We start from the raw sequence: 72,089 nt of genomic DNA, 5'->3' as shown, positions 1-72,089 counted from the left end.
GAATATCGTATCCCCGATATCCTTCTTATCGTATCGTTCTGGGCCGATATCCGAAATATCCCCGATATATCGGCCGATATTGACTACATTGGTCATACATATGGTGTTTATAAAGTTTGTCGCATCCGAGTCGGTGCTACCCGGTTGCCAACATATCCATGTGGCGTTGGTGTTCATTTTCCTTCTCTTCTCCTGCTTAAAAACATTTTTCCCCTTCACTTTGTCAAAATTACTATTACTACTTTTTTTTTTTGGTCGGTAAAATTTTTGATGTCCGCGGATTTCTCCAATGACTTGCTATGACATATTTTCAATGCTTAGAAACTTATCATAACAATGTCGGGCTGTCACGACATGGATTATCCACTACGCCAACTCTACTACCATCTCACTCGCCGCTCCGAGCGCCATCACCCTCGTGCCATTATGGCAAGGTAAATCCACTAGTCAGATGAATCTAATTGTGTTACTCGTAGAGTCGTTCAATTGTTTATATTCTCATAGAAGTATACAATTGAAGCAAAATCGGATTGATTCAAAAGAATCAGTTCATAAACATTTTAGCCACGGTTTGCAAATATTGCATTCCTTAATATATAAATATATTCGTTCATGAACAAACCGAATTTAGAACTTAACCCACTCAAGTATGCAAATAGGTATGCATACTTAGAGTTCTGGATACCTACGAGTTCTGGATACTTAGAGTTCCGGATACCTCCGCATACTTAGAGTTCCGGAACTTAACCCCCTTAGTAGATTTTCGCCGTGAAGTCTACTTGATAAATTTTTCCCCCACAGAAATACCTACGAGTTTTTGTTCCGATTTTTGATAAATCAAGGTGAACAAGAACCAACCGGACTTATATTCCCGAAGAACAACCTAGAAATATCAATCACCCACAATAACTTAATCGTATGGAAGCGAAACAAGTTACTGCGGAATCACAAACGATAAGACGAAGATGTTTGTGACTACTTTTAATATCTTACCTATCGGAGATAAATCTCGAGCAAATCTTAGAGAAGATAACACTCAATACGATAGAACAAAGTAAGATCAGAACACACAACTACAGAGAAAATAGTTGGGTCTGGCTTCACAATCCCAATGAAGTTTTTTCAAGTCGTTAACCTACAGGGTACGCATACTGTCATACGTGACCAAACTCAGTTGAATTCCAGGACTTGAACCGTTACGCTGGTACGCATACGGGTATGCATACTATATTTCCCGGACTTCAACTATCAAGCCAGTACGCATACGGGTATGCATACTATAATTCCCGGATTTGGACTACACATATGCAAGTACGCATACTGTGCTTATATCCAATCAAAGGTTACTTGTTCGAAACCCCATTTTACTCATTGAAATATTCTTGGAAGACGAGAATAGCTGTCTCATACAAACTGAAAAAGCGGGGGTCTAACAACACCACCCAATATTTCGCTTAGCAATCTGTATGGACTAACTCCGAAATACTTTGCTAGAGAATCAACTAGACAGTCAGACTCAATCTAGATAAAAGTATCTCAAGGACTTAATATCTCTCTCTTGTTTTTGATATTACTCAAGCTAATAGAAATCAGCGAGTCCTAATCAAACACAAGGAATACATGGACGGTACCAAAGACCAATGTCCAAGGATCAATCAATATCAATCAACAACCAAAGGTCGGATTTCCAATTGATGATCACAAACGCACAACCTGTATTATTTCAATTATATAAAAAATATAATGCGGAAATAGAAATAACACAGACACCAGAATTTTGTTAACGAGGAAACCGAAAATGCAGAAAAACCCCGGGACCTAGTCCAGATTGAATACACACTGTATTAAGCCGCTACAAACACTAGCCTACTCTAAGCTAACTTCGGACTGGACTATAGTTGAACCCCAATCAGTCTCCCACTAATTCAAGGTACAGTTGTACCCCTACGCCTCTGATCCCAGCAGGATACTATGCACTTGATTCCCTTAGCTGATCTCACCCACAACCAAGAGTTGCTGCAACCCAAAATCGCAGACTTGATAATAAACAAATCTGTCTCACACAGAAAAGTATATCAAAGGATAAATCTGTCTCCCACAGAAGAACCATAGGTTTTTGTTCCGTCTTATGATATGAAATCAAGGTGAACAGGAACCAATTGATAATCCGGACTTATATTCCCGAAGAACAACCTAGATTAATCAATCACCTCACAATAGTCTTACTTGTATAAACAAGAGGACGTCGAGGAATCACAAACAGTGAGACGAAGATGTTTGTGACTTCTTTATCTTGCCTATCGTAGAACTCTCACAATCTCAAGCCAATCAATAAGATTGTACTCGTACGATAGAAGATGCAAGATCAGATCACACAACTACGATAAAAGTAGTGTCGGTCTGGCTTCACAATCCCAATGAAGTCTTTAAGTCGTTAACCTGATTTTAGAGAAGAAAACCAAAGGTTAGAGGAGAATCGACTCTAGCGAGCGCACTAGTATCACACAGATGTGTGGGGATTAGTTTTGCCCAATGCTAGATGTCTCCTTTATATAGTCTTCAAATCAGGGTTTTGCCTTGGTTACAAAGCAATCCTTATTCACCGTTAGATGAAAACCTGATTTAGATTCAAGCTAATATTTCTCAACTGTTAGATCGAAAACTTAGCTTGTCACACACACTTGAGATATACGTTTACTGGGTTTGTGAAAACCATGCCCAAACGTGTACGTCTATGTTGGTTCAACATAGTAACCCAAAAGGTTAAACATATGAGCATTTCATATTAACCTTGTTTTTCTTCACCATAACTAGTTCAATTGGCTCAAATGAACTAGTTAGAGAGTTGTTCAATTGCTATGAGATCTTATGTAACTACACAAGACACAATTGAAACAAAGATGATTTGATTCGATTGAATTGGCTCATGAACTTTATAGCCACGGTTTGCATACTGCATTCCTTAGTAATTTAAGTTTCATGTTCAGAGCACATCTTTAGATCATAACCCACTCAAGTACGCAAACAAGTTCGCGGACTTAAGGCAACCGACAGAGTTTTCCAAACTCAGCAGAAAATCTCGGCAAGGAGACTTCCGCCAGTTCGCGGACTAGGTTCGCGGACTGAGTTCGCCGTTTTTGGAAAATCCCAGCAGAAATTCTCGGTAAGAGAACTTCCGTCAATTCGCGGACTGAGTATGCAAAATGAGTTCGTGGACTTGGCAAAGCCAATTCCTCCGGTTTCTCTCAATCAACAAAGTTCGCAAACTTCGGACTAAGGAATAAGACTTATGCACATATGTGTTTCCACACAATGCTTATATCCATCATTAGTTATATTGACCTAAACTCTCATTCCAACCATTGAAACATTCTTAGAGGACGTTATATAGTTGTTACACTATTTCTCGTCAAAGCGATTTTCAAAGTGATTGAAACATTATGACTTTCGTCATTAGGTGAAGATAAACCCGATCAAAGCGAAACGCTTTACCAACACATGATTTCGAGATATAGATAAGAGAGATATACTCGGCTCGAAATATCAAATGTGTATGATCCAGTCTATATAACATACGACTTTTGTCTCATAAGAAGTAGGAGATAGAAGAGATAGACTTTTGAGTGATAGATAAGTTCAAGTCTCCGCATACCTTTTTGTTGATGAAGTTCCACGGTTCCTTGAGTATATCTTCGTCGTTGTATGATGAATCGCCATGAAGTCCTTGAGCTCAAGTACACTTTTCTATCCTAGTCCGAGACTTAGCTATGTAGACTATAAATCAAGAATCATAGTTTTGATCACTAACATTGACAAACATGCTTGAGATAGCAACGCATGCGAGGTCGACCGAGCTAGGTCTAACAATCTCCCCCTTTGTCAATTTTAGTGACAAAACTATTAATACATATGGAATACAAAAAAGATAAACTTTAATGGCTCATATTCCATAGTCTAATCTTCAACGTTCCCTGAAATCTTCGTCCTTCCAAGTACTCCAATGATCCCAAAGGTTGTAAGTTTAGCATCACTGTTGTTGAAGATCCGTAGCTATAACAGTGAGAGAAATCGAGATTCTCGATCATCATTATACAGTGACATAGTATTATTATGTAACATCAAAGTCCAATTGCGTCACGACTTTAACAATAATATTACGATGATATGTATCACTCCCCCTTAGTCAATACTCCATCTCACATGGAAACCACTCCCCCTTACACAATGATCCGAAAACCATATGTATATGTAGTAGAACTAAACATTAATTCTCCCCCTTTTTGTCAATAAAATTGGCAAAGGTACAAGAACGGGATCCTAATGAAATTTCCGAGAAGAGACGTTTCATAGACTAAAAGAAAAAATACATACCAACTTAATTTAGATGCAATCATAAAGCCAAAGCTAAATGCATTAATCAAGGAGTTTTAAGATACAAGATAACCCCTATAAAATTCCACAGCCGCACACCCCGCAAGATATTACCATTATGCACAAGTTCAAAAGAACTCTCCCCCATTTGATGTCATTCCCGAAAGAACAACAAGAGAGACCTTAATTTTGAAAGAAAAAATGGATTTTTAATTGGACACAAAAACCATGGGAACGATTTTCTATATCCAAAACTCAATCAAATTAACCACAAGAAAACCCATGATTAATTTAATTGGAATACGCAACTAAATCAAAACCACAAAAGTGATCAATTTAATTGATTGTGCTCAACATAAGTAAACTTACGGATCTACGACTAAGGTAATCATACGGAGATGACTAACTTAATCGTTCACATACTCAACATAAGGAAAACCTTACGTAATATACGACTACATCAACCAATAGAACATGATTAGTATAGCCGTTCATATACTCAACACAAGGACTTGTGGAATATATGAATACTCAACTAGACTAATTACAAGAGAACCTATAATTAATCTAATTGGTAAACACAATCAAACTAATCACAGAAGTAATATATTTAATTGTCAAATGTTTTGCTCGACAAAAGAAGACTTTCGTAGCAAATAACTAAATAACCAACTAAGATGATTAATTTAGTTCAAAGATGCTCGACATAAAGTACCTTACGGAACAACAAACAAAGTTAATCACAAAATAATCAACTTAGTTGTATCGTGCTCGACATAAGACACGTTATGGAGCCTCACGGTAATACAAAAATGATGGATCAATGAAGATCAATACCGTGGAATACATACAATGATCTATTCTATCTTTCCATCACTATATGCATAATGACATAATAGACTTTATCCTTGTCACACAAAAGATTTTACCCTATTTTCCATCAAATAAATGACTGCATATGCATAAATTTTGTAATTGTCAAAAGTCCATTCGTCCTTTTATCAATACGAATATCAATTTATGAACGACTTTACTTTTGACAACATATGAGACCTTCAAGTTCACGGACGAAAACAATACATATCCCATAAAAAATTGCAATATCACAAAATCAAACATATTAATACTGCATAACATCATCCTCCAAATATTTTTAGAATTTAAAACCAATAAACCTAAAAAATAACACAAGAAGATGAAAACAAAAATAGCTATGTGTAGTCACAATCTTCGCTATTCAAAACACTAGTTATTCTTCCAACTAATCCAAAAGAAGACTTACTAGCCAACAATGATATCTTCCAAAGCTTCTTTAGAGAACTCCTTCTCGTTATTGAAGAGTCCATTGACAATGGGATCAATCAACTCCTTCAAATCTTTTGAAAACACTGTCAACTTACTAAGTTCTTTTTCCAGTTTTCGTACAGTGTTTGTATATTGAGACAACATTCGTTCATAGTGAATTATGTCTTCTAAGGATGCAGCGATCCGAGATTTTAAGCTGTTTCTTTTGCTGATGAATTCTTTTACCAGGTTCCTGAAGTTTTCATCACTTAGATAAGAAGCCAAGAACCAGTTTGAGGAAGGATTTTTACCATTAACTGTAGCCTTCACTTTCTTCAACCTTGTGGAGGTGATTCTAGTACACCGACGTACGTTAGCTGCCAGAGTTGCATTCCTGCTTGTGTTGCATCTAGTAACAGGTGCCATGGAACAGAAGCTTTTGAGACACACCGTTCGTGAACGACTGAAACCCTATACAAACAAAGCCTTTGTATTTTTAGAGATATATATAGATATAAACAAAAAATAACCAAAAATACACTTATTGAGCTAAAAAGACACAAATCCCCATATTCTCAAGATAACGATGAGGATGCAAACGTCTAGGGTTAGATAGAGGCAATGAGATCCATAATCTCTCCTTGTTTATCACATTGTGACTTTTCAAGGTTAGATACTGTTGTAGTTTTTACAGTGGTAAGAAAAGGATTTGATTCTCGGACTTGTGAAGTTGATTTTAGACTTAAAATATAAAATTGATATAGCAAATAAAACAAAGGATGATGACAATATTGAGAGGTTACTGAGAATCGGGATTCCACCAAACTCATATACTATGGTTCAATATTAATTCTTAGACAATTATAACTCCAAAAATGATAATATTGACTCTAAATCTTTGCCAAGGTAGATTTCATAAAACATTAATTGTAAATGGTAAGCATGAGTTATGAAAACACCTACGCTAAGCGTAACCCATCAAACTAAATCACAACTAATTAATTTAAAATCATAGTTCAAATTACATTAAGGCAAAAGTCTTAAAAAGAATATAATAAAATTATCATAGTGTTGAGAATTGGCTTCCTCCGTCATCCCAGTGATGAGGTTTAGCTCCTCATGTTGTAAATGAATGTTATAAAAAAAATAGGTAGCATCATATTTATTGATTTAACGTGAAAAGGATACAAAATTTATTGATTCCCACTCACTAATATTGCTCGATTACATAAAATATGAAATAATACTCTCACTATTTTTCTCAATCTCTCCCCCCCACCAAGATCCCCCCGAGATGATTCCATACGATTCCTTTTATAGTGGGGATTCTGAAAATCCTTCCATAATTTTCTACATGAAGTGATGTCATTTTTTATTTTCCGGCTAATGGAGTGACGCCATGTGTCAGGACAATGCAAAATCCTCCAATAAAAATGAGCCACGTGTCAAATATTGCAGTCGGAATATTCTTTATTTGGAAAATATATTATTTTTAATTAATTCCAACCATAAAGAATAATATCTTGATTTCCTTCTTTATTTTTCTTATTTTCGTCATTAAACCACATATCTTCAAATATCCTTTAATTATTAGTATCTTGCACATGGTCTCCACACTTCTACACATGATATGGCACGCTTCCATGCTTAATACACTCTCATAACCAAATGATTGACCCAATAATTCTTCATGTTTCTTCTTGGTCCTAACCCACTTCATTTATTTCTTTTTGCGAGTAAAATTCCACATTTTGGTCCATCGAGCTTTATTTCCCAAAAATACCTACAAATACACAAAATAGCACAATAAGCACAAAATCGAGTACTAACATTACAGAGAATTGAGAAAAAAATAGACACATAAATGCGTCTATCAGATACCCCCAAACTTATTATTTGCTAGTCCTCGAGCAAAACTAAAAAAACTAAGTAAAACCGAGTTAATCACGGGAGGGTTTACCAAAGGTGTACCCACAAAACCATTACTCCAGACCCTAGTTATCTACGCAGAACCTTGGAAGGCACTAAAGAATCTCCTTGATTGGCATACAATCACTGACTACAGGAGGAAGTACCCTGATGCGAAATTCCAATTGTTGTACACGAGTTTGTACTCAAGCATACTAAAATTCATATAAAGTGACAAAGCTCTACTCAGATAGTTTCTGGACATCATAACCGGAGTCAACCAATCACATGGAAAGATTAAGAAGATGATAAAGAAAAAGATGGTTTAAAGTGAACGGTGTTTCCCATATCTGTCTGAAGGCCTCTGCCAAGATGGGCCTATCCTAATGGACTGAGATACCGGTCTGACTAATATCAACACAACTAGCATATACAAGGGGACCAGTGGTCGATAAACCTAACTCTAGGTCAACACAACTGGCATACACAAGGGCACCAGTGGTCGACTTTATTGAATTTATTCCTGTTGGTCTGATGGTCTGGTCTTAATTTTTTTTAATTTTTTTTTTTTTGATATCTCAATCACCCTATTTCACCCTAGCAAAGGTAACAACTTGAATCGTGTGCCCCACCAAATCACTTAAAAAATAAAAACATAAGGATTAGGATTCAACGAGATATGGCGAAACTACCATGTTTTTTTTTTTTAATTCTAACACCTGAGCTCTGTGCTTTTATGAATAAACTCTTTAGATGTTTCCATCTAATCAGATTGGTTCCTCAACTCCTACAACCAAAATGCTTCCATCCACTTAGACTGGTTAGTGCCATCCTTAATAAACATAAATTTCTAGGCTCTGGAGTTTATTTATTTTTATTTTTTTACTGCAACTAAAAAGTTTCTCCCATACCCCCAAACTTAAATCTAACATTGTCCTCAATAGTCTAAAGATAACATTAAAAACATGAACAAGGAGAAACTGTTATCACTTGAAGCAAAAGAGTTAAGGAAAGATATTACTGTGTTGCATGAGCGCGGATGCCTCCCAGTAAATGCTAAATTTAAAGTCTCTAGCTAGACATCAAATACCTCAAAAAGGATTGCCACCTTCCAAAGTCGTATACCAATAGTCGAAAAAATTGTGAGTCCACAAGACCAAATAGAGCTAACACAAATATGAGACAACATCACTGGTTCAGAAAAATGAAAAGAAGGAGCACATCCTCGTCTAAGGTTTCTGTCAAGACAACTGGTTTTATCTGGGTAGCATAATTGAGCTTCTTATGTGTATCTTTATAAATAGATTCATCCGAAAACGGGTCTCTAATACCTGAGTTACCTCCTGGACAGTATCAGGTGGATCGGGTTGCGGAGTCTGAATAGACTCAAGTGATATCTCAGATGCACAAAGCTCGAGTCCCAAGTTAGGGACTCTAATTAGGGATACGTGACAATCATAAGAACCATCACTACCCCCAAACTTAGGGTTTTCACTACTCATAGACAAACCTCTAACTATTGCTTGAATTTCCGGATCTTCAGAGTCCTTAAAATACTCAAGAGATTCTTCCATTTCTCCACCCCCAATCTTATGGTTAACATTACTCTCAGAAAGACCTAACACTATTGCCTGAATTTCAGGGTCCGTAGAGTCTTTAAAATACTCAAGGGCTTCTTCTAAAGATTGATCACACATTTGGTCTAAGAGAATGGTTTCCTCAAATTCATCTAAAGAATCTACCAATAGAGTATCATGCCAATTATCCTGAACTAAATCCCGAACTAAAGTGCTAATCATATTCACTGCTTCTAATTCATCATTCTCAAAAGGTTGTCTAGTAACATTAAAGACATTTAGTTCAATGGTCATATTACCAAAGGATATGTTCATAAGTACGGTTCTACAGTTGATGACAACGTTAGCTGTGGCTAAAAATGGGCGACCTAAAATCACCGGGATTTGAGCACTTGGGTTCCTGAACTGGCTGGGTGTCTAAAACAATAAAATCCACTGGATAAATAAACTTATCAACCTCAATCAGAACATCCTCTATGACACCACGAGGGACTTTGACATACCTATCAGCTAATTTTAGTGTCATTTTGGTTGGTTTCAACTTACCAAAACCTAGCTGGGTGTATACATGAAACGTGAGTAAGTTAACACTATCTCATAAGTCAAGTAATGCCTTATCGACAGTGTGGTTACCAATTGCACAAGATATTGTAGGGCATCCAAGGTCCTTATACTTAGGGGGTGTTTGGTTTAGAAGAATTGAACTTACTTGACCAGCTAAAAAGGCTTTCTTATGAACATTAAGCTTACGCTTTCTTGTACAAAGATCTTTAAGGAACTTGACATAAGCAGGCATCTGCCTAATTGCTTCTAATAAAGGAATGTTGATGTTCACCTGCTTAAATATTTCCATTATCTCGTTGAAAGTTGACTCCTTCTTTATTGGGGTTAATAACTGAGGATATGGGGCTGTAGGCACAAAAATAATCCTATCAGGAATTTCTTGGGACTCCTTAGAAATTGTTTTAGTTTCCTCAGTTAAAGGTTCCTTGATAGACGCATTTATGTGTCTAATATGTCTCATTTGTATGTATTGTTAGTGCTCGATTTTGTATTTATTGTGTTATTTTATGTCTTTGTAGGAAATTTTAGAGAAATAAGCCCTTGCGGCGAAATGGGCTTAAAAAGTGGTGTTTTACACCCCAGGATAAAGTGTTAAAGGCACCACAGAAATACGCTAAAAGCACCCAGAGGAGTTGTTAAAAACACCCAGAAAAATTACTATTTCCGACCAAATTACTAAAGGGACCCCAGGAATGGATAAAGGGAGGTCCCTTTCTTCCAAAATTTGAAATCAGAAAAAGGAGGGAAAAATGATGCATGCAACTGGAAGAAGTTTATCGGACATTTGGACATGATTTTGTGCGATTCAATCGCTAAAACTTTGTGGAAAGATGTGATATATCATAATAAAGATGGTATGTGTGTTTGGTTCGACCATAATTGGCTTGAATTGGCTAGGCAATCCACGAGATGGAAAAAGGGGAATACGTGCAGGGAAGAGTTGTTCACGGGATTCAGCGTGTTTGTACGTGTTTGGATGGAGTTGGGATGCTGTAGAAACTTGTTTGGAGTGTGTTCCACATCAACAGAAGCGCGGAAGAGGAATTAAAGGAAAGAAAATCCCGTATTTCTTTGAAAAAGGAAAGAAAATATCCCGAGTAAAAGAAGATTATTTGGGATTAATGGAGGAGATTCAACGCGTGTTTTTGATTTAAATAGGTTCCCTGGGAGTTCTAGAAGTGATTGGGAGAGAGTTAGAGCCGAGAGAATCGAAGGAAAGGGTCGACAACAAGAAGAGTTCTGCTGCTGCTCAGCTAAGAACACGAAGAACAAGGACCACCCAGGAAAGTCGTAGAGAAGTGTCGCTTAACTGCGACAATTCTCTATTCCTTTCCCGCGATTTCACAACAGCGTCAACTGCACTTCTCATGTGCCGTTCTTTTTAGACGTTTTCTGTGTGTTGCAAAGGACGGTCATAAATTGATTTTCTTGTTATTTCATCATTTGTACTCAACTTGTGAGCATCAATAAAGTCTTTTGAGTATTTTTCCAACATGATGAGAGGCTAAATTCTTGGTGATTGAGGCAATGGAGGATCTATTCACTCATGTTTGATTGGTAATATTTTTATTTATAATTTCGTTAATTATTTATTTTATTTTATTCACTTGGATAAAAATATAAAAAAAGGATAAAATGGTTTTCTTAATTATTTGTGAATCAGTTTGATGTTTTATGCTTAGAATATATTCTTTGATAAATCATGCTTAAGGATTACAACTTAATATTTGGACACCTTTTAAATTAAAAAGTGATTTAATAAGAAAAAGAGCTTAATAATAATTTTTGAAATATTATTTATAACCAATCAACTTGAAGTAATAGTGAATCTTGAACCTTAATCTTTCTAAAATCTTGACATTACTATTAATTTCCTTCATTTATTTATTTTGTTTAAATCTTAAAAAAAAAGAGTTACCTTCACAAGTTCGAAATGAACCGAGTTTTCACCACTATCTACAACAACATTTGAGTTACATCAAAAATTTGGCGCCGCCGACGCGGATTTGTGCTTAGGTAGAATTTTTAGGTTTTTATTATTTTTTATTATTCCATTTGTTCTTTTTACGTCTCTTTGGTTGTGTCTTTGTATTACAGGTTTGAAGTTAGATACTAAAGACCTTGGAATCAAAGCTTAAAGCTAAAAGAGAAGGAAAAAAGACAAAGCAAAAAAATAAAGAAAAAAGAGAGAGAAAAAAAAGAGAGAGAGAATTATTTATTTTATTTTTTTCAAGAGACTTTCCATTTTTTATTTTTTTGTAATTATTATTATTTATTTTTTTTGTATTTCTTTTCATTGGACTGGACTTTGGACAATTTATTTTAATTTTAAACCCTACGGAAGGGTTATATAAAAAAAAATCAAATATAAATTGTTTGCAGGGAAGGACGACGATTACAATATCGTCTCGGCCCCTCGGGTTCGCACACTGACACCGGAGTCAGTGGCCCGAGTCGACTACAGTGGTTCTTCGCCCGTCTGGTACGGGAGGTATACTTCTAAACACCCGCGAATCTTCTGTCAGCGGGTTTACTGTCTGCCTTAAGGTGATTATATGTTGAGGACTGAACCGGCTTCTTTAATTTCCTAGTAAAGGGCAAGAACTGGCCATATAAGATAAGGGTTCGGATTTCATCACCGTTCCCTTCTTGCCCGCCTTAGGTAAACGAAACCTAACGCGAACCCAAGCTTAAAATTTGATTAGAACGAGACCGATAGGGTAACGAACTTAGTAGGAAAGTCGTTCGAAAAATATTGGTTACTCTTTTAGCATACTTCTAAGTTCATGATGGTTTCTGTGAGTTGAATGCGTGACTGCGCCGTCTTGTGATAGCGGTGAGGCCTTGGGTATCAAAGCTCCACTGAGCTTCCCTCGCCTCGATTCAACTTACATTAGCTCGGATTGATTCCAGAGGGGTGTGCTCAAATTGTAACGAATTCCTTTTCGAAGGAATAGAAGCTGGTCTAGAAAACAATCTAAGTGGAGCCATCATGCTTTTTGTTTGCTAGATTCTATAGGTTTGATTTGGTCGAGTCAGCCTTGTTTGTGATTATGTAGAATTCCCTTGCAATTAAGAATGTCGAACTGGTATGATAGAAGCCAATACAATGAGTATCGATCTGAATTTGAATATGGACATCATCATTTTTATGACCATGGTGGGAATAGTAGTTGGGAACGCCAACCTTTTCAAGGTTATGGTCCATACCATGGTGAGCCCAATTACTATCCACACGCGAATTGGTCTTACGAGCAAGAAAATCAGGAACACTGTAGTACTGGTTACTCATTTTTGGAAACTAGTCCTCATTATGATATTTCTGAACCTGTTCCATCTCTAGAAGAGACCCAACAAGGGATTGAAAGGACGTATAAACGTTTAGTTGCAATGAATAGTTCAAAAGAAGAGTGTACATGATATTCTGAGATGATAAACGAGAGTGGTAAACGTATAAGTGTTATGCTCAGTGAAATTCAGGCACGTCTAGAGGCAGAAAATGAACAGTTGGCTAATGCTTCTCGAAATAATCTAAATTTCCAAAATAGGGTTTCTAATTCTACCCTTGATATCAATAGTGAATATTTGCCTAATATAGAGGACGAGGCTAGAATAAAAGACACTACTTATTTAGATAAGGTTCAATCATCTTTGTACTATTATGATGATGAGGATAGTAGTAATGAAGAATCTGAAATATGTAGGCATAGTAATCAGGAATCTATTAATCCAATTGAGCTTTATAATGATTATATTATTTCTAATTCAAATCCAAATAATTGTTATGATTATTCACCTATTCAAAAGGACGAGGATTTGATTAGGGATACCACCGTTTTAGACGATGTAGTTTTTCCTTTTGATTACGAAGCCGATAGTGGTTTAGAGGAACGAGTTTATTCCAAAAATGTTGTTTTAGAGTCTAGCGACTTAGAAACGATAGTATTAGATGAATAAGATATACCCGTAGAGATGAGTAAAGATGCACTACCTGATAATAAATTAGAAGAATCAATTGACCATTTTCAAGAATCTAATGATCCAGAAATTAGGGAGATTGTAACTAGTCTATCTAGAGACACTGAAAACTCTAAGTTTGGGGGTGATTATCACCTTCGTAGTGCCTTACCTTTAACTCTCAGAAAGTCCCTTCACTTAGGACTTGATATCTCTGCCTCGACAATTTTACAAGATTACCTTCATACTCGTTTTCCCGAACCTAATGATGTCCAGGAAGAAGTTCAGTCGTTAGAAACCCATCCTCTGGTTGATGTGGTTTGCCCAAGCTATGATCCCCAGATTGACTTTGTTTTCCCACCAAATAGTTTTCTTCCAACTGCGGGGACATTTATACTCCAAATGTGTCGAATATTAAGTTGTGAGACTAAACCTAAATGCTTTAAGAAATTAGAATCGACACATTTGCTTAAGAATGACCACTACTCTCATTTTGGTCAATTATGTAAGTCAAATATTATTGACTTAGAGGATCCTCAGTTATTTAGGTTATTATTATGCGCTTCTAAGATCATATTTGAGTTTTTCCAGACTCTAGGACCTAATGATTCGGATCCCACCTATGAAGAAACACAGCCAATGAAAATTTTCTATTTAGACCCTTTCATAGAACCTGAACCTGAACCACAATTAGATATAAATTTCTTAATCAGGAAACTAAGTAAGGGCATGCTAGTCTAGTTCACTTTCTTGGTTCATTGCAGTTTCCTTTGGTCAGCTCTATTTAGTTTTGAAGACCCACAATTATTTTGACTGTTACTTTATGGTTCGAGTTGACTAATCCTTTCCTAAGTCTGGTTGAAGACTTTAAACTTAGCACTTCTTGGGAGGTATCCCATGCTCATGCAACACGGTAATATCTTTCCTTAACTCTTTCGCTTCAAATGGTAACAGTTTGTCCTTGTTCATGCTTTTAGTTTCATCTTTAGAACATTGAGGACAATGTTAGATTTAAGTATGGGGGTATGGGAAAATATTTTAGTTGCAATAGATAAATACGCTCCAGAGCCTAGAGATTTATGCGTATTCAGGATGGCACTAACTAATCTAAGTGGATGGAAGCATCTTGGTTGTAGGAGTTGAGGAACCAATCTGATTAGATGGAAACATCTATAGAGTCTATTCATAAAAGCACAGAGCTCAGGTGTTAGAAATAACATGATAGTTGCACTATATCTCGTTGAGTCCTTTTCATTTATTTTTTTTATTTTATTTTTTCTTTTTAAACTATGTTTCTCTAAGTGATTAGGTGGGGCACATGATTCAAGTTGTTACCACTGCTAGGATGAATTAGAGTGACTGAGTTACTAAAAAAAAAAACGGTCCAGTTAGTCCAATCGGAATAAGTATTAACACTTGGATAGCAATATGCGTGTGTTCTCCCTGTTTCCGTCACCTAAGCAAGCGTGGAATGCAGGACCCGTGGGAACTATCGTGTAATCTGCTGACAAGAAGCATGCGCTTGGATCAAAAAGATCTATTCATGCCGTTAAGTTTAAAAAAAAATGGTTATTGTTCTGTGTAGTCAACTGCTGGTTCCCTTGTATTTGCCAGTTTGTTGATCTAGATTTAAGTTATTGACCACTGGTTCCCTTGTATATGCCAGTGGTGTTGATATTAGTCAGACCGGTATCTCAGTCCATTAGGATAGGTTCATTCTGGCAGTGGCCTTCAGACAGATATGTGAAACATCGATCATTTGGTTAACATCAAAACCATCTACATTTTTCTATTTCCATCTCCTTTTTCTATCCATATGATTAGTTTGACTCCGAATATGATGTCCATAGTGCAACTATCTGAGTAGAGCTCTGTCACTTTATATGAATTTTAGTATGCTTGAGTGCAAACTCGTGTACAACAATTGGAATTTCGCATCAGGGTACTTCCTACTATAGTCAATGATTGTATGCCAACCAAGGAGATTCTTTAGTGCCTTCCAAGGTTCTGCGTAGATAGGTAGGGTCTGGAGTATTGGTTTTGTGGGTACACCTCTGGTAAACCCTCACGAGATTAACTCGGTCACTAGGGACACCTAGTGAGTTAAGATTTTATTTTCCATATTAGTTTTGCTCGAGGACTAGAAAATAATAAGTTTGGGGGTGTTGATAGACACATTTATGTGTCTAATATGTCTCATTTGTATATATTGTTAGTGCTCGATTTTGTATTTATTGTGTTATTTTATGTCTTTGTAGGAAATTTTAGAGAAATAAGCCCTTGCGGCGAAATGGGCTTAAAAAGTGGTGTTTTACACCCCAGGATAAAGTGTTAAAGGCACCCCAGAAATACGCTAAAAGCACCCGGAGGAGTTGTTAAAAACACCCAGAAAAATAACACAATAAATACCCCCAATTGCTAAAGGGACCCCAGGAATGGATAAAGGGAGGTCCCTTTCTTCCAAAATTTGAAATCAGAAAAAGGCGGGAAAAATGATGCATGCAACTGGCAGAAGTTTGATCGGACATTTGGACGTGATTTTGTGCGATTCAATCGCTGAAACTTTGTGGAAAGATGTGATATATCATAATAAAGATGGTATGGGTGTTTGGTTCGACCATAATTGGCTTGAATTGGCTAGGCAATCCACGAGCTGGAAAAAGGGGAATACGTGTAGGGAAGAGTTGTTCACGGGATTCAGCATGTTTGTACGTGTTTGGATGGATTTGGGATGCTGTAGAAACTTGTTTGGAGTGTGTTCCACATCAACAGAAGCGCGGAAGAGGAATTAAAGGAAAGAAAATCCCGTATTTCTTTGAAAAAGGAAAGAAAATATCCCGAGTAAAAGAAGATTATTTGGGATTAATGGAGGAGATTCAACGCGTGTTTTTGGTTTAAATAGGTTCCCTGGGAGTCCTATAAGTGATTGGGAGAGAGTTAGAGCCGAGAGAATCGAAGGAAAGGGTTGACAACAAGAAGAGTTCTGCTGCTGCTCAGCTAAGAACACGAAGAACAAGGACCACCCAGGAAAGTCGTAGAGAAGTGTCGTTTAACTTCGACAATTCCCTATTCCTTTCCAGCGATTTCACAACAGCGTCAACTGCACTTCTCATGTGTCGTTCTTTTCAGACGTTTTCTGTGTGTTGCAAAGGACGGTCATAAATTGATTTTCTTGTTATTTCATCATTTGTAATCAACTTGTGAGCATCAATAAAGTCTTTTGAGTATTTTTCCAACATGATGAGAGGCTAAATTCTTGGTTATTGAGGCAATGGAGGATCTATTCACTCATGTTTGATTGGTAATATTTTTATTTATAATTTCGTTAATTATTTATTTTATTTAATTCACTTGGATAAAAATATAAAAAAAGGATAAAATGGTTTTCTTAATTATTTGTGAATCAGTTTGATGTTTTATGCTTAGAATATATTCTTTGATAAATCATGCTTAAGGATTACAACTTAATATTTGGACACCTTTTAAATTAAAAAGTGATTTAATAAGAAAAAGAGCTTAATAATAATTTCTGAAATATTATTTATAACCAATCAACTTGAAGTAATAGTGAATCCTGAGCCTTAATCTTTCTAAAATCTTGACATTACAATTAATTTCCTTCATTTATTTATTTGTTTAAATCTTAAAAAAAAGAGTTACCTTCACAAGTTCGAAAAGAACCCATTTTTCACCACTATCTACAACAACATTTGAGTTACATCATTCCTCTTGGGAAGTAGAGGGTGGAACCACAGTTTGTTCACTAGGCATGGCTACCTTATTGTCTACTGTTTTACCGCTTTTGAGGGTTTTTATCGAGTTCACATGGTTTGATGATTCCTCACCAACTAAAGATATTTGATGGACCCCCCTAGGATTGGCTTGAGTTTGACTAGGAAACTAACCTTCTTCTCTCTCACTTAAATACTTAGCTATTTGGACGACTTGAAGTTCTAATTTAACAAGAGTCTGGGAATTATCCTTATGGTTCTGCATGGTTTCTTGTTGAAAGCTAAGGTGGTTAGCTGATAACATATCATGGTTATTTACTAACATAGTAAGAGCTTCTTCTAAGGTAGAGATATTTTTCTCAGAAGTGTTCTGAAACTGGGTTTGACCTAAGGGTTCTGAGTATAACCAAAACCTGGGGGAGGCTGAGTATTACTAGGATGATCTTGATTCTGGCCCTTGGACCAAGAAAAATTAGGATGGTTTCTCCAACCAGGGTTGTAGGTCTCTGAGTATGGGTCAAACTTCTGACGGTTCTCAATCCTAGCATTGTTATAGACAGCACGAGCTTGCTCTTCACTAACCTGACCTTCCCAAAATGAGTTATCGGGATCTATTCCACAACTAGAGACTTGAGAGGCTCTATTAGGTTCAACAAGGGACCTATTTTTAGAATGACCCATTTCCAAAGCTTCTAACCTTCTAGACAAAGCAGCAAACTTAGCATCTGACGCAAAACTTGTATCTACCATACTGGTGCTACTTCTATTAACCAAGATTCTTTTAGGGGGTTCAACACAAGACTCCCATTGTTGGGATTTTTCAGCGACAACTCCTAAGAAGGTAAAAGCATCATCAACATTTTTACTAGTGAACTCACCAGCGCACATAGACTCGACCATGGCTTTGGTCGAATAGTCTAAACCCTCATAAATAATTTCTACAAGTTTCATCTTATAAAATCCATGGTGAGGACACTGGGATAAGAGATCATTGAATCTCTCTAAAAACCTATAAAGAGACTCTCCCTCTTGTTGCACACTAGCACTAATTTTCTGCCTAACAGCTGCAGTTTTATGCTTAGGGTAGAATTTCATATAGAAAGCAGCAATAAGTTCCTTCCATGTTTCAATGGATTCAGATGGTAGGTTGTTCATCTAGGTCTTGGCTTTATCTCTCAAGGAAAAGGGGAACATCTTAAGTTTCAAAACTTCATCAGTAAGGTCTTTTATTCTAACTGTCCCACAAATTTCCTCAAAGTCCCTAATATGAAAATAAGGGTTCTCCTCATCTTTTCCTAAGAATATAGGTATCATCTGAAGAATACTAGGTTTTATCTCGAAATTAGCTGTATTGGCTGGCAATATAATGCACGAAGCTCGGTTGGTCCTAGTTGGGAACATGTAATCTTTCAAAGTTGTCATTGCTGGCACAACTGAAGTACTAGGGGTACTTTCTTCACAGAGAGACAGATTCTCAAAACTGAAGTTTCCAAAAACGGGGCTCTTAAAGAAGAGTCTTCGAGCTCCCCGCCTTCACAAGAAGAACTACTAGGTTTATCACTAATAAAACGGCCTAGAGTGTTTCTCTTCCAAGCCCGCTCTCTAATAACCTCGGGCATACACTAGAAAAACAAAAGAAAAAGAAAAGTCCCAAAAGGAAGGGAAGTTCTATGCAAACACAAACAAGGCTGACTTCACCACAACAAACCTACTGATTTCTAGCAAACAAAAAGCATGATGGCTCCACTTAGATTGTTTCTAGACCAGCTTCTAATCCTTCGAAAGGGAATTCGTTACAATTTAAGCAAACCCCTATGGAATCAATCCGAGTAAAAGTATGTTGAATATAGGCGAGGGAAGCTGTGTGGAGCTTTGATACCCAAGGCCTCACCGCATTACAAGGCGGCGCAGTCACGCATTCAACTCACAGAAAACATCATGAACTTCGAAGTATGCTTAAAAGAGTAACCAATATTTTTCGAACGACTTTCCTATTGAGCTCGTTACCCTATAGGTCTCGTACTAGTCAGTATTTTAAGCTTAGGTTCGCGTTTGGTATCGTTTTCCTAAGGCGGGCAAGAAGAGAACGATGATGAAATCCGAACCCTTATCTTGTATGGCCAGTCCTTTCCCTTTACTAGGAAATTAAAACAGCCGTATTCAGTTCCTCGACATATATTCACACAAAGGAAGACAGTAACTCGCTGACAGGGGATTCACTAGTGTTTCGACAAACTTACCTCCCGTTCCAGACGGGGGATGAACCGCTGAAGTCGACTCGGGCCACGACTCCTATGTCATGTACGAACCCGAGGGGCCGAGGCGATATCACAATCGCCGTTATTCTCTGCAAACAGTTTAATATTTAATACTACCCTTCCGTAGGGTTTAGAAAAAAAGAATGTCCAAAGTCCAAGTCCAAAGTCCAAAAAAAAAGGTGCAAAAGAAAAAGAAAAGTCTAAAAAAAAAATATCTAAAAAAAATAAAAATGTCTCTCTTTTTTTATTAAATAAAAAAAATCTTCTTCTTTCGCTTCTTTCGTATTGTCTTTTACTCCAAGTTTTTAAGTATTCACCAAAAGCTTTGGCAAAATATTCTTTCGCTCCAATTCCAAATTCTGTAAGGAAAAGACAAAAACCCAAAAAGGTAAAGAAGAACAAATAAAATAAAACAAATAAAAACCTAAAAAAGAAAAAAAAAATCTAAAAACTCTAGCCAAGACAAGTCTGCGTCGGCGACGCCAAAAACTGCTGTAGTTTTTACAGTGGTAAGAAAAGGGTTTGATTCTCGGACTTGTGAAGTTGATTTTAGACTTAAAATATAAAATTGATATAGCAAATAAAACAAAGGATGATGACAATATTGAGAGGTTACTGAGAATCGGGATTTCACCAAACTCATGTACTATGGTTCAATATTAATTCTTAGACATTTATAACTCCAAAAATGATAATATTGACTCTAAATCTTTGTCAAGGTAGATTATATAAAACATTAATTGTAAATGGTAAGCATGAGTTATCAAAACACCTAAGCTAAGCGTAACCCATCAAACTAAATCACAACTAATTAATTTAAAATCGTAGTTCAAATTATATTAAGGCAAAAGTCTTAAAAAGAATATAATAAAATTACCATAGTGTTGAGAATTGGCTTCCTCCGTCATCCCAGTGATGAGGTTTAGCTCCTTATGTTGTAAATGAATGTTATAAAAAAAAATAGGTAGCATCATATTTATTGATTCAACGTGAAAAGGATACAAAATTTATTGATTCCCAATCACTAATATTGCTCGATTACAAGAAATATGGAATAATACTCTCACTATTTTTCTCAATCTCCCCCCCCCCCCCCCCCCCCCCCCCACACACACACACACACACACACCAAGATCCCCCGAGATGATTCCATACGACTCCTTTTATAGTGGGGATTCTGAAATCCTTCCATAATTTTCTACATGAAGTGATGTCTTTTTTTATTTTCCGGCTAATGGAGTGACGACATGTGTCAGGACAATGCAAAATCCTCCAATAAAAATGAGCCACGTGTCAAATATTGCAGTTAGAATATTCTTTATTTGAAAAATATATTATTTTTAATTAATTCCAACAATAAAGAATAATATCTTGATTTCCTTCTATATTTTTCTTATTTTCTTCATTAAACCACATATCTTCAAATATCCTTTAATTATTAGTATCTTGCACATGGTCTCCACACTTCTACACATGATATGACACACTTCCATGCTTAATACACTCTCATAACCAAATGATTGACCCAATAATTCTTCATGTTTCTTCTTGGTCCTAGCCCACTTCATTTATTTCTTTTTGCGAGTAGAATTCCACATTTTGGTCCATCGAGCTTTATTTCCCAAAAATACCTACAAATACACAAAATAGCACAATAAGCACAAAATTGAGTACTAACATTACAGAGAATTGAGAACAAAATAGACACATAAATGCGTCTATCAGATACATGAGCAGAGATTCTTCTTTTGCCCCCTGAAACGCTTGTCACGTAGGCCCTGCGACAGTTATGAGTAGGTTGAATGGATAAAGAACATTCCATAAGAACAAACGTTTCTTTACACTCAAATTCTTCAACTCGTGGGCGTCCTTGAGGAATGAGCCTGAGATTATCTCTGAAGGTGTCTAAATAATCTCCCACATTCCTGGATACCCATTTAGAACCAATATTATAGATTTTTGACTTGCATGGTACAAGGTTCCACACAACATGTCTATGAAGTTGATCTAACTCATCATCCATGTTTTTTACCCAAGAGAAGTTGCTCATAGTTATATCAATATTTCTTGGTTCTAATTGAGAAGAATAACAACCAATCGGAAGATGTCCTTCTGTTTTGGTTGTAGAATCTTTTCCACGTTTAGAGACGATAGATGATACACACAATGAAGAATCACCTAACACATGTAGAAAAAAGGTACAACAACTGTCACTACACTATTGAAGGGGAGAGATAGGACAAGAAGTAAGATTACCCATCCCATCAGGATTTTTCTGTTTGGAATTTCCTGATAGTATCGTACGTCCTTTTTGAGTACACAAGGTTGCACAGTATTCTTGGAGCTATGCTCTAACACAAACTATTAGCTTCAAAGCAATTTTCAAGTGATCAAATGATCAATACGAAACATTCCAAGTCTACATCAAATGACTGTCTCACACAAATCATGTAAGATGTTACCAGACGATTTTCACATGATCATCTTTTGACTTTCTTCAAGAATAAAAGATGAACTTGGTTAAAGAGAAAGCTTACTAGCGAGTTAAACTCAACTCAAAATATCAAATGTGTATAAGATAAAGTCTATATAGCTATACGACTTTTTCCTCAATAGGAGATAGAGTAGAAATAAACTTCTGAGTGATAGATGAGTTCAAGTCTCCATATACCTTTTGTTGATGAAGTTCCACAAGCTCCCCTTAGTAGTTCTTCATCTTCAATCGATCAACGCCGTGAAGTATAGAGCTCCACTACATAATCTATCCTAATCCGAGACATAACTATAGGTAGGCTAGAAATCAAGACTTATAAGTTTGACAACTGAAATTGACAAAAAAGCTTGAGATAGCAACGCTTACGAGTTCGACTGAACAATGCTCTAACAAAAAGATGCTTCATAGTAAACGATAAAACAATCCTGAGGTAAATTACTAGTAGCAGCTGCAAAATATAACCAAACATGTGGAGTTATAACTGGTTGAGAATCCTAATTACTGTTTTGTATCTAATACTAATTTCATGGCAGTTCTGACAGTAGAATGGTGATTAAGAGCTTTATCCTAAACAATAATTGAGCATTTATCCCTTCAGATTCACCAGGTTATTGTGTACACACTTACATGTTTGGAAATATCATATGCATGTCTTAAACATGCAGGTTTTAAACCCACAACCGGGATTCACTATCTGGCTTTACCCCTTGTAATTTTATTTCTGAGAGTTGGGGATAATTAAATATGTCCGCCGATTCATAGCAAGCCAACAACTAATTGCAGTCTATAAATCTCTCACCTTCTCATCTACTTCCATGAATATCTCCAACTTGCACGTTTATCCATGAGAGCAGTACCAACTAAAGGACTCTTGTTTATAGTCTCCAATAAATCTATGAATTTGGCTCCATATAGTAGTAATTAGGGCCCTACTAGCAGAAGAACACTATTTTTTCATGTTTTTACTCTCCTTGATCGCAACTGGTGAAACACAACCAAAAGTTAGCTTTTCAAAAAACTCTCCAACTTCATCGGACTGGCCATAATTCACATGAACCCTGATTTTGGGCATACCTAAATCTTTCTAGGCATACAAAACAATAGTCCCATATTGGGTGACCTTATAAGGGGTACCCTATGGGTAGTTCAATAACCTGTATACCCTTAATACAAAAATCTAAAACCATTTTTCTAAAAAATCAAAATCAGTTTCCCTTACCATCTCTTCTTCTTCCTCCTCCTCTAGCCGAACTCTTCCCCCTCCTGCGAAAAAAAAATTCATCATCGTGATTAATTGTCGATTCGTAAAAATTTGATCGTCGATTAAACTCAATCACATAATGACTCGTACAAAGAAAAGCAGGGACTAGGCAAACCAAATCGTCTTCTAATCCATCAATTGAATAAGAAGAACCAATTGAAGATGAAGGTGTAGAAACTGAAAATCAACCACCAATTGAAACAGAAATTGAACCAACTGCATCTCCAACTCCGGAAATGAGGATAAGAAAGCAAGTTTTACAAACCCAATCTCCTATTTGATGTTTTTCATCGATTAAATGACGGTTACAGTGTTGGGTTCGGCTCAAAATTGAGTTGCGTTTTTAGCCGAACTGTTCTTCACAAAAGCTTCTTGTAAGTGTATATGAACAGTTCGGCATGAAATTTCATGAAATTTCAAGCCGAACCTAGTCACAGATAGAGATGCATAGGGGTTCGGAGTATTCGATAATCATAATATGTGCAGAACCTAGCACATTTACGAGGTTCGGCTATTACGATATTCTCAATATGTGCCGAACCAATAACAATATTTTAACCCAAAAAATAACAAATTGATGTTCGGCTCATACGATTTTCGAAATATAAGCCGAACCATTAATAAATTTTTTTCCGATCTATTCAGGATGTTGTTCGGCTTACTATGAAACTTTCATATAAGCCGAACTAGTGTCTAGCAAAAGGGTCGGAATTGAAAATTATAGGTTCGGCGCATGCAGTAAAAAGATTCAGTGAGCCGAACCGTTCATCAATTGGTAGATTCGGCTCATAGATGTGAGCCGAACCTCAACCTGTTTCGCCGAACCATGATCCAAAAAATCATCTAAACAACCTTTATAATTCTGAAAATTATCTTAATCACTAAACAAAATATTTAATCACTAATCAATATTACTAACACTAATACGTAAAGGGCAGATTTGCCATTAAAAAAATTTGGGGTTAAGGGGTAATCTGATTTTGCTATTTCACAATCTTTTTTTTGTCTTTATGCAGTATGCCTAGTAAGATTTCAGTATGCCCAAAATCAGGGTTCATTCACATACCCCAAGGTCGGGTCTGAGGGGTAAGCATGAAAAGGCCCACTTTGGGGCAACAAAGGATGGGGAACAAAAAAGATCATGCATATCTGGGGTGTTTTGTCTAATAAATAGTATCAAGGGACCTTTACATAGTTTATATAAAATACAAAGTTAGAATTAGCAATGTTAATTTGGACTAAATGGTTATGTACGAGATGTTTTCTACTTTCTTATTATATACATTATTTTTGTTTGGATAATCCCTAGGATTAGGCTAAACTAAATTTAATCTTACCTTTTGTATTTTTTATTTGTGTTTCTCAGTTTTTTCATACTTGTTATTATCTGATTATTATTGAATCAAATTTTTTTTATAAAATATAAATCCTTGATTACTTTTAATTTTGAAATATGGTTAATTGATTTTAAGAAATCAAATGTTGAATAGAATCACAAACATTTTTTTTTGTAGAATCAATTATACTTTTTGCATTCAAAATACTCCTATAAGATTACCAAACGATATGTAACTATTATCTATCATTAACAAAAGAAAAAAAACAAAATTTTCGGCCGGCCTTCAGCCGCCTAATCAAATTTAGGTATCAATCAACCTTCTTTTTTTTTGATATGCGAAAGCCGGACCCAGGCCATTATCCGAACCCAGCCAGTTGGATTGGCTCCACTGTCAGACTCAACACCGCCAAACACACTATACAACTAATCTATACAAACCTTTATGGCGGGGATTGAACCCATGACTTTCTCTTTACTGGAGTTGATGGGATACCACTGAGTTATGCTATTGGACCCAGGTATCAATCAACCTTATATACAAAACTTATTCCCTGTCTACCGAAGTTCTAAAATAGAGATAATGAACCCATACTGACAAAATGATGTAAATGCAACTAAGTTAATACTAATTTTCTTAATGGGGAAAACAAATCCTTCACTTCGCGGCAAAATTTTCTCAGGAACGACCCTGCATACCCAGACACAACTTTGAAACCAATAATCGTTAGGTTCAAGTAACCCAGCTGCAAATACCAAAATAAAAAACAAGGAAATACCAAATCATTCTTTCGTGAATATTTCTCTCTTTGCAATAAACCAATAAAACCCCTTGAACCGAAGGATATTTGAAATATTACCTCGGATCTTGAAGATATCCACTAGATTTTTGGATAACTCATAAATATCTTCAAGATCTTCAGCAAACCTCTGGTTAACTCATAAATTTCAACAAATATGGGATTTTCTTCAGTGAAAACATTGATGAGAATCATGATCATCAACTTCATGGGAGTTCAAATGATATCTAGGGTCTCCTCTTTTCACCAACATAAGCAAAATCAAGTCCTCAAGACTTGTGTGGAAAAAACAGAAACAAGATTTGCCTGGTTGGAAGAACAAATCCCTATCCTAGCAGGGAGAGTCACTCTGATAGAAATTGTTACTTCTACTTCTCGCATTTACCAAATGAAATGCTTTAAACTTCCCAATAAAACATGCCAATAGCTCAACAAAATACAAAAAATTTCTTCCGGGGAAAGGATGCTAACAATCCCATAAAATATTATCTAAAAGCCTGAGAATCTATTATTAAGCTAAAAGAGCTAGGAGGGCTGGGGTTCATGAACATGAAATTATATAATAATGCCATGGTAACTAAAATTGGATGAAGACTAGCCACTGAAAGGACTCCACTGGTCTAAAACTATAACGACAAAGTATTTGAAAGATAAAAAAAATGTTCTCAACCTAAGTACTGAATCAAAGGCAGAGACTCCTGAATTTGGAAAGATATCCAGAAAAGAATCTGAGACATCCAAGAATACATCATGTGGAGTATTGAAAATGGTCACAATCACAATGTCATTTGGGTGGCCATAACTGATTTTATGACAAATAGATGGTTGTTACTGACGAAGGAATATCTTGTTCCAACCTCATCAAAAACAAAATTTTAATATTTTTTTACATATTCGCTCCTAAAACAAGAAAATTACAAACATACTAAGCCAACCACGCTTATCCTAAATTCCCTTCGTCCCTATTCATTCACCTTTACAAAGTAGTTACTCTGCATCCTACTCCTCGTCCTTTTTTACTTCTCATGTTTTCGTATCACTTATAAGACAAATCTCTCTTTCTCTTCTCCAGAAAACGAGGTGCAAACACCTCATATTATAAATTAATATGACTGAATCTCAGAAATTTGAGTCATTTGCAGCTACTAAGTTTATGCAAATCCAGATATAGGGATGATGGAGGATAGCTTCTAATCCCTCGTTTTTGCGGCTACGATTTATTGGAAAATGTGGCTATGAAATTTATACAAGTACTTAAGGCTATGTTAGCTGCCTTGAGACAAGTCTCACACATGATTATTATAGGATTTGATTCAAAAGCAATCTTCCACATAAAAATCTTAGCCCAGGCATCCTCCTGTACTAAATTACTAGCTTTTGTTGTAAACAAATCTAAAAACAGTCAATATGTCCGAGTGGTTAAGGAGACAGGCTTGAAATCTGTTAGGCTTCGCCCGCACAGGTTCGAACCCTGCTGTTGACGGCATTTTCTTTTGGAGAACATGTCCAACGGATTATTGCCAACTAAAAATTGCTGGTTCACTTGAGTCCCAAGGACACGTTTTAAGTTTTGGTTTTGTTCAATATCTTTGTTTGGAGTTGTTGATAAAGGATGTGCATCTCCTCAGTCCTCGCCTAGTGTCTCTTCTCATGCTCACATTCATATAGTAACAACCTAAGTTTCACTTGTACACATCTCGGCTGTCAATAAACTGATGCAGCATACTCTCACTGGTAGTGCTAGGATTGTGGCATTATGAGGGGGTGACAACTTATGGCTGGGTCTTGAGTTAAGGTCCACAGAATTGGCATTGTAATTGTAAACCACTTCTGAGAGTTCAAGTAGAATATCAACGGTGTTGTAAATTTTGGAATCAACACCTACAACCCATCATATGCAACATCAGCGACAACAACATGGAGAAACAAGTGAAGAAAACACATTTATTTGAAACACCATGACTAGTAAGGTATATCTTCACAAGCAAAACAAGGAACCAGAATAAGTATCAAGTTTTGGTTCATAACATTGAGATTGAAGCTGCTAATGTTGAGTAACCCAGGTATCTCAATGGTGTTGATGATTATGACACATCCTATTCTGATCAGCTTGTTGCGCCTGTAGTTATAGTCATGATTTTAGTGAAAGTAATAATATAAATCTAGGACTTCAGAGAAAAGGGAATAGTCCCACATGGACTAGCAAGCGAAACTCTCCTCAAAATGCTCTGTATAAGACTAGGACTCCACCCTCCCAAACAATTCATGCAGCCGTGCGGTAAGCACATAGCGAACTATTCTTTCGCCTTTTACTAAAGAATACCGTGTACTTGCCGTTTTTAAGCGGCATACGCCTATTTTTGGAGGGTTTCTCTTATCCTAGAGGAACCCAACAACTCTCAATACCAAATGTTTTGTTACAAAGGCTTAATGACTTTGTCCAAGTATGCTTGTCTGTTCTTACTAGGGGTGAGCAAAAAGACCGCGGTTCGGTGGATGATATACGTATCCAATCCACAGGTGAAACACAAACTGCTAGTGAGATTCTCAAATCCGCACTTTTAGCGGTTTGGTTGCGGGTGGATTTTGAAATCCGCAGATTCATCCACACCCAGAAAAATTGAGTTTAAGTGTTTTAGATTAGATTAGATATCTCTAATTTTGTTTACTGAGAGTAAGAGGTTCGTCTGCTTCAGAGAACATTTAGATCTGCAAAATCTTCTTGAAGAAACTGAAGGTTTTGAAGCTTGAAAACATGGGGTAGACTACATACTCTTCAATTGGTGCGTTGTGAGAACTACTGGCAAAAGAAGCTATGCCCTCCTCTTGATACTGAATATAAACACAAAACACGGTAGCAGTTAATTATCCGCCAAAGGTGGTCAATTGTGGACAAGAATCCTGCTAAAACACTAATCCACGAAATTTATCGTGTTGTTTGCCGATTCATAGAGGAAATTATTTGCCTGGCGCATTCGTTTTCAAAAACAAGGTGCTGCGTCAAATGATTAAAGATCACTACACTACACTTATCAGTTGCAGTGTTAATTAAGATTGCTACCTAGTAAGTATATATTGTACTCGTAATGTTGTGCAACAAAACTTTGGCATTTGCTTCATTGTTATTAATTTATTATCATGGGAGTGAGACAGTGAGTTAACATAAATAGAGAAATCAATTACCCATACAAAGGGATTTTCGCAGATAGGTGCAAACTTTTTTTTTTTGATACTAAATCCGCGGCTATTCCGCGTCCGGTCCGCATCACCCGTTGATCCACGGATGTTAAATCCGCGGGTGATTAGGTCGGACGCGGTTGAATTTTCCAAATCCGCAACTTTGACAGATTGGACGCGGGTGACCCCTAAACCGCATCCGTCCGTCCGTTGCACACCCCTAGTTCTTACATAAAACATGAAGCTAAATTATTTTGGAAAGCAAAAGATAATTGAGCACCCATTCATGTGGTAATGAGCTGCCTGGAGTCTGGACACTCATAGTCACGGAGAAAATCCTCCTGAACTTGGTTATGAAATGTCAACATATTGGAAACCAGTTCTCATATCTTTCTAAATTGTCCTTATGCAAGGTCAGTATGGTTACGTGTGAATATTAACATATCAACTGTTTTGCAGGATTTCAATTCTTTTCATGATTGGTTGGTAAGTTGGTTTTCAAGCCACACTAATACTCTGGGTAACAGTTTTGAAGATGAAGGTTATATTCGTAAACTTATGTGCACCGTCTGGTACATTTGGAAGGACAGATGCAACTTGGTTTTTCAAAATACAGAACCAAATGCTAATAGTACAATATCTAGAATTCAGACTTTGTTTCAGCAGTGTACCCTATCCTATTCTACTGCCTGGGAAAATGATAGCAATCATGCTATAGTAAAGACCTGGTTACCTCCTGGAACTGATTATGTGAAAATAAACATTGATACTTCTTATATGTATGATACTAAAAAGGGAAGTGTTGGACTGATTATTCGGGACTGTGCAGGTACTACACTAGGGGTCCAAGGTGTTAATCTAAATGAGGAAGTGGAAGCAGAATTTGGAGCTGAGTACTTTGAGTGCAAAGCTTTGTTATTGGCAGTTGAATGGATGGAGCATCTAGACTACAAGAAGGTGGTTTTTGAAATGGATTGTGACAATGTGGTGAACTCTCTGCAAAGGGTGGATTCTCATATACATTGGCATAACCAACATTTGCTTTCAGCTATTAAGAATAAATTTTCTAGTTTCAATTTCTGGTTTTGTAAGTCAGTTCATAGATTGAGTAATAGTGTGGCTCATTCTATAGCTGAAAAAGCAAGACTTGAAGCCAATAACTTTATTTATATGAACCACTATCCTCCTGATATCATTAAAATGACAGGAGATGACTATGTAAGTTTTTAAACCATTTAATGAATAATCCTTTAGTATCAAAAAAAAATAAAATAAAATATTGAACAGGGCTAAGCAATGCAGCTGATCCCCAACTTGACTACTACTCCCTTGAGAGAATGATGTCAATGCCACCAATGGTCCCTAAAAGTAATAAAATTAAATCAAGGCTATAAGGAAAAGTTGATTATAGGTTTCAAGTTTAAAGTTCCAACTCACCAAAGAATGTTAGTGCACTATCTCATCCAATGACCAATGCCTGGCGTGATCAATCGTCAAGTTTTTGTTCAAGATAAACTGCAATCTGAAATGAACAAAACAAATCTGTAAATATTTTCTAATAGAGTTATTTTCAAATCTATTATCAGGATTTCAAATTGTCAGTTATCCGTTTGCCCTGGAGGTGAGAGAGAGAGAGTGTTCTTCTCTCTGGATGGCGCTCCCATCATTAACATGAAACTGGTTTCATCATGTGCGTTCTTCTCTCTTATGGTTCCCACATAGAAAGCTTTCACGTTTGCCTGGATTTCAACCTTTGTGGAAAATGAAAATGGATTATATTTGATTTCTTCAGGACAAACTGTAGAGAAGTTGGATTGCATTATACATGTTGTCTAGATAACAAGTTACTTACTATAACTCACAGCCAGCCTGAAGTTCTCTCAAGGAGTCATCATAACTGGAAGTGCTCCTCAATTTGATTTATTAAACTTCCAAATTTGGCCAAAACATAATTCAAATAGTAGTACCTGGCTGACATTATATACTCCTGGTACTAGAATTATGGGAAAACACACACACACACACAAAAAAAGAGCAATTCAAATTTGGTTAACACAGGCCATTTGTACAAAGGAATTGTTTTGGTCACGAGTCTTGTGCTTTCAAACCAATTCAAGAGCACCTGAATTACAACTTCATTCAAAAAAATCCACATCTCCTTTATCTTTGCATTCAGAACGCTAAATGCTAAGTCGGGCTAAAATCTTGAACTGAGCGCATAACCACTCAACCCAACTGCAGTTTCAAAATAATGATATTCTGTAAATCCCTTCTTAATTATGTAATTTAGAAGGGATCTGCTCTTCATGCTATAGCATTTAAAGGGGTTTTTGAAAAAATTGAAGTCCTGCACCCAAGGTCTAGCGTACCATTTTGGAGGAACTCCAATTGGAAGATTTTTCTACTTTCAGAAAACGGGGTCCCGTAACCAAAATGAAAACTCTTTTTCACACTCCACCCAAGGTCTAGGTAACTTGGATAGACACCATGAAACCGTGTAAAGGGTTCGGTGACAACTTCCCAGCCAAAATCCTAATGATCGATCTGTTGTAGTGGTAGACACTGAAGCTCTGCCGTCTTACAGAAAACTGGATTGTTAGATGTATAAAATATTTCTGTGACTCTCAAATACCATTTTCCCTCATTATCGAACACCAAAATGTTGTGCGAGCGTAAAAACCTAGCACCATTAATGCACTTATACTGTTAACTAATTCTGTAGACTGCTTTTCAGAAGTTACCAATTCAAAAGCAATCATCTCCCACACACTCCGGTACAGCATGGCTCGTACTGTTGTGAAAAAGATTATTAATAATAATCAGCAATAAACAGAAGGAAAACAAACCTATAAGAGGAGCTTGAAATGCGACTAGAAACCATACTTACCTGGACGGGGTCTATGGATGATCAAGAAGGGTCATGGCCTAGGTTAGTGACTTCCATTGCACTTTGGAAGGGTGCTCGCCTAAGATCTCCCCACTGAGGGAGAGTCTACGTCATAATTTGTTCCATTGCACTGCAAATACAAACTTTAACCAAATGATATGCAGTTTCTCCACGCGTTGCACTACTGCAAAGTCCTGGCAATGTTAAACATTTTGGATTCGGAGCTCTCAAAAAATGACTAGCACTAGTATATCAATTATGATTTTCGTTTTGTACATAGCGAGCCAATTTAGCTTAAGGCAAACCATCTACTGAAGAAAAAGATCTATTTTCATTCAACTTGAACTGCACAGCCTGTGACACTCGATCCAAGCTGAAAGTAGGGGAGAATACATGGAGAAGAATCAATGAGGTGCCCACCTTATCTACATCACAGACTAGACGAAGAATAATCCAGGTTTGAGTATTCTGATACTTGTTCCCATGTTATAATAGGTATGGTCTGATACAAATACATCTCTGTGCTGGAATTGCGTAAGAAATGTTAACATTTTGGACGCCTGTTGTTGCTCAGCGTTTGTGTCTGTGCTTTCGAAACATGTCTAGTTAGCATCTCAATAGAAGTTATTTTTGTAGAGCGTTCCAATTTAGCATAAGGCAACAAATTGAAATGTACCAGACAACCAACCATGAAAAGGTCTACTGAAGAAAAACGAAGAACTAGTTCTAGTTCATTCAACCATGAGAATAGTATAAAATTCTTTCCACATTGTGCTTGTAATATAACTTGTTGCAAAAAAAAGAGTGAGCTCATATGGGCGGGCACAAATTCTTCAGAGATTGTAATATAACTTGCTCAAAAAAAAGAGACAAATCATCCGGGCACAAACAAATTCTTGAGAGAGAGAGAGATCTGAAAGTTATGGGAACCCTTTCCACATTGTGCTTGTAATAAATATCATTGCTCGGAAGTTTAGTGATTGTCTATCATATTTAAGCAGATAAATTTCTTTCTAACAGCGCAATGCGGGACTATAAATAACTTGGGATTCCTGACTTTGAATCTTTAGACTACTGTATCAGTATCTATCAACTATCAAGTCTGTCTTGCCTTGGCCAGTGGAGAGGCTAATGATGCATCATCTCTTGGTCTAAAATTAATTTGGTATGAGATGAGTTCATGTAGAACCTTGAATACTAGCAAGAGGATTCCGCATTGGCTTCTGGTTTATTTATTTAAGCCTCTTATTCCGGTGATTAACTAGAGTTTTTGTGGCATCGAGTACTAGCTTATCTACACTACCCTCCAATTTAACTTCAAAAGTAAATTGATTGAATGAGAAAAACATTGGGAATTTTAACAAACTGCCACACTTGCAAATCCCGATTCAAGAAACTGCCACCATTTTTTCAGAGTTTATTTAATGCCACAACCGTTAGCACTAACGCCTTGGACCCACATGATTGGTAAATTTTTTTTGACTTTGTCAAGATTACTTACACGTGTCTTATATGGACGGCTCAAGATGTCGTGCACGAGATTATTACACGTAGCACATGCTAAATGACTACTTTATCCTTCGTGGGATTGAAAACAGTTTGTATCGTTTCATTTTTCTTCTAGTTTTTTCTCTTTCTCTCTGTCCGCTCTGTTCTCTAGTGGAAGAAATTAGGGTTTGAGTCAGTTTTCAGCGGGATTTTGCTTAGGTTTAGTGTCTGAGTAAAGGATTTTAGTAAAGATCGAGATTCAGAACAAGAAGGGGAAGGACAAGCAGCAGGTATGGTATGATTGCAAACCCTAATTTCGTTTTTCTGGGTTGAATTAGGGGTTTTCTCTTAGGTTTCTGTTTCTCTTTCTTGTACTTTTTTTCTCTTGCTCTATGTCCGCTCTGTTCTCTAGTGGAAGAAATTAGGGTTTGGGCCAGTTTTCAGCGGGATTTTGCTTAGGTTTAGTGTCTGAGTATAGGGTTGGAGAGCTGAAGATGAAGAAGAATAACGGGAAGGACAAGCAGCAGATATGGTACGATTTCAAACCCTAATTTCGTGTGTTTGATGAATTGATGAATTTTATTTTAGGAGTTTTCTGTGTGAAGTGTGGAATTTTTAAAACCCTAATTTCGTGTGTTTGATGAATTGATGAATTTTATTTTAAGGGTTTTCTGTGTGAAATGTGGAATTTGATGAATTTTATTTTGTTTGTTCATTTGCAGTGATTATACATATTATTCATATAGAGATATCAGTGTGTTTGATGAATTGTATTTTGTTTTTTACAGTGATCATACATATTATCCATATAGAGATATCAGTGTGTTTGTTTTGAATAGTAAACTTAATTTGCTATTCCCTCACATGGATAGAGATAGAATTGACCTTAAGGAATTTGAGCAGATGTTGCGTGTTAAGTTGCATATTGATGAAACAGAAATTCCAAATTTATATTGGACCATAGACCCATGTCTGCCTGAGTATTTGATTACAAATGAAGACTTGTTTAAGTTTTGGGAGCATGCTGTACCTGATGATAAAGGCTTCATATGTCTACGAATGAGTGTAATGAATTCAGAATTTAGGAATGATAATGACTTCATTAAGGCACTATTGTAGATGAATGTCACCAGTTGATAACTTTAATCATGATTACTGGGTTGATGAAGTAAACAACACTGCTGCAGGGGATAACACTGATGCAGGGGATAAGGCTGATGCAGGGGATAAGACTGATGCAGGGGACAATAGTGATGATGATGAGGACAATGTGGTGCTAGAGAACACTACTGTAGATGAATGTCACCCCATTGAAGATCCAAATGCTCCACCAATCTTTGACAGTGATGAAGAGAATGATATTGATTATGAAGATATTGTCAAGACATACAAAGTTGGAGATGAAGGCAGTGATTCAAGCAGTAGTGAAGAAGACAATGAAGAAGGTATGCTATTACTGTGTAGTGTTTATAATTTTTTGTTTATTTTTTACATGTACTAACACTTTGATGTTGATTGCAGTTTCTAATGATGACAAGAATAATGATAAGGATAATGATGGTCCTGAAGTAAATGATGATAAATATTGCATCTAGAGTACATCCAGGGACAAACCTTAGACTCATGACTTCCTTGTTCACATGTTGGACATAGATCTGGGGTAGTTTGCTGTCTAAATTTGCTGCTGCTGCTGCTGCTCTTGCTACTACTACTGCAACTGTTACTACCTGGAGAGTTTATAACCTTTTGGCTCATTTTTATGTGTTGAACTTCTGAAGAAATTGAGTAATGAAGAGTTTGGGATCTTCATTAGTATATATAGAGCTTCAAGATGATGAATAAGACCGTTATAAATCCAGGTAAAATATGGATCGTCGATTTTTTCTCTTAGATTGATCCCACGTGTATTCCGACCGTTAGCAAATCTTGCACGTTTTTCTCACGTGCACCGAGTCACGAGTTAACTCACTACTCTATAGCCGGTTTAACTCAATCCCAGTTAACTGATTAACTCAATCCCTGTTAACTGATTCAGGGGCTTCTATGTAATTTTGTACGGTTTATTTAATGCCACGTATGCACTAATAGAGACCAACAACCGTTAACCGTTATCTCAAAAAAACGGGATGAAAAAAGTCAAGAGTATGGCATTTAATAAACTCTGAAAAAAACGGTGGCATTTTCAGAATCTGCATATTGGGAGTGTGACACTTTATTAAAATCCCCAAAAACATTCTGGATTACAAAGGCAAATCTGGACCGCCACTTAAATAAGCTAATTTAGTCAAGCTTCGTTTGTATTTGTAGATTAATTATATGAAATTCTTATTTGATTGCTTATCAATGGATAATACTTTTCCGTCCTGCAAAAAAATTTATCTATCAATAACATCAAACCAGAAAATAAAATTGAGGTCATTGGTATGTTTGTGTGCGTCCGCTATCCAAATTTTAACCTACAAAATGTTCTCAGTTGGTTGTGAAAATAATGTAGCGTTCCCATTTTCCCTCTTCCTACTTGCAAAGCTAACTTCTGTTGCAATTGCCAAACCCCTACATCAGCTTAAACCGTCAAACAGTGTAGAAATAAAATCAAGCGACACAAATCAGACATTAACAAAATCACAGTAGCCCCAATATCACTATATCACCAAAAAATCTTCACAACAGAAATAATTTGTACAATACCAATTTTACCCCTGGACGAGGATAAAATTGTCTATAAAGACGACTTCCCCCCTCTCTGTACTCTATACTCTTCCCCCCCTTCTCCCTGTTTCAAGATGCTCTGTTTTTTCTCTGTTTCAGAGAGATCATAACCTTAAAAAAAAACACTCGTTAATGGCAGAATTATAAACCAAAACCCTACTCATCTTCATAAAATCTTAATCTCTTTTGATCGATACATAAAACCCATATCTTAGAGAGACCTCTCGAACAATCTCATTTCAAGAATCATCTTTCATTGGATGATCATTGTCCATTCTTTCTACATACAGATAGAAATTTACAGGAAACAAATTTGATTCGTGGGTGATTTTACTGTGTTTTCCACCAATGGATAAAGGGAAAGCTAAAATGGTTGAAGACGAGAAAGAAAAGGAGGAGGAAGAAGTTCCAATGGATGTTGATGGTGATGAATCAAAACAGTGTAATGAAGAGATTGGAGTTCAGAGTAGTAATCAAAGTGCATTAGATACAATGAATTCTTTGCAGAGTTCTTTACCAACTACGTAAGTACTGATTTTCTTGATTCTTGATTTTGGGAGGGCATTTGCCCCCTTTTGAATAATGAGGATTAATGGTGGTGAACCTTGATTCGGAATAGGTTTCAATAAAATTTAGAGATATAGGTTTGTTTTTCTTAATAATTTGATTCAAAAGATTGTATCTTTTTGATAAATTTAGGGTTTTGGAAGAAATGGGTTTCTGAATCTTGATTCAAAGATTGAATCTTTTTGTTATATTTAGGGTTTTTAGAAGAAATGGGTTCCTGAAACTTGATTCAAAGATTGAATATTCGAAGTTTTAGTCTTTATTTTTGTTCAATAAAGGATCCAGCATAATACATGGGGGGGCATTTGCCCTTTGAAAGCCTATCTTGTTTTGTACTTCTAAAGGCTTGAGTTGTTTGATTGCAGGAAAGGAACTGCAACCTCAGATGAAGCAAACCCAAGGAAACGCAAACCTGGTATACCTAACTTTTTCAAGTGTGGTGAGAAGTCTTTGAAGACAAGTAGTGGTGAAGGACGAAGAACAGAGATGTATAAAAGAACAGTACCTCCAATGACAGATGCAAGCAGTCCCAAAGGCAACACTGAGAATACGGATTCGTCAGCAACTCTTGTTCAGGATCGTGCACCAAAGCCTCCACCAGGGAAGTCGAGGTTCAGTCACGAGTCATCATCTTCGTCTCCTAAGCCACCTTCTTGTGCATCTTTCACTAGTCATTTGTTCGCAGATCCATCTAGAGCAGTTGGCGCTGGAAAAGGCAATAGTAGGCTTGACAACTCTTCTACACGGGAACATGTATCTGGATATACAGTTGTCAAAAGAGGGCGGTTCACGATGACATCTTGGCTATCGTGTTTTCAGCCTTCAACTGCTAGTGGTGACAATGATCGTAACAGAAGGCCTAACAGCTCTTCTACAAATGCACAGTCTACAAATACTGCTGCTGATGGTGCCAGTGATCGTAATATAAGGCTTAACAACACTTCTCCAGATTTGTCCTCTGCAGTTGCTGGTGATGATGCTGATCGTGATAGAAGGCCTGACAGTTCTTCAAGCTCGAGTAACAAAGAAGGGGACGGTGCACCACAGAAGTAGCTAGCTGCCGCTACTCTATTTTAGCTTCACATTTATTTCTCCCACTGCTAGTTCTTGGTTATCAAGCTAACTGTGATGGATTGGTCCCTTATATGATGTTGAACTCTCTCTCTGCCTCTAGGATATAAGATAGAAATACAACACTTTTTTGAGATTCATACTTTTCTAGCTCAAATGAAAGAACTGATACTTCCATTTTTCAATTTCAATTGATTTACTTGTTCAGTAAATAGTCGACGATTGTCAACCTGCACAAAGTTGTTTAAGTAGAGCTTTATTGAATGAATTTTTGTTAGAGAATGAAATACAAGCTAGTTCACATACTCTGGGGTACTTCAATGGATGTCAGAAATCTACTATACAGTATTTTGCAACAGATTGTATGTGTTGGACTAAGCCGTAAGATTGAACTAAGCCGCCTGTAACACCTGCTGCCCTGAAACACCCATGTTGAACTCAACTGGCTAAAGACTGGTTGACAAACTCTTGCAAGACTGAACCAGGTTACAGGAAACCCCAGTGTTGGAATTGCCTCAAATTCTACTTATCTGTCTATGAATCTCCTGTAGAAAAATGGTGGAGCCTCAAATTATAAGATGAACACCAAACACTGACTATGATTGCTTGAGACAATTAAGCTCATGTTTCCCCCGAGACCTGACATTACGAAATCAATCATCCTTTCTGCACTTAACTAGGTCCCCGAAACACCACCACCAATGCTGGAATTGCCTAAAGTTTAATGTATGTGTCATTCTCCGATTATGCATCTCCAAGTTCCCTGCAGAGAAATGCTGGAGTCTTGGACTTCATGCGCTGCAGACTTCATCACTATGATGCACTTCCTATACATTTTCCGCAGGTAAATGCGGATCCTCAGCCTTTGTCCCTGTCAAGCAATTATACATAATCAGTGTAGGAGTTCACCATCTTGTTGTGGTTTAGGCTTGTGTTTTCAATTTCCTGTAAGCATTCAGTTTTGTTTTCCTGGTTGTTTTAGTCATTTCGTATACAAGATCAAATGGAAAACACATTTTCTATCCACAAGCATTGGTATCTTCCTATACATTTTCCACAAGCATCAACACACAACCAATTTTCGTGTAAATTAAACCAAATGGAAACAAGACTAGGACATAAGTTTATCGCATCCGTCAAACTTCCCCCATTCAATTCTTCAGATTTTCTTTTTCTTCGATTCCAACCTTAAACTCAATCAGTTTCATCACAAAACACTTCAAATTTCTTAACCCCTAATTCTTAAATAAACTGGAATGAACCCAAATCCAAATCTCATAGAAAGTACATCTCCATCTCAAATCTACTAACAAACCCATCTCTCTAACTCCCAAATTCCTCACAAAACACATCACCATTAACCAATTCATCCCCTTCAATGTCAACAAAAATTAGACAAATTTCTCATCACCAATGAAAAATCAACCATTCCTATCAAAATCTTCAGCTCCATCCTCCTCCCAAGTATACCCAAACATGATGTCTACCCTCCCTTACAAATGAAGAAGAAGAAGAAACAAATCAAACCCTGATATGACGAAGAAAGGAAGGGTTTTGTGATGTAACATGTGAGCACAGAGAAAGGGGTTTCGAATTTCCTCCATCGATTAATATTATCCTGTATCAAAGAATGAGCACAGAAATTAGGGTTTTAGAATCGAACTTACAGGTTTTAGGGGGGAACTGGTCTTCTCTGAGTTCACTCGGGTGAGAGGATATGAAAATGTAGAGATTCTATTCCTAGCTTAATTGGGGGCCAAACATTTTAATTGGGGCCTTGCACTAGAAGACAAAAAAAATCACCCAATCTTAATTTGGATCACCCCTTAAAAAATATTTTTAAAATGACTAAAATGTCTCTAAATAATTAGTGGATTTAATTAAAGTTTAGTTCTTTTCTTTTTTCCAGACTTTTTTGTCTGCAATTTTGTGTCTGATTTTTTTTTTGGCCCAGATCTGTATGAAAAGTCGTCATGATATTGAAAAATTTCACTGACAACCCTAAACAGTCGTTAATTTTTCGACTGTTTAAGTGACGACTCTAAACTGTCGAAGATTCATTAATGGCGGAAATGTACGACAGTTTTGGGTCGTCATAAAAATGATCAATTCCCTGACGACCCTTTGGAAGGGTCGTTACTGTTTTGGTTATGCATTTGACGACTTAAACAGTCGTTAATGTTTTAGAAGTGTCGTTATAGACTGTCGTTAATCTTTAAAAATAGTCGTTAGTGTATGACAGTTTAGAGTCGTTATTGTTTTGATCATGATGTATATGACGACCCTAAACTGTCGTTAATGTTGGTGAAGGGTCGTTAATGAGGGTCGTTACTTGAAAAAAAAATATTAATCAAGAATAAAATAGTATATTCATCTTCCGATTTTTACACCCCTGAAAAATTTGGGGGGCAAACAAAATTCCGTGGCCCCCAATTAAGCTAGGATTCTATTCTAATGACGGCAAGTCTTTCAAATTTCAAGGATATAAATCCGGGCGTGTGCTTGAAAATGGGCCTAAGGCGTGTGTACCTATCCATATCCCGATACTAGCAGTCTAGCATTCTGTAATGGGCCTAATGGCTTTGTACACGTCGTATTACAAGAACGATCATTTGGGGCATACAGGATAATTTTTGGGCATATACAATAAGACAAAAAGGGGTTGAAAATAATATTTCTAGGCTATTCCTTATCCAACCTATTTTCATAAATGCGAAAATACACTTATGTGATTAGTGTTAAATTAGTATTAATTTGATTAATTAGTTGCTAATGATTGTAGTTAGTTTAGTGTTAATTTAGGATAATAAATTTTTTTTTTAAAGATAGTGAGTTATTTTAGAAAAAGAAGAAGGAGGAAAGAAGAAGAAGAGGAGGAGGAAAAAAAAAATTGTTCTTTGTGATCTTTGTGATTATTGAGAGATGTGTGATACAAATTCGAGTGAGGAAGGTGAATCTTCATCACGTAAAGCTAAGAAAATACATATCAATTACGATGGAGATCCAAACATGGCTTATTTGTTGGGTTATGAAAATGATTTTACCCAAACTCAACTTTTTTCTCAAGCTCAAGATGATGATGACTTTATGGAGCCAAATCCCAAAGATGAGTACATGAATGAGGAACCCAATGCTAATAAAACACAGGTATGGTTGTAGACGTTGTTTAATTTCCGTTTTGTAGCTTGATTTCATCAAAAGTTATGATTTTTGCAAGTAGTTCGGCGCAACAGAGTTTAGTTCGGCGGATAAGATGTATGCCGAACCTTAATAAATAAGAACAATTCGGTTTATGCGATTGAGATATATATACGCCGAACTGTCATTCAATTATTTTCGCGCCAAATAATTTTCATGGTTCGACTTAAATATGATGTGCTAATATAAGCCGAACCTTATACAAAAAAAATTATGAGTTACAGTGTAATGTTCGGCTTACAATCTATCCAGCCGAACATTAATTTTTGTTTTCATAAATTTCAAATCTTATGGTTCGGCTTATAATTTAGTGCCCAATAAGCCGAATCCATGTTTGACAAGTAGTTCGGCTTTATAAGTCAAACAAGAATTAGCCGAACCTTTAGCTCGGCTTTCATAGAGTACTGCGTGTGAGCCGAACCTGACCCAAAACCTGTGCGATATTGTTGTAGATTGTTCCTGAAATGGAAACTATGGAGGATCAACCACCGCTTGTTGATGTCATTCATGAAGATACTAAAGATCACTTCCAAACTGACTTGGTAGGTAACGCAGTTTATGTTTTTATTAATTTTCAAGTATGTTGTATGCAAAATCATTAATAAAACTTAATTTTTGTACTTGTGGATATGTAGACGTGGAAAACTAAAGAAAAAGTTGTTAAATGGGTTGAGGAACATGCTTGGAAAATCAATTGCGTCCTAGTTAAAGGTAGACACAGCCCAAAGGAGCGGATTGAGATGATTTGTGAGAGAGGTGGGAAGAAAGTAAGCAAGAAGAAAAAAGGTGTGTCGTATGTTGGGAAAACCGGGAAAAAATATAAGACTAAAACAAGGAAGATAAATTGTCCCTTCAAGATTGTCTTAAATTGGAACATAAATGAAAAAGTTTTCAAAATGAATGAAGATATGGATTGCCGTCATAACCACCCACGTCCAAACGATCTTCATGGACATTATAGAGCCGGAAGACTCAAATCTCATGAATATGCGGAGGTAGATAAAATGACACGAGCACTTATGCCACACAGAAAAATTCTTAGCAAGTTGAAGGCGGATGATAAGAACAACAAGACTACGTTGCAACAAATCTATAACGCGAGAAGTACTTTGAGAAGAAAGGATTTGCAAGGTAGGTCGGTGATGCAACAAAAGAAGAACTATGCTTGCCAAAAGAAATTGGATGAATTCGGCCATGTGACTCACCTTTTTATTGCCCATCCGGAATGTGTGAAGTTGGCGTTATGCTTCCCACAAGTTCTCATATTGGATTGCACTTACAAGACCAATAAGTATGAGATGCCTTTGATGAACATTGTTGGTCATGCATCAACCAAGTCACCTTTCACCGTTGCTTTTTGTTTTTTGCATGATGAGTTGAAAGAAATCTATGTCTGGGCATTGGAACAAGTGAAGTTAATCTTCCGGGAGGATGCTCTTCCAAAGGTCATTGTAACCGACCAAGAGGCGGCATCAATGTTTGCTATAAGGAAGGTATTTCCGAACGCGCAAAACTTTCTTTGTACCTTTCATGTATGGAATAATATTAGGAAGAAATGCCAACCGATAATTCAGCCGCTCAAGTTGAAAGAGCTAGAGGTGATTGCTAAATTACCGGATGGAGAACGAGAAGTGAAGAAGAAACAATTCAAGAAAGCATATGAGGCTAATGAAATGATGTGGGCATGTTTCTCCAACGATTGGGATGCTTTGCAATGGTCAATCACCGAATAAGTGTATGAAGAAAGTGTTGCAAAACTCATTGCGAATTGGGACGTCAAATACCCGGAAATTATTATATATTTACGCAAGAAATTCTTGGATACCAACAAACATAAATTTGTTAGTGCATTTAAAAACCACCACAAGCACTTCGATAACCAAGCTACAAGTATGGTAGAGTCGGCTCACTATCGTTTGAAGAGGAATCTATTTGGGTGCCTGGACACGTTCGTCATGATATTTGATGCAATGGAAGACTATTTCATGAGTGATGCCATAAGAATTAAAACGTTATTCTAAAAAAGTCTAATGATGAAGCATGATGATTTCCCGGAATCTTTCCGCTAATTCTGAACGCGTACGATGTTTAGGATTTCCATCTAACCGAAAATGGAATTCTTTTACTTTTTTCTAAATCATCGAATAAGGCACATCAGGATGTTCACCATAAATACGATAAGTCTGTATGAAAGCTCTAACAAGCAATTTATCATCTTCTACGGTGAATGGTTCCATGAATTAGTATAGAAGGGAACAATGAGTTAAGTAGACCCAATGCTATGAATATAATACTATATATAGAAAAGCCACAACGGATCTATTTTTTGGACAAAACAAAAAATAACAGTTGTATTTTACAGAAATCAATGTAATGTTCGTCTCATATAACGATTTCGTTATCAACTGAACTTGTTGAATTAAGGGTTCGGCTTATTCGAGTCTAGCATAATAAGCCGAATCAGATGCGCAGAAACCTAAAATTTGTTAAAGAAAATGGGTTCGACAACTACGAAAATAATAATTTGAGCCGAACCATTGAAAAATACATTAAAACATATTATTCAAGGTACTTAACCGAACAACTGTATTTAACAAAACATAACAAACTAAGTGTACTTCACGACTCATAACAAAGAAAGTGTACTTAAGAAAGAAATAAATCCAGTCATTCAAGGAAGTTTACACATCCAAACATATAGTTCACTGACCACGACCTCTTTTCCCTTTAGGACGTACATTCTCGTCCTCTTCACCAGTTGGCCCGCCCCTAGCAGCTCGACTTGAGCCTTCACCTTCTTGTCGTGGCCTCTTGCTCGTCGGCTTTTTTTTCTGGTCTATTCGATTCTTTTCCTTTGTTTATGACTGCATCCCACTGGTTGTACCAATCCTCTTGCTCCTCCACTGTCATCTTAGTTTTGCAAGAAATTCTTTTCTTCAAATTTCTTAACAACTCCTTACCCGCCGCAACCTGGTTCCATATGTTATGTCGAAGAAATTAAATATTTAAGAATTAATAATTAAAAAAGTAATAATTGAAGACATCGCTTACCATTGTTTTATACGCCTTTTGAATGTCCACGGCCTTGGACTTCTTTTTGGCAACCTTTGCCTTCTCCCTGTCAGCTACAACTTGGCTTTCTCTATTAATAATAAGGGGATGTGAAATTTCATTATGCCAATCCATGTAGCCCGACTCAACTTGAGGAGGACCATCACCCAAAATTTGTAAGTGATTCATATTTAATTTGTTGGCTTCCAACCTTCTACAGTAATCTAAGGTTGGTTCTGGATCATATTTGGGGCACCACGAAGAGGTGGTGCTTTTGGTTCCATTGGAACCCAATGCCAACAACTTGAACTTATCGTTAACCACTGGGAGCGTTTGGATAGATCCTAATTGACGTAGTACTCGACGAGGATCATATATTACAAAACCACCAGGATAAAATAAAGGTCTGTAGTACATACCTATCGGCACATGATTATCTTGAACAACATAATCTTCTTGAACATCTGTCAAATATGGGTCAAATACGACGTCACTCCCATCCAAAGAGTCTAACTTCTCTCTCAAGTCAATAAACTCTTGTTTCTTATTTCTTTTCTTGGTTTCCTCATACTCATATCGATCAGTTTTTGGCATTGTATTAACCCAAATTTCATTTACTTTGGCCAATTTCAATTTCGGAAAATGGTCATACACCCACACCTACATAAATAATGCAAGAATGCTCAAAATATCCTCCAACAAAGAAACTGAATTCCTATTGTTAATCAAGAATTATGGGAATATTCACAAAAAAAAATATGCTTGGTTTTCCTCTAAACTATAAGGGTTCGGCGCAAAAGTAAAAATAAAGTATCCGCCGAACCTTCACAGTACAAGGATCGGCTTGTATTGTAGGTTTACTTTTGAGCCGAACTTGACACTGAACTACCAATATTTTGTTTAAAAAAAAATTAACAAAAAATTCAAATTTAATGAAGATAATTACATGAAGCATAGTGAAGTTTCCTCCAATGTTTGGAGTTGCCAACCTAGATGCTTGTGCGAGTTGATTGAGTAGGTAAGCAAGTGACGTTGTCCCCCAAGCATAAATGTTAACGGAGTCAACATCCTTGAAAAATTGGAGATATTGAGCACTCACCTTGTTCCCATAAAGGTGTGGAAAGATATCTTTTCCAAGAGTGTACAACATATATGCTGTTGCAGTTTGCTTCACTAACTCCTCAGTCATCACCAACTTTCCATCTTTAACCCTCTCTGTTGTATCCGAAAAATAGTTTTTCAACCTCAACAACTTGAACTTCTTGTTTTCTTGTTGGGTGCACCTTTATTATCATGGATAGAAGTGACATCTCTCACAGAACAGCAAAACTCTACTTCGGTTATTGATCTTGGCCAACCTAGAGTTTCCTCCGCCAACTTATACAACTCATCCCAACTCATATTATAAAACACTGCATCCACGCTTTCACCGGTGACACTAAGGCCCGTAATCTTATTCGCGTCGTCAGGAGTGATTGTCATCTCACCAAAGGGGAGATGGAATGTGTAAGTCTCAGGAGCAAATCTTTCGGTAAAGGCGGAGGACGTCACTCTATCACATTCCTGATGACCATATCTAACGGCAAGCCATAAACCAGAGGCTTGCAATATAGCAATCACCTCAGGTACCTCTTTAAACAAATCCCTATGTGCATCCCTTTGATGTCTCAAAACTCTGACTGCACGACAATGGTAAGGAGTCTCTTATATCCCCTTAGGACAAGATTCTCTGTAACCAATCAACACTTTTCCTCCGTCGGCTGGAAGACCTTGTGGTAAACCATCCTCTCGTGCATCTATTACATCATCATCAGGAATGTGAAACCCAACAACACGAGGTGTAGCATCTTGCTTCTCTGGTTTGTTGTTGTTCTTCCACTTCAGGTTGTTCTTCCACATCTGGTTGGTCTTCCCGGTTTTTCATTTTACCATTTTGGTTCCTATATATGGTACAAAAACATAAATAAGTATAATTCTACATAATACACAACATATCCTTAAACCCAGCCAAACGATTTTTCAATTAAAGGTTCGGCAGCTAATAAATTACATCCTATAAGCCGAACCTTTCTCTGTGTTCCGAAAAACCCTAGGTTTTTTCAATTAAACCTAATCTAACAATACAATAAAATGCATTAATCAACAAATTAAATGGTTGGGTTTGTATAAAATACCTTCTAATCCTCATTTCCGGGGTTTCTTCTTCACTTGATTAAACTTCTTTGTCAATTTCAGTTTGAACTCCTTCTAACGGTTGTTGGTCTTCAATTGACGGATTAGAAGAAGATTTGGACCGCCTACCAATTGCTTTTTGTTTTACACGAGCCATTTTATAGTTGTGTTTAATCGACGATCAAATTTTTATGAATCAACGATCAATTTCGACGATGAAATATGATTTTAACCGTTTTTCTCCGACTTGGTTTGAATAGAGAAGAGGAGAAGAACCGAAGAGGTTCTTTTGATGTTCCTTATGCTTTGACCCAAAAGAGAATATTTGCTTTGATATCAACTTAATGGTAGTATAGTAATTTACAAGATTCTAGAATATTCTAATACTTTGCAAATAGTTCGGCTCTTTATAAAATCTCAGTTTAAGCCAAACAGGATTCCTTGGGTAATTATCGAGTGCCAACAATTTTGTTCAGCTCTAAACTAAGATGGAACTAAGTGCCGAACTTATTACTAAGAGAACAGTCGAATGTCACCAAATTAGTTCGGCTGATACACGTTATACACTTATAAGCCGAGCTTTTTACTTAGAAAATTGAGGAATGTCAAAAAAAGGTTCGTCTAATACGTATTACATATTTATAAGCCGAACTTTATACTGTAACTTACGAATCGCAGTGCAGTGCAATCAAAACATAACATTTCACTTAAACATAAAAGCATAACATTGTAGTTAAACATCGAAACATTGTACCGAAAACCAAACACATAACATTGTTTTCTTCAAGTAAATAAAATTGTGCTAAACTCAAACAATACTTAAAAACCAAACCATAAAAACCTAGTGTACTTCAATTTGAACATAATCATCTATTGAGCACGACCTCGTCTTCCACCAGCACGACCTTTTTTGCCACCACTTCCACTCGCACCTTCACCTTTGTTGATTACTCCATCCCAACGGTTGTACATATATTCTTGCTCTTCCACCGTCATCTCCACATTGCAACCAATTTTCTTCTTCATAGTCTTCAACACGTCGTTACCCCCAGCCACCTAATAAAATTTAGTTACAACATATAAGCAACAACATACAAAAATATTGAAAAAAACTTTAAAAGTATGCACTCAATATACCATAGTTCGTCAAGACTTCGAAACATCTTCAACCATGCCCTTTGTGTTCTTCCCCGTCTTCGGCTCCACTTCCTTTTGTGTTCGCTTTCCCCTCTTACCATCTACCAAAGCTTGACTTTCCCTATTAATGATTAAGGGATGTGAAATTTGGTTATACCAATCTATATAAGCCGGGTCAACTTCACAAGGATCTTCACGCAACTCTTCTAAGTCAACCCAACTTAATAATTTTTCTTCCAATTTATCCCAACAAGCAGTGGTAGGATCGGGATCATATTCGGCATTCCATGAACTTTCTGTACTCTTTGTTCCCTTTGAACCCTTGGGCAAAAATTTGAACTTTGATTCCTCTAGCACCAGAATCGTTTGGATAAATCCATATTGACGGAGTACTCGACGGGGATCAAACAATGTAAAGCCTTTGGGATAAAACAACGGCCCATAGTACATCCCCAATGACATATCGTCATCCTCAACAACTTCATCATCTTCTTCATCCTTTTTGTATGGTTGAAATACAACTTGTTCAGCAGTCAAAGAGTCTAAATTTTCTCTCAAAGCTTTCAAGATTTCCTTTTTATTCCTCTTCTTATTTTCCTTGAAATTCCATTTGGCCGAGGTAGGGAATGTATCTACCCACTTGTCATCTTCCTTGGCAAAATTCAATTTCCGGAAATGGTCATATATCCATACCTGCAAGAACAATATTAAAAAAAATCTCAAAAATTATTTATTAGGATCAATAAAATTGGTTCATGGAGGTTGTCAACTTTGGGAAACAGAAGCAAGTTCGGCTTATGTTCAAAACACAGTTAAAGCCGAACCCAACAGGTTCAGCATAAACAAAAACGATAATTTTAAGCCGAGTTTTGTCTTGAAAATGGAACTACAATGTGTAAACTTGCCTAAAGCATTGTGAAATAACCTCCAATGTTTCTACTTGTTAACCTTGAGGCAGTTCCAAGTTGCTCGAATAGGAAAGAAAGGGTCGCGGTTCCCTAAGAGTACTTGTGGCAGCTTTTCAAATCCCTTAACAATTGAAGGTATTGAGCATTACACTTGTTTTCACTGTTATCGGGAAATATAACACTTCCTAAATTATACAACAAATAGGCGGTAGCAATGCGCTCTAGCAGTGACCTCGTCCATAACCAAGTCTCCGTTTGAAATTTTCTCTTTTCTGTCTCCAAAATATTTTTCAAAGCGGTGAACTTTATTTTCTTCAACTTCTTTCTGCTAGAATCCACAAACTTCACCTCTTTAGCAGCGCAGGCAAACTCCAATTTTGTCTTGTCTTTTGGCCAACCAAGAGTTTCCTCAGCCAGTACATACAACTCATCCCAAGTCGTTTCATAAACTGTTGAGTTCACATTTTCCCCATTCATTCTAATACCACTAATCTTCTGTGCATCATCAGGGGTGATTGACATCTCACCAAAGGGGAGATGAAATGTGTAAGTCTCCGGACAAAATCTCTCACAAAAGGCTGAGTTTGTAACTGCATCAAATTTCTCTTGTGCATATAAAATAGCAGGCCATAAACCAGAGCCTTGTACTAAAGCCACCACCTCAGGATCCTCTTTGAAAATATCCCAATGTGTGGCGCTTTGGTGTATAAGTACGCAGATTGCATCCCTGTGATCTGGAGTCTCGTAAATTCTCTTCGCTCATGACTCCTTGTAGCCAATCAACACTCTTCCACCATCTTCCGGAGACCATGGGGCAAACCATCCCTGCGAGGACGTATCACATTATCCGGATGAGGAATGTGCTTACCTGTCTCCCTTGATGTAACAACTTTCTCTTGTTCTTGTTATTGTTCTAGTTCTTCTTCTTCTTGACCTTCCTCACCAATATCTTCATCATTGTCATCCTCGTGTTCTACAAGCAAATAGAAAGTCGTGTCAATTCCCCTTTTCCTTGCATGTAAGTTCTTTGTGCCACCACCTCGAGGTTTGAGAGTTTTTTAGTTAGAAGGAGTCACTTCCATTGTTCTCCTTTTAAGATTGGATTTGAATTTTCCCGGATGGGTGCTAAAACAGATGAAAAACCTTAATTAGTTTTCCAAATTAAATAAATATGATTCTACTACACAATGTGATAACTCACCTATAAGTGGACAAGTTTATAGGAAGTTATTGGCCATACACAGTGTAAAGTTCGGCACATACGATATTTATCAATATGAGCCAAACAAGGTGCCCAACAATGTTAGCCATGGTCACACAAAAGTTCGGCACATTCGATATTTATCAAATTGAGCCGAACAATGCACCCAACAGTATTATATCGGTTATTAAATAATGGTATTCAAGTTCGGATGATTATCATACAAATATTTTTGAGTCGAACTCAGTGGTTCGGCTCATACAATATTCAAAATATAACAAGCTTCCAGCCGAACTGTTCTTCGTCTGTATAAAAAAAAAAGTTCGGTTGCTAAATTTCAGCCGGACACTACTTTGAAACTAACAAAAACCTAGAAGAATCATCGATTACATATCATAAATCAACGAAATACGCAAAAACAACCAATGGGTTTGTGGGAAATACCATTCTATGTGCAATTTTAAAGAATCAGCCTCTATTTCTCCCTCTCCGGCACCAATCGATCCACTATCCTCTTTATCTCAATCTTTTCCAAAAACCCTAGATTGAGATGCTACAGAAGCAACAACAGGATTCAACACCGTATTTCTAGGGCATCGCTTAACACGAGGTGCGATGTATGTGTTTAATCGAGAACTTAATCGAACAAAGAAATTTTAAGAATTTTCAGAAATTTTGGAGAAGAAGATGAGAAGAAGAGGGAGAGAGAAGTGTTTTTGGTTTTCAAAACTTTAATTTTTTTTTTTAAAGTAACGATTTAGTGGATTATTGAGGGAGTTAATTAGTGGGTAACGGTTAATTGGTTGGAGAGTAGTTAATTAGGGGATGGGTTAATTAGTAGGAAAGTTTTATGATTAGAATTTAATTAAGTAGAAGGGTAGTAGTGTAATTTAAACTATGTAAGGGTATTACAATAACTTTAGCATCACTAGGACACCCCTTAGCAGTTTGCATTGGATAGAATCATAAGTCTGTATGCCCCAAAATTATCATGTATGCCCCAAATGAGGGTTCTTGGTAGTTGCCATGAATTACAGGACTTCAACTAATCCAGTTCTAGATGAAAGTCCATACAACATCCAAGAACATAATGCTTTGCTCACAGGAATTCCTTCAAATGAAGAAATACGTATGACACTGAAAGCACGGAGAATTGGAGTGGTTCTAGTCCAGAAGGATTTCAAGTTGGTTTCTACAAATCGACAACGCATTGTTGGTGAAGATGTCTGCTTGATGGTGAAAAATTTATTTGAAACTGAGCATATCTTAAAGCAAATTAACAAGATATACATTTCTCTAAAGAAGAAAGCTATCAATATTAGTGATTACAGGCTTATTGGGTTGTGCAACACTTCTTATAAAATTATCTTTAAAGTTCTGATTTACAGTATGAACCCACTTACGGAGAGAATTATCTCACTATTTCAAGTTTCCTATGTTTTAGGAGATTGATTAGTGATAACACGGTGATTGCTCAAGAAATCATCCATTCTATGAAGAAGAAAAATGGACAAACTGGTTGGACGACATTAAAGCTAGACATGTCTAATGCTTTTAAGGTACTTCAATATTTTGGATTTCTGATGATTTATGTGATCTAATCTATCAGTTCATCATCAATACTTCTTTACCAGTCATGCTTAATGGTTCACCATGTGAAGAATTCTCCCTTACAAGAGGAATCAGACAAGGTGATCCTCTTTCAGCTTATCTCTTTATCTTAGCAATGGAATATTTCTCAAAGCACCTCACAAATGCTCATCATAAATTTCCATAATAGGTATTGAACTGCCTGTTTTAGATCCATCCATTAATCATTTGTTTTTTCAAGATGATTGCTTGATCTTTACTCAAGCAAATATTTCTTCAGTCAATAATTTGCTAGTGTTACTTCACAACTTTAGCTCTCAATCGGAAATCTGATTAATTTTGAAAAATCTACATTTCATTTTATAAGAAGACTAAACCTGAGGTGGCTATACTGGTGTTAAAATTATGAGCTTTAAGGAAAAGTATTGAGGCTCTCAATTTTTTTTTGGTCACTCAAAGCAAGAATCTTTCAAGTCCATTAAAGAAAATTTTGAACAAAGATTTTCTTCATGATCAAGTATTTCTCTTTCTCAAGTAGGTAGGGGCACTATGATCAAACATGTGCTTAACTCTGTACATGTTTATCAGATGGGCACCTTTTAGCTTCATAACAATCTTGTTCACCAGTTAACTACTATTGAGAGGAAGTTCTTTTGGGGTTATAACAATAACATGGTATCTAATCCCACTGCTTGGCTTAAGGTTAATTTGTAAACCAAAATATATGGGTGGTTTAGCTTTCAGGGATAGCCAAGCATTCCCAAATTTCTCGTCTCTCTAACTCCCAAATTTCTCAGAAAACACATCACCATTAACCAATTTGAACAAAAACTAGACAATTCAAAAACAAGAATCCACGAATGAACAATCAACCATTCCTATCAAATATTCAGCTTGATCCTCCTGCTAAATATACCTAAGCATGATCCCTACCCTCCCTTACAAATGAAGAAGAAGAACAAACAAATCAAACCCTGATATGACGAATAAAGGAAGGGTTTTGTGATGTAAGATGTGAGCACAGAGAAAGGGGTTTTCAAATATCCTCCATTGATTAAGATGATCTTATTCAAAATCAAAGAATGATCACATAAATTAGGGTTTTAGAATCGTACTTTTTTTTAGCGGGGGACTAGACTTATCCGAGTTCACCTGAGGATATGAAAATGAATATTTTGTTGGCGACAAGTCTCCGAGGATATGAAAATGAATATATCCGGGCATGTGCCTGATATGGGTCTAAGGGGTGTGCCTATCCATATCCGGATACTAACATTATGAGACATATAAACCGATGTACTTGCATCATGTAATGGCTTTGTACGTTGTATTACAAGCAGAAACAGTTGCCATGAATTTTACCTTTTGGAATCTGTCGACGAAATGTTACAAGATCATACCCATGGCAGTAAACCACGATGACCCTGATGCAATGGATTTGTTTATAGATTTAGTTTAAAGTTCTAACTCACCAAACAATGTGTAGCATGATCGATTTTATTGTCTCGTTTGTGCACGAAATCAAATGTAGCTGGAAGATTGAAGTGTACCATCTTATCCCATGACCAATTCCAGTATGTTTGGCATGCTCAATCGTCAAATTTTTATTCAGGTATAAGATAAAATGCAATCCGAAGTGAACACTACAAATACTCAAATCTGTAAATGGTTTTCTAATAGAGTTGTTGATGAGTAGTACAAGATGTGAAGCATCAAGGGTAGCATGGGCAGGACTGTATCTCCTTACTCTGGTATTAGCGAAAACATATGCCAAAGGCCTAGGTTAGCGACCTCAATTGCACACTGAGGGTTCTCGCCTAAGATTTTCCTAACGAGGGAGAGTCTACGTCATAATTTGTTTCTGAAGGGTGGAAGCGTCCTTTATCAATGGCATGCTACGGGCCAAAATCGAGGTTTGAAGGTAGACTTACATCGGGCACCACATTACAGGTTGATCTGAGACTTGTAGTCAAGTTCAAACCTAAAACTATAATGGACATTGTATCTATTCATCATAAGTACTTCATTGATATATCTGAACATAAATATTCTCATACATGGATGCATTAGGGTTCCGATAGTTGGATAGCAATGATACTTGGGATTCGATCAGAATTTTTTTCTTATCTAAGATTGATGCACGGCTGGAGGAGTCCACCTACACTCCATGCTCTCTGAAATTTAAATATTTTTGTACCTAATTCAATACTTCTAGTTTCATCACTTTGGTGTAATTTGCACTCAAATTTTCACTAATGTTGGACAATAACTGGTGAGAAACTTAATTGTGGTGTTGGCCAATTTTGTGAACGAAATCACTTCCTCACGACGGAAAGAGCACTTTAGATTATGTAGGATAGTTTGTATAGGAGTGTCGTTGCATTTCTGCGAGTAGCTTAGATTGCACATGACTTATCCATTAATACTTTCATACTTATGACTATAACTCATCAAGTCTAAGAGTTTCTCAACAGAAACAGTATTCAAGTTGTAAACTTCTATATCATGTCAGGAAAGTATTGAAAACATTCTGAGATGAGAGAACAATAGGCATACGAACAATGTAATATTGCCACACAATTTAAATTGAATATACAAAAGCATAATCAGTGATGTACCTGTTTTCCCGATCCACTAAATCTTTTATCAGATTAACAACCGACCGTAAACCTCTCTTCCAACGTAACAAAATATTTTTATTGAAAATTTTAGTCTTTGATCGTCTTTATTACTATTTGAGTTATTTTGAGTACTTCAAAGGTATCCACAATATCATTAATCAAGAACTATTATCTCTACCTCTATCCAAGTATGTGCAGAGAAGTGTTGTCGATGTTTGCGTAGTTAGCATCCAAATTCTCCTTCCTTCTTTTTGCACTGTGTTAACTGTTCAGACTAAGCTTAAAGAGATAAATACATGTAAAACAGAAATTGATCGTATTCCTACTCATCCATATAGGAAGGTAAATATGACTTATACATTGTATGATTTTTTTCAGCTGCAGATGGGATAATTCAACCACCTCTTCATGATCTTCAAAGAAAGGAACTAGTTCCGGTCGTATGGGTTTCCTGTGTTGGATACGATCTATTGTCTATTATTTCCATCATCATGGTAATGCTCATGTTCCCCCAGCTGGAATGGTACTACGTGGTTGTATTATACCTCCTTGATTCATCTTTAGGTTTTTGTAATGCATTTGGTTCGGGTCTAACTGATATGAACATGGCCTGTAACTGATGCGTGTCGCAAGTACAAAAAATTAATCAAGATATTTCCCACTAATTGAATGGTAATATAGCGGTAGTAAGAGATCGTTCCCACAGAGAGCTGTGTAATTGATAGGTTATTTATATTAGCAAAAAGGGGTTATAAGAATAAAGAAAATAAAATAAAATAATAAGAAAGAAAAAAAAAGAGATGATCAAGGAATCCTTCGCCATTACCAAGCGAAAACTAGATTAATATACTTATTTATCCTCGTTAGAACCATACATCACAAACCGTAGGAAAGCAGTTAGAGCAGTGTTATCCCCAAAGTTCCTTATGTAACCGGATACCGAAGTGCCCGCATATGAGATTCCATCCAACCGAACCACCAAGTAGTAGCGCACTCAAGGTGTAACCCAATCGGAAGCTTTAAGTTATGTGAACTTAGGTTGATCCTAGCAGTTCGACTCTTAGCGCAAGGTCCACTTACTAGTGTTTTCTTCACACACGATTGCTCCACAGAATCCCTCTGCGAGGTCACACGTTCTCTACTTGTGCAAGGATTATTCAAAAATTACACGGTTATCCTAACCCTTTACTAACAATAGAATGATCAAAATATTAATCTAGCGTGCACTCCAAACAATCTAATTAATCAATCATAAACCCTAAAAATAGTGAAAATAAACGATGATGATAAGAACTCCAATAAAAGATTTATATATTTAATAAAGCTTCACGCTTAAGACATTGAATTCATCCTCAACCAACAAAGATTTAATTTCTCATGATTACACAATTACCCGGTTTCCCCTAAAAGGGTAAACCCTAGAATATTTTTTGAAGAAAAAAAAGTATATTATTATATAAGATCTCTTCTTAACGCTTTGAATGTCTTCTTATATAGAACTCTCAAAGTTAGGCTTTAGAATCCTTGCGGGACCCTGTTTCCTTGAGTTGCAAGTCAATTTCGCGTCCAAATATGTTCCATGAAGTTGTCAGGTTCGGCTCATAACTTGCTGACCTTTCCCGGACGAACCTGACAAGTGAAATTTACTTCAGGCCATCACCAGGTTCGGCTCACTTGATTAAATTACTTTTAAGCCGAACATCCTCCTGTATACTCATCGAAAATATTGATTTTTAAGCTTCAGGTTCGGCTTACTCGAGCTGATGAAGTTACTAGCTGAACCTCTCTCTGTAACTTCAAATCTTTTAATTTTGTTTTGCCCATCACTTCTTTGTCTGATGTCGGAATGACCACATTCTTTTTGCGTTCTTTTCGTATTCTCGTTGTCTTCAAGATGATATTAAAACTCTTAGATTTGAATGAGTTGAATTTGATCCTTGGCCATTCTCCATCAATAGACTCCAATTCCTTGCTCCTTTAAGCACTTCGTAGCTCCTCTTTGGATGATTCACCTGATATGACACATAAACTAGAAAGTAATCATAATAACAAGTAATGTGCAAGATTTACAGCTAAAACAAGTATGGAATTGACATTCTAAACATGTAAATTAAGCAGTTATCAAATTCCCTACACTTAGCTTTTGCTAGTCCTCGAGCAAACTACTTAAAGTACAACAACTCCATTTCGTCGAGGATACATATGCACTTAGAAAAGGCAACATGCTTTTAAACCCCTAGGTGTCCCTAGTGGACGAATTATAGTCCCATGAGGGATTACAAGGGGTATACCCACAAAACCTACTCCAACTTCAAAGTGTTACAGCATCCCAAGCATCCAAAGAGCTATGAGGACATAGAGTTTTTGCATGCTAGTAATAAGAAATAAGAAATTCTAAAGAACATATTCTCATTCTTAAATGTTGGTGAGAAATAACCACACCATAATGAGAGAACGCGTGTTTGAGAGCGATCAATAAGCATTTCTCCTCGACTTCTGCCTCAATGAAAAGGGTTTTATAATAATTGCACTCAATAAGACGATTTTTTTATGGGTCTCACATGTGTGCAGGTAGGACTGAAGAGAGAAATCCTACACTGGTTGAATGGTAGGAAGGAAACCTTCAGAATTTTTTCTAGAGGCCCCACAAAATCGTGGAAAATAAAAAAAATCTTTTTATGATGATCTCTATGAAAGGAAATCAACCACTATTGCGAGGATGAGAGTACTTACCACCTTCACATCCGATCGGCAGTGACAAAAGCACCACTCTCACTGCATCCAACAAAAACGTAGTCTTCAGCTCGTCTTCTTCATCTTTTCTGTCTTCGTCTTCAACTGTTGATGATAAACTCCTGAACTTCGTAGAACTTTGACAATTTGTAACTCTTTTCCTCAATTTCCTTGTTGCTTGAAACTTCCTTATATATTTTTCTTTCCCATGACCTTAATAAATAAAAACAAAATAACAAATTTTTCTCGTCCTTTTTTTAAGACAAGAAAAATAATACAAAAATAACAATGAAAATGGCCATGGTGAAGTACTCTGCCGCTTGATTTTTCACAACTTGTATTGTCCCGTATCATAAACTTCAATAACTCTAGTCTTTTGATTTTCTTTGCTCTTGTACTTAGTCTTCCACTTTGATATAAAATTCCGCTCCTTATACGTAAGTCTTCAACATGTATATAAAAATCTGCTCATTGTATGTTGCTTTACTTGGATATGAAATTTGCTCTTCCTTGTATTGTTGCTGGTAAAACTTAAACGTCCTCAACTTTCCTTGTAGATTTTGATGTCGCTCCACTTGTTGATGATGATGGTGTTTCTATGGACCTGTTGTTGACGAGAGAGAGAATGGTGCTAACTGCAAATTAAACTACTAGAAGGTGGTTTTCATCTATAGACGTCACCCTCATGATTGACAAAATTAGTAATCAAGAGGATCAAAAATAGTGCTGAAAATGGTGTGAAGTTGGGTAACTCGCCATTCTACCCGGAATAACGTACGGTGACGTACTCAAAAGAAATCTCTTTAGTCATCTGCAAAGAATTTTTGGTCAGGTGCCTCTGTTGATTTGAAAATAAGTAGTCTCCACTAATGATTGATCAACAACTCTAATAATGCATTTCCCTCTGCACCTCATTTTCCACCGGCACGATTAAATCCATTATTTAACACTCTAACAAGTAAGAAACCCGAACGTAGTTCCCTAACATTCCCAAGTTCAGTTATGTCGGTCAGAAATCTCTATATAAACATACCTAGAAGTATGCTAGCGACTCTAAAATCTCTATAAGTTGGAGGTTTTATGCAAAAAAATTGAAAAATTTCACTCCAAAAGCTAAAAACTCTATATGCAAAATACTCCCCCATACTTAAACTTTACATTGTCCACAATGTAATTAAGTCATTCAAAGTAAAATAAGGTGGGAAATAAAAATATGGTATGAAAAACTAAAAATAAAAGGATAGAAAATACAAAAAAATGGGTTGCCTTCCATTCAACCTTTAGTTTAACGTCCTCAACCTAACCCGTTGGTTATCGGCCATACACCAACAATCTGAAAATATGGTAGTCTTCGCAGAAAACAATCTGCAATTCTAATAATAGCTTCATGAAAACATTAACACAAGATGTAAACATTGAAGCTATCACTTTATCGAAGTTTTCCCCACACTTAGTTCTTTCTACATTTGCAAGTGGACAGAGAACATAAAATTTGATTTTTTTCCACATATGCATTAACGACAGTTAACTATTTACTCAAAAAAACGAGACGAAAAAGACCAATGGGTGGCATTTTATTAATGTTGAGAAAACCAGTAGCATTTTGTTGAATACGATTTTGAATGTCTGGCATTTTATTAAAATCTCCAAATAAAATTCTTGAAGAAAGGGTGTACAGTAGAACCTCGATTAATTAGATCTCGATAAAGTAATTACTTCGTTAAAATAATAAAATTTTCTGGTCCAACAAAGGTTTATACAAGCTAAAATTTTAATTCAATAAAATAATTCGTTAAAGTAATAATTTTATTTGGTCCCAGGTTATTACTTATCTTTCTTAAACTTATAGGTACATCTTTCTTAAACTTATATACAGTAAAACTCTATATATTGATATCCCATATATTAATAAACTCTATATATTAATAAAAAATTTAGTCCCAACTTGTAAAATGATATAGAAAAAAACCTCCATATATTAATAATCTCTATACATTAATAATTTTGTTTGGTCCCAAGTGTATTAATATATGGAGTTTTTACTGTATGTCTCTATTATTAGTTTATCGAAGAAGTTTTAGAGTGTGTTTGCTTTTTGCTAACTGGGGATCTGGGTCTGTCATCCGACCGACTCGGCCCGAGTCAGATGTCAGACCGTTGTTTTATTTATTTTGAGTCAGACCTAACCCCTGAGTCGGACCCGTTTGAGTCAGGTAATAAAATTGCCCTGATTCATAAGAACAAATCATTGACTCATATTTTTGAGTCAGATGAGTTTGGTATGACTCAAAAACCAAACATATGGAGTCAGATCCAGATGAATCAGGTGATTTCAGTCAGATCTAGACAAATCAGATTCAAATGAGACATGTGAGTCCGGAGAAAACAACCACTCTTGCTGTAATGCTAAGTTTGTGCCGGCAGGCCAGGCACGGGTTAAGAGAGAGCTGGTTCACTTGGTTTCGTTTTCTTTTTGTGAAGGGCTCACCAGACAAAAGCGAGTTTTGGCCCTTTTGGGTTTAGTGAGTTTTGTGTTAGGGTTTTTGAGTGCGATAACAATTTCCCCCCTCTCTTTCAATGCTCCCCCTCTTCTTCTCATTTGTCTGAAGAAATAAGGAGGGTCTGTTAATGGCTTCCTCGATATCGAGCTCTCCATCTAGGTTGCAGCACCTCTCATCTGCTGAAGGAACTAGTGGTCCATCTCAGTCTGACCCTGTAAGTTTATGTTTACTTGGTTTTTATTATTAAGGATTCTGAAATTGATTGATGATGTTAGGTGTTAATCTTGATTATGGAGTGTTGTTGTATTAGTTGTTGTTTATCGAAATTAAAGAGAGTAGGTTTTTCATATTGTTGAGTAATTCCCTTCAGAGAACAGTTCATGCAATTGTTTAAAAAATTTGGGGGTAAGAATTTACTGTAACCATACTAAAGTAGTTCTTATTGTTTCCCACAGCCCCCTCCTTCAATCAAGAGGTTCATTGACACTGTAATCGAGACACCACTCGATGATATTGGCAAGCCTCTTTCGAACTTCATATGGAAGTACAATAAGGTTTGAACAATTTCTACTTCGGGATTTGTATATTGTACCCAATATTTGTTTGCTTGCTTATTCGAAATTTTTGCTTTCAGGGAAATTTCAACCATTGGAGGATGCTTTTTTCACATTTTGGAGACTACTTCAAGGCACGACTTTCTCTTAAGGAAGATTTGATATTATCAGAGGAGCTTTCGGACTCTTTCCCCAAGAGTAACATCATAAAAGTTTTGAATGTGATGCAAAGAATTATAGAGAACTCCCCAAACAGGAGTTCATTTCCTGAAGTAGAGGTATTCTTCAGACCATAGGATCATTCTTAGTTTTCTTATATTATTTGTGAACTTGCATCAACATTTTTTGAATTGTTTACTGTACTTGTTTTTGCATCAGCATTTCAAGCTCTTACTCGCATCAACAGACCCTGAAATTCTTATTGCTACTTTGAGCACTCTCTATGCTTTAGTGAAGATTAATCCATCAAAACTACATGTCAGTGGCAAGTTGATCGGGGTTGAATCGGTTAATAGTTATCTTCTCAGTCTAGCACAAGGATGGGGAGGTAAAGAAGAGGGATTAGATATATATACATGCGCTACATCACACAAGAGAATAACACAAGATAAGAAAGGTTCTGAATCTCAATTTGGATTAGGTTCAACCCTTCATTTTGAACTCCATGCTCAGAACACTACGAGAAGCAGACTCATAGACATTTCTGATCTGCGTACAGAACAAGAAGATGATCTGTTACGGTTAGAACAGTTTGTCAAAGATAACAATTTACCAAAAGAGCACAGGTTCTCATTGCTGACTAGAATCAGATATGCTCGTTCTTTATGCTGTCCCCACACCCACAGCCTCGAAAATTATGGCACTGTTTCTCTTCTAGCATTTATAGTGCTTGGTTCAGTCGAATGGTGCTGATGATGAGATTAAGGCTTTCTTTGCGAATGAGCCGGGGTACACAAATGATTTGATGCAGATTGCTCTATCAGAAGAACCTATACCTAATATCATCAAGACCTATGCTGTGCTTGCATTGGCTGCACAGTTGGCTGCATATTTTTCGTCTCATGACCGCGCCCATATATTGAGGGGATCAAGCATTATCGCTGCTGGGAAGAGTTGCACAGATCTTATGGATGTACTTCAAAAGGCTCTTAACAAGTCGTCCGATTATACTTTGGTTGACGCACTTCTACAGTTTTGCATTGTCCATGTTATGTCCTCTTCAAGTTTAGGGAATGACATTGAAATGATCAGAAAAATCATGCATGTACTGGTAGATACTGTTAATTCTACTTCTATACCTCTGGGCTGTCTTGCTGCCAAAGCTGTGCAGAAACTCATGGATTGCAGTACTGCAGATGTTGAATCATTCAATATTTCGGGTCTAGTAGAATACTTGGCTGGTAGGCTGCACCCCGTCGTACATGAAGACGCAGTTGATGATGATCAGAAGCGCCTCATCAAGTCTTTACTCAAGGCCCTTGGATCTGCCACCTATGGCCGTGGAAACACTTTAATGTTATTAAAGAACGCTCATAATGACAGTTGGCCTACGTATTTGTCATTCATATTTGCAAATAAAGAGAAATTTGGAGGAGATGTATATTTCTCAGCAGTGACTGTTATGAGTGAGCTCATCCAGAAGGACCCGAGTTGTTTCTCTAAATTATATGAATTGGGTCTTCCAAATGCCTTTCTGTCTTCGTTAGCTGGGATGATTCCTTCAGCAAAAGCTATAACATGTGTTTCGAGGGGGCTAGGTGCCATCTGTCTTGATGCCAATGGCTTAGACGAAGTGAATACAGCTCAAGCTCTGGAATTCTTTGTTGATATCTTCACTTCCAGGAAGTATGTGTTAGCGGTGAATGAGGGTGTTTTCCCTTTGGTTAATGCGATAGAAGGGCTTTTGCGCGGTGTGCCATCATTGAGAGACACTGGCGCTATCATGATAATTAGAATTATCGATAAACTTAGTGCCCTTGGGGATGACGGCCACGGGTGTTCTGGGTCGTCTAAGAAAGGAGGAAACAGCAATGCAATGGCATTATCTAATTCTTCTCCTGATGACATCAGCAATGAGCGGTTTGCTCAGATATGCATCTTTCATGTTATGGTACTTGTTCACAAAATAATGGGCAATCAAGAAATTTGCTCTTTGTTTACTAAAAAATAGGGTATCGACGCTTTGCTGAGGCTTTTGCTGCAACCTAGCATTGCTCAATCATCTGAAGGGAGGTCTATTGCTCCGTACATCACTGTGATTTTCGATGCTCTTACTCAGAGTCACTCAGAGCAATTTGCAAGTGCATTTTGTGGTACTCTCAAGGATGTTTTGAAGGAAATCGGGTTTGACTCGACTCCTTGTTCAGATTTGCCGGCTCCTAGGTCTGCTCTTGATAAAGTGGATTTTTCTCGCATGGAGTTCCTTCTTTTTCTTGCTGCGTCTAGAGATTATGAGTGGATAGTTGCTTTACTCAAGATGTTTGGTGAAGGCTGCAGGGGTGTTTTGGAGAGTATTGGGAATGTCCACCGAGAGGTTTTATGGCAGATTGCTCTCCTTGAAAATGAGGAGCAGACAGGTAATCCTTGTATGCAGAATTTTGATCCATTACTCAGGCAAAGGTCATCCGGATGGGGTGTTGCATCTCAACTTTTTGATCTTACAAACGTCTATCCTGACCTTGGTTGTGCCAGTGGCGGCCCGCAGAGGTCTGCTATAAATGGTTCTTCTAATCTATGGCCTGGATGTGGTCATGCACTCCATATATCTGGCTCTTCTGTAGCTAATTGCCAAACTAAAACCATGTTGGGATCACTTTCGTATTATATCAGCCATCTGTTCTTAGCATTGAGTAAAACAATGTTAGTGCCTATATCTTGTCGAGGTTCTTACGCGTGGGAGTCATCCGTTGCTTATACTATTGCAGATATTGTGCTGAATCATTTGAAATTTGTTCGGCAGAATAGTTCTTGTGGATCTGGGGATTCCATACCAACGAAGTATGTATTCATTGGTAAGGTTATCGATTTTGTTAATTTTATTCTGCTAGACATACAAGACTGTTGCAATGCATATGTACTGAAGGAATTTTGTGAACAGAAAGTTGTTGAAGAGTTGTTGTCCAAATTTGAAGCTTCTAGTAAATTGTGTTTGGAAGTCAGTAGTGCCCCAGTCTCCCCCATGCATAAGAAAAATATGAATGCCAATAACGGTCAAAAGGAAAGAACTCATCATTCTTTGAATGACCTGTTGGTTGGCTACGGTAAGCTTATGAATCACTTAGTCTCCCGAGACTTAGTTGTTTCCTCATTTAAGAAACATTTGGTTGGATCGAAAACTGTTGTAGATCCTCAGGCAGCAGTAATGAATCTCCAGTCCATGGTTCTGGAGGCAGTGCTTCCTATATGGCAGCACCCTGAATTTAGTAACTGCAGTTACGAGTTCATCACAAACGTTGTTTCCATCATGCGGCACATGTATCTTGCAGTGAAATTTGAAAATGTTAGTAGCAGTATATCAACGGGCGAAGATCCTGACTTAGTTGACCAACTGTTATTGATCTTTGAATCACTTTTGCATGTGCAAGACTATCTGGCTTTTCCAATCAGAGACCTATTAGTTGAAATGAGCTCCCAAAACAATGGTCAGTACAGGGATAAAGTTCTGAACTTTATAATTGAGAGGCTAACTCCATGTTTTGGATGATTCACAAAGTAATAAAGTATCTACATGGTTTCACGTGCTAGCACTGGTTCTTCACAAGGATGTAGTGACACGAAATGTGGCCTTGGAAACTGAGCTGTTACACATTGCTTAAAAATTGCTTTCTCAATGGTTCTTCGATTCTGAAAAAGAGAGATTGTGAGTACCAAAATGGGTGGTGTCGGCATTTTTTGCAGTTGACCTTTACTGCAAGCGGATCCAAGCACGCAACAATCGTTTGAGGAGCAGAGTTTCATCATCAAGATTGCTTGCACATGTATTAAGCTACAACCTCCTTCTAAAACCATGCACGTGATTCTAAAGCTATGTGCTACACTTACCAGAACTCATGCTGTTGCTTTGAGTTTTTTCGAAGAAGGGGGGTTAGATTCACTGATTTCTTTATCAACATGTTGCCTCTTTCCTGGTTTTGATGACATTGCTGCCACCATAGTCCGTCATTTTCTTGAAGATCCCTTGACGCTTAAGCTTGCAACGGAAGATGAGATATGTCATTGCTTAATGCGACAAAAGAAGATGTATAATGAACCACACCGGCCAATACAATTTCTGCAGGAGTTGGTTTATGTCGTCTCTAGGAATCCAGTGATCTTTATGCAAGCTGCAAAATCTGTGTTATTCGAGGGAAAATGAGTATAATGTACGACATGTATTGCTGAACTCTTATAAGAAAAGGAAACCCACCATGGGTCGAAAGTGTCCAGAGAGTTTTAGAGACGTGGTTAAGCGACTGTTGATTTCTGTGCGTGGTTATGAACCTCCAGAAATTGCCACCTCAGGAGCCTCTGAAAAAATGGGGAATATAGTTTTCATTCTCAATTTGCTTACTACTCCCTCCGTTCCATTTTACTTGATGTTGTAGAGTTTTTCACGCAGATTAAAAAATAATATAGAAAATAAATCTTTTCCAAATCTATCCATATTAATAGTTTCCCAAAAACTTAAAATATCTAGTTTTTAGTCTCTATATTTAGTGTAAATTACGGATCCCGTTGTAATTTATTTGAGATTGAGTATTTATCCTCCATGGAGTGGATTTAAAAATTAGATTAATTATCTATTTAATGATTTTAATGAAAATTAATGATATGATTCTAAAACAAGGACAAATTAGTGAGAATTTGGAAAAAATATCTAAACACTCATCTATTTTGGAACATAAAGAAAACCCCTAAAACATCAAGTAAAATGGAACGGAGGGAGTAGAATATTTTGGACATACTCCTCAACCGTGTCTCCAGGAATTTTGGATCATGTTTTTTACAAGTTCATTCCTTATGCTGAAAGGCAGAAGAATGTAAAGAAAGGTAGCGGTGACTGGATGGAGAAACTATCTGCTTGGTCTAGCCAGCTTTTGGTTGCCCTAAGTATGCGCTCAAGTCGTTCTATGGAGTGGGTTCTCACAAGCATCAGAGACGCGTTTAGTGCGTTTGGTGGATCCTCTGAGGGTTTCAGTCCTCCGAGCTGCTCTATTCAAGCATACACTGATCTGCTCAATGATGTCCTAGCTGCTCTTTCTTCCAAGGCATCCATTTCAGCTAAAGCCACAGAGACATATATATCAATAAGAGCTCAACTTGTGAAACCATTGATTACAGCTTTCCGAGTCCTGGACCTAGATCATGTTGATTCGTCTAAGGTTGTCATTGGGCTGGTTAATGCGTTGGAGCTATTGACAAACAAACATGCATCTGATCACGTTGGACTTTTCAATGCAATCCAGACATCTGGCAGCTCAGATGATATTAATGAGACAAATGATTTTGACCTTATTGAGGTTTCTGACGCGGAAAATACTTTTCCGGGTGCATCAATTTACAATCTTCTAGGAATAGATGATGATAATAGACCTTCTCAACATCCTTTTCTGGCTGAAACACCGGCTTCACTGAATCAATCTCCATCTGGACAATCAGGCAAGTTCTTATACTGGGGTTGCTTCATATTTTTCCAGATGCTCGACTATTATTTTTTCTTTTGTTATCTCTTATCGTTAAAAATTGCAGGTGATTTTGACTCATCAAATTGGAGTTTAGAGAAGGCTTCATGCCAGGTCAATGCTATTTTACAGTCACCTAGGAGTGGTGGGGTCCATCATTTCAGCATGTGGATAAAGGATAGCCAGGAAGGAGGTGGCTCAAATTTTCCAGATACTGAAGCATTCATGGGAATATTAGCTCACAAAAAGGTGCAGTCAAATGATTATTGTAATCTGTATCTTATATAGTATAGATGTTTCTTGAGATATCATTTGTTAAATTTGGTCATTTCAGAGTGCTACACCAAGTTCTCTCCTTGAACGGATCAATATCAGTGAGGAATCTGGTCTGGGCGGAGCTGATATAAATATTTTTTCAGACAGATCCGACAGAAGCACACCTCTAGTTGACAAAGAAGCTTTAATGGCTTTATTACGGTTGCTTCGTGTTGTTCAGGTGTGGATTTAGAAAAGTTAGATCTGACTCGATGCTTTCTCTTTCTCTTTCATATTTAAGATATTGATATAAAATCTTTCTCAGCCTCTCTATAAAGGTCGGTTGCAGAAGCTTGTTCTGAACCTATGTGCTCACCATGAGAGTGGATCAGATTTGGTGCAAATTTTGATGGACATGCTGATGATTGATGTGGGGAAGCCTGTCAATCACTCGGGTGATTGTGCAGAGCAGAGGTATAGGCTGTATTGTTGCCAGAACAACGTTATGTACTCACGTTCTCAAATTTCCGATGGTAAGCCTTCTTTGATGGGTTGATCTCCTCTAAATAATGGAAATTGTGCGGCTTTTTGTGTGCTCTTGCATGTGTATATAATGTGGATGCATAGGATCTGGTAATATGAATCACGTCCAGCAGGTGTCTATGGTTTATCATGTGGAATTTGTGACATCTGCTTACCAAGTTCATTGGCATGAGCCCTTGTCAGGTTTTAGCTAGATAAACCTTTATAATAGTCTATTTATGGTTTTATACTTTTCAGGAGTACCTCCTTCGGTGTCGTTGCACACTCTAGATATTCTTATCTATTTGGCTCGAAATCAGCCAAATGTAGCAAAGCTTTTGCTTCAGCCGAAGCTGCTTTGTTCTCCTGCAAGAGAGTTGCAGGGATCTGTTGAGAAGCAACCGCTGATGGTTATGGAAGAGGATGGCAAGCAGCTTCAGCAAGGGGATGTGCCGATTGTCTTGCTTTTGAGGTTGTTTAATCTTCGTCTTTATCTCAGGAGCGTTGCTCATGTGAACACGTAAGTTTCTTCCTTTTACAAAATACTACTGAAGTTCCCTGAGATATGTACTGATAATATGTTCATTCCTTCTATTTGTTCTACATGTCGAACAAGTAAATTTCTTCCTTTTACAAAATACTACTGAAGTACCCTGCGGTATGTACTGATAATATGTTATTTCCTTCTATTTGTTCTACAGTTACTTAAGTTATTGAAAGTTGTCATTGATATTGCTGAAAGCAGCTTCAGCACGTCTCCCACATCAGAAGTATTACTTACTGGGCAACCATCTAGTCCTGAGATAGCCACTTCTGACTCGGGGTTGAATAACAAATATGATCTAGCACAAAACGAAGTCAAGATTTTATGCTCTCTGCTAGGACATAAAAGGTACGATCTTTTTGTTCGTCCTATTTTTTATAATAAATTTGTACCGACTGTCCTTGAGTTCCCCTTCTTTATATATACTCTCTGGTATTGCAGTTTATCAGACAGTTCTTATGCTCTTGTAGTTGAGCTTTTGAAGAAATTTACACTTATTGCCCCGATTCATTATCATTTATTTATCGAAGAGTTAATAGCTATTCTGGATGATTGTGTTAAGTGTGCTATTTCTGAATTGAGTATCAAGAAAGAAGACGCACTATTTAGCCCAACTTCCACCAAGGGGATTGCAGTCGTGAGGATTTTACAAGCCATATATGAGCTCTTTTGGCACTCGGGTCTTCAGAATAAGCTCAATATTAGATCCATTATGGTCAGAAATAAACTCTATCTTAGATGCTCTTGCTGTTCTCCATCTACATCGTCAAATGCAGCGTCCGTACTTCCTATGGGTATTGAGAATATATTTCCATTTATTGAGTCTCTTCTTATAGCGTATGACCTATCTATTGAAGTCGAAGAGGCCACCACTTCCTCTAGACAGCAAGGGTCATCTTCGGTTTCCACTACAAAAAGCGACACAAGAAATGAAGGAATACCGATGTTCTTGAATAAGCATAAGGATATCTTGAATGCTATCATGCGGCGATATCCTAGACTGCTTGAGAATTCGTTTTCTCTCATGTTGAAGGTGCCACATTTTATTGATTTCGACATCAGATGTTCTTATTTCAAATCAAAACTCAATCTTCTTCGTGATAACGTGAGCCCTCCATACACTATTATTGTGAAGAGAAATGATATATTACAAACTTCAAATGCATTGCTGAAACGTATCGAAGAACCACTAAAGGGGATGCTTAATATTGAATTCGAAGAAGAAGAAGGTATAGATGCTGGTGGTGTTCAAAGGGAATGGTTTGAGCTTTTATCAAAAGCTATTTGTGACAAAGACAATCTGCTTTTTACTACAGTTGGTAATGATGCAACTTATCAGCCAAATGCTAACTCTTCACAGCAGAAATTTCATCTTGAGTACATGGAATTAGCTGGCCGAGTGGTGAGGTCTTTTCTTACTTTTTTTTTTAACAACTTTCATAAGTAGAGCTTTTTTTGTCATGCCAATGGGTTTTTATATCATTAATATTTCATTCCCTGCAGGTTGGGAAAGCACTGTTTGACCAGCAACTTCTCGATATTCACTTTACGAAATCGTTTTACAAGCATATCCTAGGGGCGAAATTAACCTATCATGATTTCGAGGCTGTAGATCCGGGAATCTATGATGGTCTGAACTATATTCTTGAGGTACGGCATATGCTCTTGTTTTGGTGTCTTGTGCTTTCTTACTCACATGTTTTTAATGTTCCCAGTATATATTTTCTATTTAATGAAATTCTGAGTTTGTTTATTGATTCAAGTTTTATGCTGATTTCTTGCCTACTTTTGGTAACCGACTATGTTCTTCATTTATTTAGAATGATGTGTCAGAACAAGGCCTAACTTTTAGTGTGGATGGTAACGATGAGCAGTTTATTTTAACTGGGGAATGACAGGTAATGCCAACCTCCAATTACATCAGATTTGTCTAGCGTCAATGATTATGTTTGAATGATGTCATGTACTGATAACGATGGTGAAATGCAGACCACTGACCTGATTCCTAATGGTCACACTATCTTTGTTACTAATGAGAACAAGCGCCAATACGTGGATCTTTATGCTGATCATAAGTTCACGACTCCCATCACTGCTCAGATAGGATGCTTTCTGAAAGGTTTCAATGAGTTGATCCCACGGGAATTGATATCTATATTCGATGAGAAAGATCTGGAATTGTTAATCAGTGGACTTCCAGACATTGACAGTGAGTTCTCTTAATCTTGCTATGCATGTTTAGGCTACATTTATTTTTTGATTAAAGACTCATTATAATAACTCCCCTCTGAATGAAACAGTGGCCGACATGAGAGAGCATACAATATATCGTGGGTTTAATGGTGATTCTCCCATAATCCGACGGTTTTGGGAAGTGGCTAACGGTTTTAGCAAGGATGATAAAGCTCGTCTCCTGCAGTTTATGACTGCCGCATCAAAGGTATCCGGTTCCTTTATACTCTCTTAAGCTTCCTGGAAATCAGTATCACTTCTTCTATGTACCACATACATACTCACTGAACTTATGTAGCTTAGGTGCTTACATGCCTAGTTGTCAAATTCTTTGAAGGTACCTGTTGGAGGATTTGGGGCACTGTCAATGAAGTTGCAGATTGATAAATCCTACACCAATATCACGTCCTTACCTGTTGCTCACACCTGGTATTCACCTCATTGTGTTCATGTCTCTCATTTCTTTTGTTTTTCCTACTCCTGAGTTTTATTTCTATCCATATATTCGCTTTCAAGGCGAGAAAACCAGATTCTAATACTTCATTGTTGAAATGCAGCATATACCAGTTAGTCCTACCTGAGTATCCCTCCAAAGATGTTCTGAAGAAGAAATTGCTGTATGCTATGCAGGAAACCACCGGATTTCATCTCAAGTAGAAAGGGGTGGATAATATTCTTTTTTTTCTTGGTAAGTGGATAATATTCTTCTGTAAGTTGGGAGAAAATGCTAAAGAAAATAGTAAATGTGGATCATGTATATAAAATATAATTATTAGTGAAAAGATCGGTGGACCAGAAATAATAAATTTTTTTAAAATAGTCATATTTGCTAATTACAAAAATAACCCTATTTTTTTGCAAAAAGATAAATTATAGGGGATTAGTCGTGGGAGAGTTTGTCAAAATCTTTTAAAATTTCTGTTAGTGGTGAGAGATTTATAGGGAGTTTCTAAAACTACCTCAAAATCCCTTAAACTCCTGTTAGTGGTGAGAGATTTAATTAGAATCTTTTAAACTCCCTGTTAATCGTAAAACATAGAGTCATATGGAGTTTATAATTTGGGGGAATTTGTGGGAGTTTGAGGGAGTTTCATGATGTTTTTGTGGTTGGACAAAATCTCTCAAAAAACAAGAAATTTCTAAGGAATTTGGGTTAAACCCCCAAATTGCCTAGACTCTCTCGCACTCCCTCTAAATCCCTAAAGATTTAATTACAATAAAATCTCTCAAACTCTCCCACGACTAACCCTAAGAAATTCAACAAAAAAAACATATTCTAAAGAACATGCCCTCTCTCTGCTACGGTTTAAGTTGCTTTGGTTGTTCATCACCAAGTTGATTCTGGTTTGAGCTATGAGGATTTAAGTCCTTAAACATCAATTGAAGTTGGTCCTGATCTAAAGTATTCAGGTATTCACTCTATGTTGTGCATAGGTTTTCTTATACTATATATTATTTTAGATCTAAATATCGATCGAAGTTTGACCTTTGGTGTTTTTATCCGTGGTTTGAGCATCAGGGTTCGATGCTAACGATTTAGATTTCTTTGATTTAGCTCGATTTGTTTCAGTTTATTCAAATCAGATCTCACAAGTTTCTTATTTATTTATTTTTTTGATGCCTATTAGTTTTCTTTTTCTTCCGAAATTTGGTCTTTCTTTGTTCACCTGCGTTTTGAATAACCTTTCTCTTTTAATGTTAAAAAAACCGAAACTGAGATCGTTCCTTTTGTTTTTGGTTTGGTGGCACTGTTTTACGTTTGTGTTCTTTTTTTCATGCAGTAGTTAATTTGGTCTTGAAATTTTGGTTGAGTGAATTCTGTGATGCGATCATAATTTTTTTTCCTTTTATTTTTTGTTTTTGTTTTATAGTTTAGCACTATAAACATGAACAAAAGCTAATTAACTTAGGGATCGAATTAGCCAACTTTCTTGTCTTGGCCAGAATTGATTGAAGTGATTTTTGCAGTTAGGGGTTCTTCTTTGGGTCCTTGACAGCCATATGCTCCTGGATATATAAGGCCAACTGGACACCGTGGAGGAAACCCAAGAGCTCACTTGAAGAAGTTAGAAGAGCAGCTCTTGGGTCTTCTGTTATGATCTCCAGCCACAGATCATGACAGAAGATCCAAGGATGCTGGCAATTGCACTACACCCATTTTGATGCCAGCATCCACATTTACTTCCTCGCTACGATGTTTTTCTTTTTAACCTCTTCTGGGTCGTTGTAGGTTCAGGTGGGGAGAAAAGTTGCACCAAAGAAATGAACTTATTTTGTTTCAACATTGCTAAAGGCAGGTGCTATATTGCTAAGACGGGTAAGAGTAGAGTATTGCATATGGATTGGTATTTGGTACCCACCTTAAGCAAATCGTGCTTCTTTGATATGAGTCTGATTTATAAGGAGATAGGGAATTCGTTAGTGTTGTCTTAGCTCAAATGGCAGAGCACATGGTTGGTTTTAGCCATGAAGATGTGGGTTCGACTCCTACAGACGACTGTGTATTCCATCGGGTTCGACTCTAAATGTAGACTCCTGAATGTCACCATGCACACAGTATGTTTACAATGTGAACAACACTGAAGAAAAGGTTTTTGAAGCGTTTATTTGAACTTACAAGGTTTTGAAACCAACTTGCCGTTTCTCTTATTTCTGCAGAAAGCCAAATTTAATAGGAGGTGGAGGTTCTCGAGTAAGATCATGATCAGGGTAGTGCTTGTTTTCAAGAACTTGAACTCACAAACACAATTCATCAAGCAGAATTTTAATGTTGCAATTTCTTCAAACCTAGATGCCGTTTAGGGAGACGCATGCTTCCACGATATAAAATGCACAGGCCTTGAGCTGTTATGATTATGCCACCAGTACGTCTTTGCAAGAGATCCATTTGATTCATAGTATCATTTGGAAGCTTAAGAACCTGAATAAGGTACATCACCCATCACTGTAATTAAAACAACATGCAATTGTGTAGTCTTCCCAGCCTGAAAATGAGCTTGCTTTCACACCCCTGTGACTTTTGTTCATCTTATCGACCTCTTTGTAAGGATGTCAGATCCATCTTTTTGGCCTGAGCAGTTGAGCTGCAGTAAGACTCCCAAGTCGTCTTCTCTTATTTTTTCTCTATTTCCTTGGTGTTCACCTTATTATAATTAGCTTGAGTATTTACACCTAGGAAGTGTTGTAGAGCATATTTCTAGAAACTATAAGGTTACAATGTATCCAGCGAACTTTGAGATTAAGGATTATAAATATGAGGACAACCCCTTCATGATCTTGTGATATGTCAGGACTACTAGTTAAGTTAAAACTGCACCTCCATAAGGTACAACTCCGACAAATTAAAAACATCTCACTCAGTTACATAGGACCATAGGGTCTTCATGACTAGACTAGAAATTGAACCCTTAAATACACTATACATATAAGTTTCATATGCCTTAAAATATATTTCATGTCAGATCATCATCGCCATCAGCAAGCAAAAAGTAATGATGTGCTAGGCTTTCACTTCACGGCTAAAACGTTCTCTAATTCTCAAGCTTTCCACAGAAGTACATTGGACTTCAAAGCTCATTCTGAAAATAAAATAAAATAGTGCACTACAAATGAGTTCTCTCCACACTGTCAACCCAAGTAAGCAAAAGAACAAAGAGAAATCCAAGGGGCATGGCAAAGCTACTCAACCTCTACAATATATATTCTACTCACCGAGGTAATAATAAGACCCAGAAGCTTTTTGTTCCTTATCTTGAGTAGATTCCAACTTG

At 36.9% G+C, this 72,089-nt stretch overlaps 2 protein-coding genes, 2 non-coding genes and 2 pseudogenes across 6 annotated transcripts; 5 read left to right on the top strand and 1 right to left on the bottom strand.

Moving 5' to 3' along the window:
- Positions 1–26,942: 26,942 nt before the first annotated feature.
- On the top strand, positions 26,943–27,024 carry TRNAS-UGA. The gene has a single exon. It is a non-coding gene; the product is annotated as a tRNA-Ser (tRNA).
- Positions 27,025–27,809: 785 nt separating this feature from the next.
- LOC113284724 lies at positions 27,810–27,930 on the top strand. Its single transcript, XR_003328347.1, has one exon. It is a non-coding gene; the product is annotated as a U5 spliceosomal RNA (small nuclear RNA).
- Positions 27,931–31,597: 3,667 nt separating this feature from the next.
- Positions 31,598–31,740, top strand: LOC113285056 (annotated as a pseudogene).
- Positions 31,741–35,799: 4,059 nt separating this feature from the next.
- Positions 35,800–39,132, top strand: LOC113284264. The gene is made up of 2 exons (XM_026533681.1): positions 35,800–36,326; positions 36,735–39,132. Exons 1-2 carry the CDS (start codon positions 36,151–36,153, stop codon positions 37,420–37,422), a joined length of 864 nt encoding a protein of 287 aa, XP_026389466.1. The 5' UTR covers positions 35,800–36,150; the 3' UTR covers positions 37,423–39,132.
- A 19,447-nt stretch (positions 39,133–58,579) lies between these two features.
- On the top strand, positions 58,580–63,712 carry LOC113284263 (E3 ubiquitin-protein ligase UPL2-like). Of its 3 annotated transcripts, none has more exons than XM_026533677.1 (4): positions 58,580–58,766; positions 59,008–59,106; positions 59,187–59,384; positions 59,485–63,712. In XM_026533677.1, exon 4 carries the CDS (start codon positions 61,520–61,522, stop codon positions 62,807–62,809), a length of 1,290 nt encoding a protein of 429 aa, XP_026389462.1. In that variant the 5' UTR covers positions 58,580–58,766; positions 59,008–59,106; positions 59,187–59,384; positions 59,485–61,519; the 3' UTR covers positions 62,810–63,712. All 3 variants share the same exon structure in this region, with proteins under 3 accessions (XP_026389462.1, XP_026389463.1, XP_026389464.1).
- An 8,310-nt stretch (positions 63,713–72,022) lies between these two features.
- The window catches only part of LOC113284262, a 3,023-nt pseudogene continuing 2,956 nt past the window's right edge, over positions 72,023–72,089 (bottom strand).

This window comes from Papaver somniferum, chromosome 5, assembly GCF_003573695.1.
Source record: "Papaver somniferum cultivar HN1 chromosome 5, ASM357369v1, whole genome shotgun sequence".
Taxonomy (NCBI): domain Eukaryota; kingdom Viridiplantae; phylum Streptophyta; class Magnoliopsida; order Ranunculales; family Papaveraceae; genus Papaver; species Papaver somniferum.
The sequence above is the reverse complement of the archived record's forward strand: the minus strand, read 5'-3'. Positions and strand labels throughout refer to the sequence as shown.

What these genes read in the sequence shown, in the direction of transcription:
- LOC113284264 (XM_026533681.1), top strand. Translation starts at nt 36,151, where the DNA reads ATGGATAAAGGGAAAGCTAAAATGGTTGAAGACGAGAAAGAAAAGGAG. An exon ending in CAGAGTTCTTTACCAACTAC is followed by an intron (nt 36,327 to 36,734) that starts GTAAGTACTGAT and finishes GTTTGATTGCAG; the next exon opens with GAAAGGAACTGCAACCTCAG.
- LOC113284263 (XM_026533677.1), top strand. Translation starts at nt 61,520, where the DNA reads ATGGAGTTCCTTCTTTTTCTTGCTGCGTCTAGAGATTATGAGTGGATA.